Here is a 72,089-nt window from a genome sequence, read left to right on the forward strand (position 1 = left end):
TTTTTTTTTATGGCAATTAGAAGACCTAAAAATTTGTTATTATTATATTATAAATGCATTTTAAGAATTAAGAAACAAAAAAAGTTTGAAAATAAAGTTGGGTGTTGAAAAAAAAACACCCAAAAGATAATAATAATAATAATAATAATAATAATAATAATAATAATAATAATAATAATAATAATAATAATAAATGTATGAAGGGTGCATTGACTTTGCCAGAAATGCCTTTAACCCATTATAATTTATTAGATAGATTTTGAAATTATCTGCATTAAATAATATGGTAGTATAAAATTCAAGATATTAATATGGTGAAAATAAAAATTTTATAATAATAGTGCAATAAACTATAAAATATATTTTAAAAATTATTATTTTTTTAATTTTATAAATAATATTTTTTCACAACATTAATCTGCTTATGCAACCTCATTATGCAAGTTAATATTATTTTAAATTATGAAAAAAATAATTGACTTTGAACAAATTTAATTCAGTGAGTTAACCTGTATTTATTATTAATTTATTTTAATTTTTAAACATCTTCACCATTTAAAACTTATTATTATATTTTTTTATGGGTAAACTCTAATTTAGTCTATGAGTTTTGATAAAATCCATAACTTAGTCCTTGTATTTTCAAAACTAAGCAATTTAGTTCCTGAGATTTGACAAAACCTATAACTTAGTCCATACCATTAGAATTTGGTTAAGTTACTGTTAACTCTAGCAAAAATGACTAAAATGCCCTTGTCTTTATTTTTAATCTAAAAACAATTTAGTCTTTAAAGTTTTATTTCTTAATAATTTAGTCCTTGATATTTTGTTTCATTAACAATTTAGTCATTGCATTTTTGAAATTGAGTCTATTAAATTAAAAAATTTTAAATTTAAATTAATAAAATATGGATTAACTACTTTAAGGTCCTTGAAAATTTTTGTTAATTACAAAATACCCATATATGTTACAAATTGATCTTTAAATACTATAACTATTTATAAATAAGCCTTATGTCATTATTATTTTAATAATATATAAATAATTATATGTGTGTGTGTATATCAATTTATGATATTTTCATATATTATATTATATTGTTATATATAAAAAAAGTATGAATATGGATGCAAATCATTATTAAAATAAAACTTCAAGAGCTAAATTATTTTCATACTAAAAATAGAGTTAAAAGTATTTTGGTATTTTTGCTAAATTCAACGGAAAATTAATTGTAATTCTAACTATAGGGATTAAATTGTAGGTTTATTAAAATGTCAAAGACTAAATTACATAATTTAAAAACTACTAGGACTAATTTATAGGTTAACTAAATTTTAGGGACTAAATTGCCAATAAAATAAAATTTTAGTGACTAAATTGTTTTCATAATGAAATAGAGTTAAGGGCATTTTGGTCTTTATCCTAAAATCAACGATAATTAACTAAATTTCTAACAGCAGGGATTAAGTTACAAGTTTTACCAAATTTTGGGGACTAAATTGCTTGGCATTGAAAATAAAGGAATTAAGTTGTAGGTTTTGTCAAATTTCAGAAGCTGAATTATAGTTTACTCTTTTTTAAAGTTACATTTATGTTTCAATTCGGTTAATATTAAATGTTAATAAAACAATACAAAAATGATAAAAAAGTAATAGTAATTCTTAAATTAATAAATATTTTACTTATATAATTAATTAAAACAAATTAAAATTAATATTTTGATTTAAATAATTAAATATAATATTTAAAATCCTATAATAATATTGTATCATATATAAAATTTAATAGAAAATTATAAATAAAAAATTAAGGGTAAATAATACTTTATTTTGAGATTTGAGAAAACCTGTAATTTAGTTCATATATTTTCAAAACAAATCAAATTAGTTCCTAAAGTTTTGCAAAACTTACAATTTAGTCATTCTGTTTAATATTTCATCCAATTTGCTATTAATTATAGCAAAAATAACTAAAATACCTTTAACTCTATATGTTTTCTAACTTAAACAATTTAGTCCTTGAGGTTTTGTATTATAACCAAAATAGTCTAAATCAAGAGACTATTTTATTCATAAAATTTAAATTAAAGGATTATAATACAAAACCTTAGGGACTTAATCATTTTAGTTAGAAAATATAGATTAAAGAGTTTTGGTCATTTTTACTATAATTAATAGTCAATTAGATAGAAAATTACACAGAGAGACTAAATTGTAGGTTTTGCTAAATTTTAGGGACAAAAATGTTTAGCTTTAAAAATACGAGAACTAAGTTATAGATTTTGCAAAATTTCAAAGACTTTTACTCAAAAATTAATTTACAAGTCTATATAACAAGTACAATAATATGTGATGCACGTTAAAGACAAAACTGGCGAAACTAATAATAATAAAAGGAGCATAACATTGATTTTCCTAATTAACATCTCTTAATCGAGGCCCATGATAGTTTCCCTTGCAATTCAGCAAATTTAAACCTACAATCAAATAAAATAAAATAAAAGAAAAGAAAAGTTAAACCTACAACACAAATAATAAACAATAAATTAAGTGTCAACTGAGCAATAAGAGTGACTAAAGGAAAAAGAAATCTATTAAAAAATAAATACAATAAAATTTTTAACCGAAACATAATTTTAATTTTTCATGTAAAAAGCAATTTCTCAAAAGAAAATTGAAAAAAAAAAAGAATTAATAATTCAACATGCGAGTAATGTGTACACACAATCATTTTTTTAATTGAATAACCATAAAGAAAAACAATTATTGTGTATTTTACTGACTCAATTTTTCTATTTTTATCTCTTGTCAAATTTTGCTATGAAATCTCAATAACCAAACATACGATGTAATGACATGTAACCAGGGGAAAGAATTATAAAGAATATAATTACCTATATTTGTCAACAACGGTAAATAAATGCAAATATCTACAAATTAAAATGTATAAAGAATGATGAATTCATACTTTAGCTACTTTTGAAAAAACAAGAAAGAAAAAGGCCATTTAAAAGTACCTCTGCAATAGTTATTCCTGGGAGACCCAAATCCTCAAAAGGATTATCGCACGACATTAATTCCCTTACATCTTCATCCTCATAATATATTAGACGAAGTCCACAATTCTTCACCTCTAACTGGTCAGAAAAAAATGACGCCTTAAGTTGATTACATCCTTCCAACTGATCTAGACAAGTTATGGAGCTAGAAGGCACAAAGCTAAACCAAAGTTGATCAGAAGTGATGCATAAATCTTGAGCGATTTCCATCGTAAAGCGACCTAGAAACAAACTTTGTTCCGACGGCAAATTGTATGCATGCAAGTCACACACAACAGTCCAAGTATCCACTGAAGGAGGCTGATCATGATGGAATCTAAAAACTCCAGATAAACAGAATCCTCCCCTTCCGTAATTCAACCAATAAGGAGGTAGCTGCACTTCTAATGAAGACCCCGAGCCTTGATTGTTGAACCACACAGGAACTTCACTTGAGGCTAAACACAATGATATAAGGGTGCTTGAACTAAAGAGTCCCTGAGCCAAAATTATTACTTAACAATTAACAAGTGTAGCTTTGCAGCAATATTCTAAGGGAAAATAAAACTTTTTTGGTGGATGCATGTGTAATTGGATAGTTATTTAGTAGTTGAGTTGGTCATGGAATGCACAAATTCTAAAGTTCTTTGGCAAGAAGTCAGAATGCACATAATGAAATTTGCTATAGGCCACAAAGATAACATTAAAAAGGAATAAATAAATGATACAATATCATATGACACCAAAATATATAATATCTTAAGAAAAAAAGTAAGTATATATATATATATACACACTGAAAAATGTGACTTTTTTTTTTGAAAAATCTAGGGCCCCCCAAGATGTGTGTGTGTGAGAGAGAGAGAGAGAGAGAATGAGAGACTGACCAGAGAGAGAGAGTTATGCACCAATAAGAAATGCAGGTAACTCGTTAGCCTTGCAAGTGGCCTAAGATTTTGGCCTTGAATCTCAATCAACCTTACCCATTTTATAAGAGTGCACGATGAAGTTCTTGAAGTGTTTGCTTCAAATGGATTTGGAATACTTTCCTGTGTAGTTAGACATTCCGCACTAAGTTGTAAAATGGTTGATGAAAGATCACGCAAGGACTGAAGCTTCTTGCAATCAACGAAGTGAAGGTTTTCAAGTTTAAAATTTCTACTTATACTCGTAGTTAGTGAAGTTTCCAAGCAAGAGCAACCCACCATACTAAGATGCTTGAGACCCGAAGAAAGATTATTTGGAAATGATCGAATCCACTTACAATTGCTGAAACTAAGAGCTAAGAGTTTGGAGAGTTGACTAATGCTTTCAGGCATGCTTACAAAATCATTTCCGCTTAGATCTAGATATTCTAATAATGGGAAACAACTTAGATCATAAAGAATCGTTGCATCGGTAAGACCGCAATGACTTAGATTAAGTCTCCTAAGAATGCAAAAACCTCTTAAAGAAGGCAACTCAAAGGACATGGCAGGTGTAGGTTTCTTAGGCATTGGCCACCATGGGCAAAGACAATCCCATGGCTGAGCTAATGGCAATGATGTTGAACCGATTCCTGCTATTTCAAACACATCCAAAGATGTCATATCCCCTATATTATCTGGCAATTCTTCAAGATTCGAGCAGCCAGTCAATCTAAAAACTTTAAGAGACTTCAAATTACACAGGCTACTTGGAAGAGCTGTAAGGCTTTTGCAATTCTTCATGTTCAGTAAAACAAGCCTTTCTAGAAGTCAAATAGAATGGTGTACTTCAAGTAATCCTGTACAACATTCAAGAATCAACTCTTCAAGGTATGGGATCTCTCTAAAGTCGGGTGTCTTGATTAATGTTTTGGAGTAACTAAGATCAATTATCTTCAACAACTTTAAAGGCTGTAAAAGATATAGAAAGGAAATCAGAAAGAAAACGTAAAACCAGAGTAATAAACAGATATAAGGAGTTAATTATACATACTCTTACTCCCTTCCATAATTGTTCAATTCTGCTATAAGACAAATGGAGCTCAGCAAGTTGATCTGGTTGAAAAGTTTGTGGCAAAGATTTGAAAGGATACCCACTCCATTCCAAGTACCTTAATTCATTGGAAAGATATTCAATGTCTTTGGAGAGGTTTAAATTGAAAAGTATGAGCAATCTGAGAGCTTTCATCTTCAAGAAGGCTTTAGAACTCATGTATCTTTCTCCTTGATCAAACATATAATCCAGGACTACACCTTCAATTAGATTTGTTCCCTAAAAAATCAAAGGCAACAATTAGTGGTGAAAATAACTGAAAGACTTATAAAATTTATAATGGCAGTTTATCAAACCAAATATAATAATCAAATATAATTCTTAATATTGAGTAATACTAACCGTATCATTCATAAAGATGTGACAGACATCCTTATAAAGCAATAGTCTACTACGTCGTCCAGGCTCTTCTCGACATTCTCGATGAACAATTTCTTGACCCATTTCTTCAAGCAAATCATGCATCCACACACAGTTGTCTGAAATAGTTATGAGAGATTTATCGATAAGCTCCCTTATACCAATATCGGGGTATAATCCACTACTTTCCAGTACTTTCATCAAATAACGTTTCATTTTTCCTTTGAAAAAGCATGCGATGTCAAGAAATATTTTTTTTTTGTATTTCCTCCAATCCATCAAAACTTATTTCAAGCTTACTTAGAATTTTTTCATTGGGAATTTCTTTCAACTTCTTCAATGCACTGCTCCATTCTTTCACAGATCTAGCATACAAGGAGGAACCCAAAACATTAAGCGCTAATGGGAGGCCACCTGCATAGTTTACAGCTTTGTTGGATAGCTCCATGTAATCTTGTGGTGGACAATCTTTCTTGAAGGCTTTCAAGCAAAAGAGTTGAAGGGCTTCATGATGATTTAACTCTTCAACCCTATATATTTGATCTACTTCATGTTGGATCAACAAATGTTCATCCCTTGTCGTTATTATGATTCTACTTCCAACTCCAAACCAGTTTTCATCTTTTCTCACAACTAATAATTCTAATTGCTCCAACTCATCAACATCATCAAGAATGACCAAAACCTTCTTCCGAGATAGCCTATTTTTTATGTGATAAACTCCATTGTACACATCGTACACATCTATGTCTCTTTCCATCAATGTTGCACATAAAAGTCGCCTTTGTAAAGTGATCAAACCATATTTTCTTGAAGTTTCTCTAACATCCGCAAGAAAAGCACTACCCTCAAATTGGCATTGCATTTCCTTGAAGATGACACTAGCAATAGTTGTTTTTCCAATGCCACCCATCCCACAAATACCTACCGTTTTGACATTATTTAGCTCCTTTATATTGATACACAATCTCATTTTCTCAAATTGTGAATCCATTCCAACAAAATCCTTGGCTATGCTATGACTAAATCTTCCCAATTTGTTGGTTATGCTATGATTAAATCTTCCCAATTTGTTAAGTACATCTATAGTGATATCCTGAATAAACTCTGACTCCTCCCTACAATGTAAGAATTTCCTATTACATCTATAGTGATATCCTGAATAAACTCTGACTCCTCCCTACAATGTAAGAATTTCCTATTATCATATATAACACAATATTTTAATCGTAGAAATGACATTAAAAATATCAAGTATTCAATTTTGTTCATATCGCACACGAAAATTCTATAATATGCAAAGGGTATATTATAGAGAGAGAAATAATAAATTCCTACGCAAATTGAGATGTCAATAATAGGAAACATATAATAAGCATTTCATTGTGCTCATATTCAATAATAGGAAACATAGTCTTTCCAAAACATTTTAAGTTTCTAGTCATGAGTTCTTCCAGTGGCACTTTTTCCGCAAAAGATATTAAGGCTTTTTAGAGACATTTTATAAAATGTTCCTAAACACAAAATAATTAGAGATAATTTTAGACGAAACTAATTAAAGTTTTGAGAAACACAATAAAATTGTCACTTAATAATACTTTCATCTCAAAATATTTGGTAGGAGAAGGAAAAGGAAGTGAGAAATTCTCTCCATTTTAAGGGATGATTTTAACAAAACGTTCAAAAAAATTATCATTTACAGACTTTTTTTTTCTATGCAGCTAATTGTTTTATCTCTAATATCTAATTTTTTTAGCGTAATTTATTTTATAAAATTAATAATCTTTTATAAATTAATATTAATATAAAAATATTAAATTAAATATTAATATATTAAATTAATATTACCTTAATAAATATATTCTTTTATAAATTAATTTTAGTATATTTGCTTATATATTAGAAATATATCATTTTAATATTTAATTAACTTGTCTAATTTACTCTTAAATTTCAATTAATATTATTTAATTTTTAGTGGACAATAAAAAAAATATCGATAATAAATTTATACTTTTCATAATAATAGTTTAGAGCTATCTTTTAGAGAAACAACTATTACTATTGCGTTTGCAACGTCAAAAAAATAAAATATGAACATTTTATATTTTTTGCTGAGGGTTGCTATGTGTCACTAGTCAATGAATGCCACATGTACTGAATTACATCGATTTGAAAAAAAAAAAAAATTGATTAAAGGGTGAACTAGACTTTCCATAGACTCATTCAATGACTTTCCATAGACTTTCCATAGACTTTACTTCAAATTAAATTTTTTCAAAACAATAATGAAAGACAAATTCAATTCAAATTATAGATTTAAAATCTAATATTATGAAATATATATATATATATTTAAAATCAAATTATAATATATTTCAAAATATTAAATTTTATAAAATTATAAATAATTTAACTAAAATATGTTAAGTTTATCTCTTAATAATAATAATAATTATTATTATTATTAAATGATGATCATAATCGTCCATATATAGTATACTTTCAATATATAGCTTACACTATGACCCTGTGTTTATGAATCATTTTTTTCCAATAAGAACATCTGATGCCTTCACATTCATCTGATATCAAAAGTAAAGCCCTTTTTGGCTGCTGCTACCTTAACCTTAGCAACTGTTATCTCTATAGCATAATCTCAAAATTTTAATTTAATATTACATATTTTTATTCCAATAATATATATATATATATATATAGTTTAAGTGAGGAGAAGCTCTCAGTTGAGATTCGGACATACTACTAATTTAATTTTATTAAAAGATTATAGTACAGATTATAAATCATCCACCCAAAACAATTTATCTATAAAACTTCAAAAAGTCACCTCTAGGTGGGAAACAATTCTTTTTATTATCCAAACAAGACATTTTCAAATTTATAAATTTCAAATTCTAAATTTTAGATCCAATATCTAAAATCTAAAATTTAAATCTAAATCCATGAATCCAAACACAAGCTAATTTCTTTTGCCACCTTTTTTTCAAAAATGATAAAGTTTGATATGAAATTTGACAATGACTTGGAGTTTGAATTGCATATCGAAAGAAAGAGTGAGTAGAAAAAAACTCAGATAGGTATGGTCTGAACACTTGACAAAAGTGAAAATTGGATCAATACTGTGTATAGGAAAAATGCTAAGTACGTGAAGACTGGTTCAAGACTAAGTACAGGGAAAATGCTAAGTGAAAATTGGATCAAGACTACAAAATTCTGAGAAAGTGAAAAATGAAGTTCAAATTGACTGGAATCCGAATGGTCCTAACTGAAACTCACTCGATTTGCCATCTCTACCCTTGCAAATGAAATTTTAATCTTTAAAAGTGAATCCTTAAAAATAATATAAAATAATTTTTTCCACCCTTGTTTGAAAAATGATAAATTTTGATTTGAAATCTAATAGTGGCTCTAAATTTGAATTGCATATCAAAAGAAAAAACGAGTAGAAAAAACCCATCAGGTATTGACAAATGTGAATATTGGACAATGTTATTTGTATTTTACAATAATGATTTTTTTTTTTTTTTTAAGTTTAGGCATGGTTTCTCATTTGATTTGGAACTCTAGGAATCGTGTCAAGCGTCAACTCCTATCAGTTAAAGTATTTTTATTTTTTATTTTTATTTTTATTTTTTTAAATTTGATTCTTCTATAAAAGTTGTCCTCATAAGAGAAAATTATCTATTTATGTCAATATTTCACATTTAAATATATAATTGTCATTAAAACTTCTTGTAAGCTACAGTCAACAATTATAACTCAAAAAGTCTTTTAGTCCTCTCTTATATTTACCTTTTTTTTTTTTTTTGTCCATATTAAAAAAAAAAAAAACTGATGAAGATACAAGACTTAGTTTGGTAAAGTTATATAGATAATTGGTGATGGCAATTGGTTAGACTTCTGTGGATTTTTTTTTTCTTACCAAAATCTAATAGGTCATATTTAATAACATAATCCAATTTAAAATGAATTTAAATTTAACAACTATTATATATAACGTGTTTGGACTGAGTTTTAATTTTACATGTTAGATATTTATTATCTGTATTTGTTTATATAAATATTTATTTAAATATAAAATATATATTTTTATAATATTATTTATAAATTTTATATATTTTATTTTAAATAAAATAGAATTTAAATATTTTATAAAATTATTACCTTTTTAAAATATCAATTATTAATAAAAAATAATTTTTATATAAAGTTTGAATATTTTTTAAATAATAATTAGGTTTGAGACAGATTCAGATAATTAATAATAAATTTTAATTGCGTTTAAGACGAGTTAGAGTTTTAAAAAAGTTAATCAGGTTCAGATAATTTTCGTGAGTAACTTAATTTACCATCTTTAGGAGAAAGTCTCGTTTTTTAAATTTTTTTCAATAAATTATCATTCTTTTTATTTTATATACAACTAACAAATTACAATTCCAAGATCCCTCAAATACATAAAATATTGTTAAATTTAATTATTAATTTTTTATTTATTTTCATTGAAATTTAAATTAAAGAACTTATAATATTAAAATAATAATTTTAATACCATTGATTACATTTTAAAATTTTTAATTGCATTGATAACGCAAATTTATGTAAAGATTCATCCCCTATTTGCATTCATTTTACATTCCTGCTCTAAGAGTCTAACAAGAAACCAATAAATTAGAGTATAAGTTGTTTTGTAAAACTCAACAAGGAATTAAGAAATTAGAGAATGAGTGTTTTTTAAGCTTCCAAGAATGAACTAAAAAATTAGAAGGGATTGTATGTTCTTTTGTAAGAAACCAAGAAAGAATCAAGAAATTAGAGAGGAATATAGGTCCTTTTGTAAGACTCTACAAAGGAAACCAAAAATTAGAGCAGAAATGTAAGTCTTTTTGTAAGACTAGAATATAGGTTCTTTTATAAAACTTTAAGAAGAAATAAAAAAAAATCATATTTACTTTCATGTAAAATATATTATTTATTTATAATCTATTTTTTATAATTTATTTTTTTTAAAAAAAATATATATATATATTTTAATTTTTATATACAACTAACAAATTACAATTCCAAGCTCCCTCAAATACATAAAATATTGTTAATTAAAGAGTTAATTTATACTAGTAATTTTATAATTATGTTAACATGTTTTTGTTTATCCTATTATTCTTCCCTCTTTCCTACACTTATATAATTAAAATAAATTTTATTTTTTATATTATAAGTTTGTAAATATTTAGAACAATTAATAAAATAAATTAGTAAAAGTCATATTTAGTGTTTAAGGTTTTTATTAATTTTATTATAATAAATTAAATAATTTTTTTAATGAATTAATAGGGTTAAGATTATAGAATTATTATATTAAAAATTATAATAAGATTTTTGTATAAGTAGAATTATTATTACATTAATATTAAAATTTTAATTTATACTTAAAATTAAAATTATTTATAAATTTAATAATAAATATATTTTACTAAAAATTATTAGTAACAAATTAATATGATATTGTCATTGTTAAAATTACAAAGCAAAGTAAATTATGTTGCTAAAAATTACGAACCACGATATAATATGAATTGGTAATAATTTATAAATATAGTGATCGCACTGAAAGAGAAAGGGTAGAAAATGGTGGGTTCATTGTAGTTTCTCTAATTGCCGACAGTGATCGCACTGAAACTTCCTACAATATACAAAATCTGGTAGGTGGTTTGATTCAGATCAACTATAAATAGTTCCCAGGTTTAGCATTCTTCCATCTTTCACTGCAATTCCTCTATTTTCTTTTCTACCAAACAAAACCGTGCTTGTCAAATATGGCTTCTACTTCATCTTTAGCCTTCTCCTGTAAAACTACCTATGATGTTTTCCTTAGCTTTAGGGGAATTGAAACTCGTCACAATTTTACTAGTCACCTTTATGCTGCCCTTTGCCGGAAAAATATTACAACATTCATAGACGATATCCTTGAGAGAGGAGAAGGGATCTCGCCAGCGCTCATGAAAGCGATTGAAGAATCCAAGATTTCTGTAGTAATTTTCTCAGAAAATTATGCATCCTCTCGATGGTGCCTAGATGAACTAGTGAAGATAATTGACTGCGAGAAAAAATTAGGGCGAAAGGTTTTACCCATTTTCTACCGTGTAAATCCTTCCGATGTTAGAAAACAGACTGGGAAATTTGGAGAAGCATTTGGGAAAGTCAAAGAAAATTCAAATCACAGCTTAGACGTTGTGGAGAAGTGGAGCACAGCTTTGACGAAAGCAGGCAATCTATCTGGATGGGTTTTCAGCGACTCCAGGTAATTGTTTTCAGTATTGGACTTAACTGGCTGGCTGTCTGGCTGCTTGAACTGTTTAAATTGGGAACTAGACAGGGCAACTGGTTTGGTCTAATTCAATTTATTTATTTTAATTATCAATAGAAAAATAAAAATTTTCAAAATTTAAATTATTTTTAACCAGTTTTTTTTTTAATTAATCTAATTGCTTAAATCTTTCAAATCGGCGAAATGGTTAATAGATCGATTCAATTGTCAATCTGATTTTAAAAACATTGCAACATGTAATTCTTCATAACCAGTATGACTTTGATTAATTATTTGCAACACATCTCATTTCTACAAAAATTTTGAAGGGTGTAATAGTAATTTTACAAAAAAAAATAATTGTTGCCCATTAAATTTTGATGAGCACTGGACTCCTTACAATTTTAAAATTTTTTAGAAGTGTAGTAATTTTAAAATTTTAGTATTTTTTTACTATTATTTACCAAATTTTGATGGAGCAATGGATCAATATTTAAAAATTTTTAGTAATTTATTAGTAATTTAAAAAAAAAACTCTAAATCCTTTGTTTTTTTATTAAAAGAATGATTTCAACAATGAAACATAAATATTTTTACTAAAAAAATCTTCAAATATCATTATCTTTTGATATATTCTTCTTCATTAATTATATTTTACCATTTTACTTTTTTAATAAATCTATAAATACTGACTTTTATGTTTTGAAATTTAAATTATTAGACAATATTATTAGATCTTTTTATTATCTTTTTTATCGATTTGAATAACTTTAGTAACTTTTTATTCATAATTCATTATTATTATTAGAATCTTTCATTACTAAAATTTCAGCGTACCCATAAAATAAATTAGATAATTTTTTTTTAAATTTTAAGCCATTTTAATTTCAAAATTTTATAATATTAAACATATATTATATTTTTAAATTAATAACAATTTCAATTAATTTTTAACAAATCAATTTAATCTAAACAAATTTTATTATCAACTTTTATTTATTTTATTTATATTATTTTTATAAATTATATATTTTAATTGGACACTTCATTTAATAAAAAAAATTGAACCCTCCTATTTTGAATTCCTACCCTCGACACCGGCAACGATTAGGTTATCGAGAAAATCATCCTATTCAAACCTAATTAATATTTTTAAAACTCAAATCCATTCTAAACTTGATTAAAATTTATTATCGATTGTTCAAATTTATCATAAACTCGATTATTATTATTCGAAAAATACTAGCACTTATTTAATTTTATATATTTTAAATAATAAGTTGCATAAAAATTTATTTTTATTAATAAATTATATTTTAAAAATTTAATAATTTTATAAAATATTTAAATTCTATTTTATTGAAAATAAAAATATAAAATCAATCTCTACTTTTTTAAGGTTTAATTTCGTTTCTACCGTCTAAATTAATCATTAACTTTTTGTAATTATATCCCCTAGTGAGAACTTAATTAACAAATGAAGGACTCCACAACTGCATACTTAATGGTGATAGAACAATATATGGTGCATAATTAATTAACTATAGATTATAGTCACTTGAGTTTAAGATCTTATAATTAAAATCTCAAATTATAGAGGACTCTACAAGTGCCACAAAAGATAAACAATGGAGACATCAGGTTTATGAACCCACCTTCTCTTTCTAGTATCCAGTTAAATTATTTCTATTTTTTGATTTTATACTACAAAACCCACCTTTTCTATCTTGTATCCAGTTAAATTATCTCTATTTTTAATTTTATACTGCAAAAGTTGTCCCCATGAGAGAAAATTTAAATATTTCTTAATTAATGAGGCGATTGGTTCTTTCGCGTAAGCCCCTCTGATGTTGATGGGATTCCAACTGTTTTTAGCTCTGCACCTGTATAATATAAAAACTAATTATGGAACCTTTAAACTTTCCAGCCAAGATCTTAAAATGCCAAAATGATAATAAAAAACTTCACTCAATTTCTGGAAAGGACTTGATAATTAAAACCTTAATTTCTGGGAAGGATTTGATAATAAAAACCTTACTTTAAAAATATTTGTTAATACATTTATTTCCTCTACTTTTGTATTTGTATGAAATGATACATGACCTGTAGTTTTAATCTATACTCATGCATATATTAAAATTATATATCAAGTTGTTAAAATTGGATATGTTCTTTCTCTATTCTTTTATTTATTATCATGGACTTGTTACATTGTCTGTTCATCTTATTGTTTTAGGCCTGAATCCCAACTATGTGAAGAAGTCGCTGATCACATTCTGGAGAAATTGTATCCCATCTCGTTTACTGCTTCTACTGGCTTAGTTGGGATTGATTCACATGTTGATAAAATTATGTCATTGTTATGTATTGAGCCAACAAACATTCGGGTAATAGGAATTTGGGGAATGGGTGGTATTGGAAAGACCACCATAGCTGAAATTCTATTTAGTCGAATATGCAATCAATTTGATTGCTTTTGCTTTCTTCCCAATGTTAGGGAAAAATCAGAAAAATATGGGCTAGTTGATTTAAGAAAAAGCTTTTTTTCCGAACTCTTGGGGATTGAAATTAGAAATCTAGATATGCTCAGTGTGGTACCCACTGTCATTAAGGATTCACTTAATAGGAAGAAAGTTCTTGCTGTTCTTGATGATGTTAATGATCCAGAGCAACTAGAAGCTTTAGCTATAAATGATGATGATTGTTTTGGGCTGGGAAGTAGAATCATTTTAATAAGCAGAGACAAGCATGTCCTTAGCAGTGCTAAAAAGATAAATGAGGTTAAGGTATATGAGGTTAAGGGATTGGATTGTAGCGATGCTCTTCAGCTGTTAAGTATGAAAGCCTTCAAACAAAACCATCCTCCGGTGGAATATAGAGAGTTGTCCAAAAGGGTAGAAACTTATTGTAAAGGTGTTCCACTAGCTCTCAAGGTTTTGGGTTCCTATTTGTGCGGAAGGACTTCTAAAGAATGGGAAAGTGCATTGAATAAACTGAAGGTATCTCCTGACTACAACATTCTGAAAGTCTTAAAAGTAAGTTATAATGCTTTAGATCGAATGGAAAAAAGCATATTTCTAGATATTGCATGTTTCTTCAAAGGATATGACAAAAGCTGGGTAGAAGATATATTAGATGATTGGGTGATAATTCGTCTAATGGATAAGTGTCTCATAACTATCGTGGATGACAAGTTAGAGATGCACGATTTGATAGTGGAAATGGGTCAAGATATTGCTCGGCGGAAGGGTAACCGATTATGGATTTCTACAGATATCTGTCAAATGTTGGCCACAAATGATAATAAGGTAAGTAAGAGAATTAATTCTATAAAAACTTTATAATATCATTTATTAGATTTTTCTTATCTAAATCTGATTTACTATGAATTTAAGATACTAGATATATGATGGGATTCACTTATTAAATACATGGATCCCACGTGTTTGTATCTTCAATTCATAATAGATTAGGTCTAGATAAGAATTTCTCTCGTTTAAAGGAAAAATTACTGAGTCTTGATGTATAAAATTCCTATGCCTTTGAATTGTTAATTGTTAGGCAAAGAAAGTAGTTGAAGGCCTATTTTTGGACATCTCTACAATTGGAAGGGTATATTTGAATCCTGCCGTGTTCTCAAGAATGCACAACTTGAGATTGCTCAAATTTTACGGGAGTTCCTGGTTAAAGAAGGAAGGTACTGGCTCCATATTTGAATCTAGCGGATCAGATTGTCTAAAAAGTCTTCCTAACAAGTTGAGATTACTTCATTGGGAAGAATACCCTTTCAAGTCTTTGCCATTAAATTTTTCCATGGAAAACCTTGTCCGCCTCATCATGCCATGTAGCGAAGTTGAAGAGCTCTGGAATGGATCTACGGTAAGCTTTACATATATATCTGTCGTTGTTTTCATTTTTTTCCCTTTATAATTTCATCAATTAAAAATTTTATTGCTAAGCCCCTAGATTTAAAAAAAAAAAAAAAAAAAACAATTTTAGAGTTCAACAATCTAAAAATTTTAAGATATTTTAAGTAATTTTTTTCTTATCATTTTGTAAATAACTTACTGAATTTATTGAATAGAAAATCTTAGGGTTAACTGTATTATAGTCATAATTGTATATTATTGAGTAAAATTTTTGTTAACAAATCCTACATACTCATACCATATGTGGTTAATATAATTTCTTTTTTTTTTTTCCTTTAGTAAAGAGCTGATCATATCATATGATTTAGAAGGGCTAATGATTTAATTTAATTATTAGAAAGTTTCTCTACTACAATTCTAATATAATCCAAAACTTAGTATGTATAAGAATGTCCACGGTGTTGGATTTAGGCTTTAAAGGAAAAATATATTTATATAAAATAATTAATTTAATTGAAAAATATAAACGAACATATTTATCTTTGCACATAATAATAATAATAATAATAATAATAATAATAATAATTATTATTATTATTATTATTATTATTATTTAAAAAAAAATTAGATCTAACTGAACTTTTAAATATAACACTTTTTTTTTATTTAAAAAAAATTCATTTACAAATATGAAAATGTTTTCTAACATTAAATTAATGTATTGTTGCCACCTATATAGTCTAAAAAAATATAAAAAAAAATAAATAATTTCATTACATTTTTGTAAATTGATTATTTATTTCTTATAATTAATGTAAATATTTGTAGCTAAAAAAATATATCAGTTAAAATATAATTATGCTTTTTATTTACTTAATTAAAATTTCAATTTTAACTAAAGATAAATTTTACTTCGAAAGTGCATATTAAAATTATGAAAAATATGAAAAATGGATAGGAAAAAATGATATAATATTTTTATGTTATTATGAATGATAAAAAAAATTATGAAAATTATGAGCTGCCCCTCCTTACATGCCACTGACTGTCTATATATGGGCTTTCTGACAATTTATAGTTAAAAATTATTTCGTGTATTTGTGTTATGCAGTGTTTGCCAAACTTAAAATCTCTTGATCTTAATTGCTCAGAGAATCTGAAAATAGTCCCTGATTTTTCTATGATGACAAGCCTGGAAGTGATAAATTTTGATGGTTGTGAGAGTTTGATTGAGATTCCATCATCCATTCAGTGCCTGGAAAGACTCCGTTTTCTTGATATAGGTCAGTGCAAAAAGTTGATAAGTCTTCCACAAATGCCGAGAGGCATAAAATATTTATATCTCAATTATTCTGGAGTGGAAGAGTGGTCTCCGTCATCTATCCAATTTCTTGACAATCTTCGGTTCTTAAATATTTCCCATTGCGAAAACCTTAGAAGTCTTCCAAGAATTATATATTGCAATACTTTAACACTTGATATTAGTTTCTGCCCAAATCTCATCATGGCTCCGCAGATTATGGAAATGCTCAACGGTCTCCCAAATAGCACTTGCGAATGGAAAGGCTCTGAGATTCTGAGTCTCCGTGGCTGTTCAAATCTTGAGAAATTGCCTCCCTTATTTGGTTTACTCTCTTTACGATATCTATATCTAGATGGCACTGCACTTGTAGAAATTCCCCCTGACATTGTTTCTTTGTCATCATTAGAAGTACTGTCTCTAAGTGATACTCCAATGGAAGAATTGCCGTCATCAATTGGTTGTCTCTCTTCACTTGTTAGTTTGTATTTGAAGAGATGTAAAAACCTTAAGAGTCTCCCAAACAGCATTTCTGAATTGAAATGTCTTGGGACTCTACATCTCAGTGGCTGTTCAAATCTAGAGAAATTGCCTCCTTTATATGGTTTATGCTCCTTAAACGGGATATATCTAGATGGCACTGCACTTGTAGAAATTCCCCCTGACATTGTTTCTTTGTCATCATTAAAAGTACTGTCTCTAAGTGATGCTCCAATGGAAGAATTGCCGTCATCAATTGGTTGTCTCTCTTCACTTGGTCGTTTGAATTTGCAGAGATGTAAAAAGCTTAAGAGTCTCCCAAACAGCATTTGTGAATTGAAATGTCTTAAGACTCTACATCTCAGGGGCTGTTCAAATCTAGAGAAATTGCCTCCTTTATATGGTTTATGCTCTTTACGAGATCTATATCTAGATGGCACTGCACTCGTAAAAATTCCCCTTGACATTTTCTCTTTATCATCATTGGGAGTATTGTTTCTAAATGATACTCCAATAGAAGAATTGCCGTCATCAATTGGTTATGAATTGAATTTTTGTAATTGCGTAAATTTGGACCAAAATGCACGTGGCACCATTATGGCAGATGCTGTCCAGAGAATTAAAGAATTAGCCATTGCTAGAAGTTATCCTTGTTTTTTGGTTGGTTTACCCGGAAGCAAAATGCCTGAGTGGTTGAGCTGTGAAGGCCCAGGATATTTAATAGAAACTTCATTCCCTCCTGGTTGCTTCAATAATATGTTCCTGGGTTTTGTTTTTTGTGCTATTCTAGAATTCAAGGCTCCTGTTATGTATCCTCTACACTTAACATGTCAAAGCAGGTTCAAAAACAATAATGGCTACATAGGCGCCAGATTTACAAGTGAATATTTCTATTTGGAAAATACCATAGAATCAGATCATGTGATCTTTTGGTACAATGGCAATGACATTTACTTTTTAGATTGGCTCAAACAAAATTGTGACATGGAGAACGAGGCATCATTCTACCTCGAGCCTGAGCCTGAGAATGTGTATATGAAACAGGGGAAAGTGAAAAGGTTTGGGTTTCACTTGTTATATGACAAAGTTGAGCTAAACAAATGCAATCCTTGCATATGCAGAGAAGCCAATTTTCTGGAGCAATTAGAAGAAACAGCAAATGCCAACAATAAGAGAAGCAGGGAAGACTTCTACTCCAGTAATATCAATGGCAACCAAGAGGTGGAAACACACCCTAAAAGATTGAGGCCAAACTTCTTTATGGAAGATTACTTTTCAAATGCTCAGGATAGGATTAACTACGATGCTACTATGGTTCCTTCAAGTTCTTCATGTGAATTTGCTCCCAAATTCTACAAATTTCTTTGAAATTCGTCCCTACTAATTGTGGATAACTTGGGTTTGCGGCTCTCTTTCCCTGTAAGTCATCTCTATTTTTGTATTTTTACATTCTTCTGATATTATGACATGACAATGTTTTGGCCTTCATTCTAATCTAATTAAAATGCTATTAATGATGATTTGAAATTTGAATGAGATTATTTGATTTAAATAAAAAAATTAAACCAAATTGATTTTATTTTATTTATTCAGTTTAATTATTTTTTTTTTCAGTTTTAATTAAAATTTAAAAAAATTTTCGGTATTATGATTTAGATCGGTTATTAAATTAAAAAACTGACGGCAGACACTTCTCCATCTCCGCATACATTTCTAATTCGCATTCTATTTCTTCTTCTTTTGCCCCTATCACCATCAGCAAGCTGCGTTGACATCTTCCAAATCTGGTCATCAACTTTCTGATCTGTCGGATCTCATTTGTTTTGGGCATCAACTTTCTGATCTGGCGAGTCTTACGAGCCCATCTCTCGCGACTTCAGTGGCGTCTTCCAGACTAACTCTACGCCAACCCCGGCCTTCTCCATCTCGCCTGTACGTTTCTAGAGTCGTTTCCGATGCCAACCCTTCTCTATCTCTTGTGATTTTGTTATTTTTGGATGATATTGGTAATTTATTTTGATCTGTAGTGTTGGATTTTCTTTGAAATCTAAAGATTTATATTTGATTTGTTTCGATTCTTGTGATCTGTAATATTGGATTTTATTTTTCCTTTTCATTTTTCCTTTCTCAAGAACTGCTTCTCTTATACAACATTTTTTTGACTCTCAGCTTCCATTTCTCTTCTTCACTCAACGATTCAGAAGCCCTATGGTTTTAGTAGCCTCCAATTTCTCCCTCTCTTGCACAAACTTAATTAGCGACTATAAGTCTTCCATTTCAGGTGAGTTGCTTTTATGATCTAATGCTGAATATTCTATTTCTTATTTGTAAAATTTGCTTCTCAAAAGAAGTTTGAATCGCTAGTTGCAGAAACTTAGGCATTTGAATCTTGCTTCTATTATTTAAAATCTGCATAATATGTTATGCTGAACATTTGCTATGTTGTATATGATTGAACCCATATGTCAACGTTAACTTCTTCTGTTGGTGCTCCTCTCCTTCTTGTTTGACCTTTCTTTTTTTTTTTTGGTTCCTTCACCTCTTTGAGAGAAAATTACATGATCTCTTTCCAGGCAATTTGTCTACAATTATAAATTTTTTAAAATTTGTAGCTGGTACCAATAACACCTCAATTATTGTCCAAATGTCCATAGTCATAAAATTACGCATTTGGAAGAAAGGAGTTTTATACGTATTGTTGATTCCTTGACTCTGTTCATCCTTGCTCTTCCTATGCGTATGTAGTATTTAAATTTGTGTACGTGCCTGTGCTATGATGTTTCTTTCTATGTTTGTCCATGTTATTGTTTATCATGTAGATCTCTTCTTACCATTAGAGAATGTTTAGTGTATGTTTATTATGCTTCACCCTCTTCTGTGGAAAGTTTTTGGTGGCTGAAAATGAAGAGGAAAAATAAACTCACAAACCCATTTTGATACTTGTTAAGGTTGTTACCTCCTCTAGTAAGTTTCAACACAGTGCTTCGTGATTTTTCTCTTTGTGGTTATGCTAGTTGAGTTCAGAGGACCATGAAAATTTTCTAGCATTCTTTCTGAGATTAAGTTGGTAAGTGGGGAAAGAATGAATTGTAAAGTAGAAGCAGCTCCTGGGCATGTGTCACTTTAGAATTGTAAAGTAGAAGCAGCTCCTGGGCATGTGTCACTTTAGAAACAAAAATCTAGTCCTTTGCTTTGTACGCTAGTTAAAGAAAAACAAGTAAAAATCTTGGTTTTGTATTTGATGATTTTTTTTTCTTTGATGAAGATTCCAATCCTTTTGCTAGCTATTAAATTATAAACCTTCCTTTAGGCAGCCGTTAAATGATTTTATGTATCTCTTTCTTTCATCAAAACCAACTTTGAAGGGAGTGTGCCTTCTTTTAAGATCTTTGCTTTATTTAGGTAAGGATCCACAAAAAAAGAAAGAAAAAAAAAATTCATATTGCATTTTCTTTTTACTTCCATTTGATTTTTATTGAACTCTTTGAGGACCAATCTCTTATTACTATATTTTAGTGCTCTTGGCCAAATCCATTTGAATCATACCCTCTAGCCATGATTTTTTATTTGATGCATTAATTCAGTGGGATTATGAATTACTCTGTTTATAAAGCTAAAATCATCAACTTCTTAATTAGTAAACCAATTTATTTGATTGCTAAATTTGTGTTCTATTTGTCCTAATTGTGAAGTGATTTATTCCAGAATTTGTTGAATAATTGACATGTGGGATGGAGAAAACTGGTTTTAACACATGGATGGATGACAAATTTTAATAAATGATTCAATCGTTTAATTCCCGCTGTCAGTTGCAAAACCATGCAATCATTTGCCAAATCTCAGGTTCTGCTTTTTCTGATCACTAATGCTCACCATCATTGTTGTCCCTTTTTTCCCTATGCTGCCCATCAGCGGTGTTGTTTGTTTGTTTGTTTGTTTGTTCTTTCCTTTTGGCTTGATTGAGGTCCTTAAAACAATTTCAGTATCACTGCTCCTTATAGTCCTAAAAATAATTTATAGACATTAAAACTTATTGACAAATAATCTTCACATGGATATGGATGGTATGGAGTTCATGGAATGGTATAGGAGAATAAAGAATTTTTTTTAAATGGATTTGGATGGTATGGAGTTCATGACAAACAATGTCCAGATTAATTCAATTATATTATTGTTTATGATAAATAATTTTTTTTCCTAATCATCCCATAATACTAGTGTACCTTAATTAAGATATTTTTAGTCTGAGAATTCCGATCATCCATATGCAGTATCATATTTAACAAGAAAAAAAAGATATTTTAATGAATATAGAGACAATTATTCCATTTCAAATCCAATTTAGCTCTAAAAAGAAATTTAATTAAGATGTATAAATTGTTAAATTTTGGGGGAAAGCACAATATAGTAACCTGTTTTTCATGCTTTTTCAATTCAAGGATTGAAGAAAATTTCATGACAAATCGATTATTGAACTATCGCGTCGTTAACAAATCGAGGGAAAAGGGCTAACGCCATTAAGTGCACTTATGGGTATGGATACAATTGTTTGAATGAATTTTGAACAAAAATTATTATGAAATATTAATTTGCATATTCATATCTGGAGATTTATGTATTTATAGGAGCTTTGGTATCTAGTGTATCCCACACACCTGTAACTAAATTAGTTTCTTCACCTCTTAGCAAAGTGACATAAAGAAATAATTTCACCTTTAATAAAATTTTGATCTTCTAATTTATTGACATCATTAGCATCTGTAATTTATGAAAATGCTCTGCATTTATGATAAACAGTAGCTTCCACCATTCTAAAATCCTTTTATTCACATTCATATTCAATTTCTTGCATGGATCATGAAATATGTGTATGTATATTCAACTTTTTTAAGCTAAAGTTTCATCTCTAACATGATTTTCTTTCTTGATGGAGTGTACTTAGTTTATGTTTTCAGAAGAAGAATTGTACTGCTGATTCTTTAGCACATTGAAACTTGTGGCATTGAAATTAAGGCTCTTATGTGAAATTGCATTCTGCAGCTCATTGTGTTCAATTCTGGCCTGATCCTCCAAATGAGATATTGAGTTTCCTCACGGCAGATGCAGTGGTAGTGACTCTATGTTAACTCAGGTTTCGAGCCTGTTCGTTTGTCTATAATTGAGTTTCCTCACAGAAGATGCACTCTAATTTGGTCTCTTTGGAAAAACAGGAACGAAGCGCTTTGGAATTCTAATCAGATTACAAGCACTGCTTCCTCCTTCCTTCATCAGTGATTAGCTGCCCAAGTTAGTGACCATCCATCCTATTTTGACTACTCTTCGACAGTTTCTGTGGCTGATTTGTTGAAATGGCACAAGCCTGCTTCGGGATTCTTGAAATGCAATACAGATGCTTCCTCCCGTCTGCATCATAACAAAATTGAGCAGGTTGGGTTCTTTGTGATTGGAGAGGACAGCTGATTAAGGCTTGCTAAATTGAGCTTCTTGGTCCACCTGATCCGAAAATCGCTGAAGCTCTCTCTCCAAGAAGTTCTTAGCTTGATTGATGAAAGGGGCATGCATATCACCTAATTTATTAACTTATTCAACCTTGATTGAATGCTGATGTTGTTCCTTATCCTGCACTTATGGATGCCCAGTGCAAGAATTGTTAAGTGAAATCTGCTGTGACTTTATTTGATGAGATAACTAAGTAGGGAATCAAGCCTAATGTTGTCACTTATAAGGCAACTCAAGAAAATTACAGTGGCAAGCAGGAAATTTTGTCCATCTTCCATACTTGCAGTTGGGTAAAATGCAGCAATTGTTGTCGTTTTCTATAATAAGATTACTGCCATGTTGTGAATGTTTAAAAATGAGAACATGCAATATTTACACTGTAATTTTGGTGCATTTGCATCTAAGGAAAATTACAGGAAAAGTACTCCTGTAATTTTAATATTATTTTAAGTTCAGAATTAGCAGGGTTAATACTGGTGTATTGTTTTTCGCTCATGAGAGAAGTGTTGCTTTACTTTTTGTTTTTAGTTTCATTATTGTTCCTTAATGATGATGTGGCTCGTGGTCAATGCTTAATCAAGAAATATAAACAGTCAATGCATAGTGAATAATGGTGAATGGAAGGTCACTGTTCATGTTTCTAAGATTTGATGACCCTCTTGTGGCGTTTCCTTTACTCTCTGTTCGCTCATACCTGGACCGTAAGCCATCAGCATCAGAAACAAATCAAGCAGTTTACTATACTCGTATTTCTTGTCAAAAATGACTAGCAGAATTGCAAATACCCTTTTAAGGGATCTCTGGTAAAGTTTCTTGTAGCACGTATTTATGGGCAAAAGCAGGTCAAGAATTGAGATTATCAGATTTTTGAAGTGCTAATGTATTTCTTGCCTGTCACCTTGCTGCCCGCTTTGTATCATGTAGCTTGTTTTAGATACTTCAGAGATATTTAACGTCGAATATGGATATGTTTTGATTTGTGTCTCTCTTGATGCAGTCTCTGGATCTCTCTTATTTTGATTATATTGTCACTGATTGTAAATTTTCTTCTTAATTAATTCTGCTCTGTTTCTCTTACTTGTAAATCAGTGAACACTGTTGTCCATTACTTAACATAAATAATTTAGTATTTAGTTTAATCTCCAGAAATGAGGTCTTGTCACTCACGATTTCTTACGAAGATTTATCTTAATGCAATTTCCTTTTGTTTAATATATATATATATATATATATATATATATATATATATATATATATATATATACCTTTTCTCGTTGGTATTTAAAAGAAGGTAGGAAAAAAAATCTGAAGAAGGTACAAATAAGATAAGGAATGAAACATCAAGAGATAATCAATAACACTGACACTAGAAAGGTCTACAGAATTTATAAACCTATGCTCTGATAACAATAAATATCACACTTGCGTTCCACTCTATAGAGGTAAAAGTGATAAGGAAAAACTGACAAAGTTTCTCCTAAAATATATCTAATTGGACATATGATGCTGAAAACCTGAAAGAATATGTAAATATATACATATATACATAAAGTGGCTCCATGCCAAATAGATATATCTTCATAGACACATGATTTTTTTTTCCCTCTGTGGGAACCAAAAAAATATACAAATACAGACTTTAGGTGGGTAGCAGCCTAAACACATAGATAATATATACAGCAATCCAAAATGATCAAAAGTTACAAAAAGAATACGTTGGCCCGACCTCCACTAGACTCTGCAGCTGGTGAAGTGGAAGAAAGGACAATGCTAACAAATGAGGACTACTGATAGAAGGATCACTAAAAAAATCTGAAATATCAAAATATAAGATGTAAGTATAATTACTCAATGAGCGGATAAATAAATAAGAAAGGGGGAATAAACAAGGTTTTGATACTTAATAGTATCAGATGCTATACTAACATATATTAGCTGAATAAATATCATTTGTTATAATTCACATAATTGAGATAAAATAAAATTTCATGCTGTAAAAAAAATATTGTAGAAATAACTTTGCTAATGATCATAAAATCAGTAATATTCTCATATGCTCACAATATATTTCCTATAGAAAATGCTTGCATTTCAGGTGCATATAATAAACTCCAGCAATCTGAGAGTAATGCTGGCATCCTGGGCTCTATAATGACACTACTAATAGCCCAAGAGCAATAAATATGCTGGTCATACATATGTGCATAACTACCCCCAAAAGGCAACCACCTGATATATGCCCCAAAGGCTATGTATATATCAAGCGCTGTCCTAAAGACAATATAAATATAAGCTGAGCTAAAATTATATCACCTATCATCAAGGTGTTATCTATTCGGTGTATATATTGAGTGTATTCAGTCATTTACTCAGCTGTGCTTCTAAATCTCATTTCATTTAATAAAAAAACACATAATTACCATCATTCATTCCCATTTTTGCATAAAGAAAAAATAACATAGATAAATATATATTGAATAAAAATTATCAGTGTTAAATACTTATCCACTCACCTGTACTAAAAACTAATGAAGCCTAGACCGCTGGAGCACCCCTAGTATCTATAACAGGAGCTGGGTCATCTCCTAAAAGTGTAGGGAAAAGTAATACATTAAGAAAAGGAATTTTAAATCCTGAAGATGAAAGATGTGAGGGTGAAATGCATGATTTGTTTATCTAAAATTCAAAAAAAAATTCGGTGGCATTTTCGGTATAAATTGGATGTCTTCTAAAATTCCAAGAACTCAACCAATTCTTCACAAGCCACAACACATTCAACAATAATTTAAAATCCCCCTCCAAGCCCTATATAATACATCCATAATTAATTCCACCCTTTTCTCTCTTAATTTTTTTTTTCTATCCCCCCATAATAATATTTTTCTCCTTCTTAACGCTTCATACTAAATTTTCTTCCAACAATAACTTTAGAATTCTTGCTCACATAAATATAATCAATATTCATTCATAACTCCAAAATCAACAAATTCTATATTCTAATTTCTTCAATCTCAACCAAATATTTAGGACTTAAAGAACCTAAACTTAATTCTCATAATTGAAAACTAATTCTTGATATTCACCTCTTAAAAATACCTAATATATATGTATATATATTATAGCTTTGAATTTCCTTGAAATTAATCCATAGAAACCCTTACTTCAATATCAATTTTACCACAAATCTTTACCCTAAACTTGCCTCCCTCAATTTCTTTTTCCATAGAAATCACAATTAAATAATAAAGGAAGTTAACTTAAGCTTAATATTTCACAAGAAAAAGAAGAAGAACTTACCTATTAAAACTTAAGTTGTGCTATTGTGGGAAGAAATGAGTTTTAGCTAAGGTTTTTATGGATTTATGGGTGTAATTGAGTGATTTGGATGTAAAAGAAAGGATAAGGAAGAAGTTTGGGTTGAAGATGGAGGCATCAAAGTGAAATTTGGCTATGGAGTGTGTGAATTTCTCCTCCCTGCTCTACTACCCGATTTTTTTTTTTTTTTTTTTTTTACACATATATATATAAATACAAATTCTAGAGTTATATTTTTATGGGCCCTCTAATTTGGTTTCATGCGTTGGGCTACTTGGCTGGGCCTTACAATTCCCTCCTCCTAAAAAAAATTTCTTCCTCTAAATTTACATACCTAACAGTGCAAACAAGTGTAGGTACTGAGCTCGCATATCCTCTTCTCTTTTCCAAATAGCTTCTTTCTTTGAATGATTGCTCCAATGAATTTTAACAAAAGGAATTGCTTTGTTCCTCAAGACTTTCTCTTCTCTATCAATGACCTCCACTGGTTCTTCCTCATATGTTAGATCTTCTCTCAACTCGATTGGTTGCTTCTGGAGAATATGAGAAGGGTCACTTTTGTATCTTCTTAACATGGATACTTGAAAGACATCATGGATTTGTGATAACTCTGGAGGTATTGCTAAGTGATAAGCAACTGGTATGATCCTCTCTATAATCTCATAAGAACCTATAAACTGAGGACTTAACTTTCCACACTTACCAAAGCGTACAATTCCCTTCCAAGGAGAAATCTTTAAGAATACCTTATCACCAACATTGTACTCAATATCTCTTCTTTTCAAATCTGCATAACTCTTTTGCCTATCTTGTGCTGCTTTTAACCTACTCTTTATCATTCGGATTTTATCCATAGTTTGCTATACCATTTCTGGATCCTCTAGTTTTCTTTCCATTTCTTTAGTCCAACGCACTGGGGTTCCACGTCTCCTTCTATATAATGCCTCATAAGGAGCCATTCCAAGATTAGCATGATAATCAAGTTATTTTAAGCAAACTCTATCAAAGATACATACTTCTCCCAACTTCCTTTAAACTCTATTACACATGCCCTAAGCATGTCTTCTAGAGTCTGAATAGTTCGTTCAGATTAACCGTCTGTTTGTGGATGGAAGGAAGTACTAAACTTCATTTTAGTTCCTAAAGCATTCTACAAACTAGGCCAAAATCGAGATGTAAACCTTGGATCTTTAACTGAAACAATAGAAACTGGAGCACCATGGAGTTTCACAATTTCATTGACATAAATCTCTGCTAAATTATCTAAAGAATAATCCACCCTTACAGGCAAAAAGTGTGTTGATTTCATTAATCTATCAATTATTACCCAAACGTGGAGTACAAGGTAATCTAGAAACAAAATCCATAGTAATATGCTCCCACTTCCATTCTAGAATAGGAAGTGGCCGCAACTTCCCCGCTGGATACTGATGCTCTGCCTTAACTTGTTAGCATACCAAGCACCTTGAAACAATTTCTGCTATTTCCCTTTTCATACCTGGCCACCAATAATTTTCTCTAAGATCCTGATACATCTTAGTGCTACTCGAACGCATAGAATAGGCAGAATAGTGAGCCTCTTCCATTATCTCTCTTTTTAGGTTTTCCACACTAGGTACACATAACCTGCCATCAAACATTAAAGTCCCATCTTCACTAAGTGAAAAATCTAAACGAGTGTCATTTCTCACCTCATTGATGATCTTATTTAATTGCTCATTTCGACTTTGAGTTTCTCTAACCCTTTCCACCAATACTGGTCTAACTTTTAGAGTTGCTAATAATGTCCTTGAATTATCCGTTGCTAACTTTTCTCTTAGAGATCAAAAATCTAATAATAATGGAAGTCTAACAGTTTTAACATATGCTAAATTACCGAGGGACTTTTGATTAAGGGCATCAGCTACCACATTAGCCTTGTCTGGATGATATTTAATGGTGCAATCATAGTCCTTAAGTAATTCAATCCATCTTCTTTGCCTCAAATTCAATTCTTTTTGTGTGAGGAGATATTTTAAGCTCTTATTATTTGTATAAATCTAACAAGTCTCACCATAAAGGTAATGCCTCCATGTGTTTAAAGCAAAAACCACTGTAGCTAAGTTTAGGTCATGAGTAGGATAATTTAATTCATGTGGTCTAAGTTGCCTAGAAGTATAAGCTATTATCTTCCCATGTTGCATCAGAACACAACCTAACCCTCATAGAAGCATCACTATACACAATAAATTCGCCTACTCCCGAAGGTAGAGTAAGAACTGGAGCTGAAGTTAAACATGCCTTAAGCTTCTCAAAACTCTCTTGGCATTCTTTTGTCCATCAAACTTTGCATTCTTTCTAAGCAATTTTGTCAATGGTGCTGCAATGATGGAGAAATCTTGGACAAAACGCCTGTAGTACCTTGCTAATCCCAAGAAACTCCTAACCTCTGTAGCATTAGTCGGAGGATCCCATTTGACTACTGCTTCAATATTCTTAGGATCAACAAATACTCCCTCTGCTGAAATAACATGTCCTAAGAAGATGACTCTATCAAGCCATAACTCACATTTACTCAACTTGGCATACAATTGCTTGCTTCTTAAAGTTTGTTATACAATCTTCAAATGCTCCTTATGTTCTTCCTTACTACGAGAATACACCAGAATATTATTGATAAATATAATAACAAAGTTGTCCAAATAGGTTTGAACACCCTATTCATGAGGTCCATAAAAGCAGCTGGTGCATTGGTTAACCTGAAAGGCATAACAAGAAACTCATAATGCCCATAACGAGTTTTGAAAGCTGTCTTTGGTACACTAAACTCCTTGATCTTCAATTGATGATACCCAGACCGCAAATCAATCTTGGAAAACACCTTAGCACCTTAGAGTTGATCGAAGAGATCATCAATGCGGAGCAAAGGATACTTATTCTGCACTGTGACTTGATTTAACTACCTATAATCGATACATAACCTTAGAGTGCCATCCTTTTTCTTCACAAATAAAATAAGAGCTCCCTAAGGTGATACACTAGGCCTTATAAAGCCCTTATCAACCAATTCTTGTAATTGTACTTTTAACTTTCTCAATTCTGCTGGAGTCATTCTATATGATGCCATTAAGATAGGGGCTGTACTAGGATTAAAATCAAAGAAGAACTCATCTACCTATCAAGAGGTAATCCCTGAAGTTCATCAAGAAAAACATCAGGAAACTCACACACAATTGGAATGTCCTCTAACTTAGGCACTTTTAGGCTGGTATCAACCACATAAGCTAGGTATGCTTGACAACCCTTCCTAAGCATCTTCCTGGCAGTCATAGCAGAAATCACAGAGGAAGGAAAAGAACACCTTGCTCCATAAAAGATAAACTTGGGCCCCCTATGGCAATCAAACATCACTGTCTTCTCAAAACAATCTACTGCGGTATGGTGACAGGATAACCAATCCATGCCTAGCATAACATCAATATCCTGAAGATGTAAAGGAATCAAGTCTGCTAGTAACTCATGATCACCCAATTTAACAACACAATCCTTGTACACATGCTCACATATAATAGAATTCCCAACTGGTGTACCCATAAATAATCCACAATCTAGAGGTTTCAATTTTCTATCATCATGCATAGAAAATGATTGAGACACAAAGGAATGAGTGGACCCAGGGTCTATAAGAATGCGTGCATCCCTACCAAATATGGTCAAAATACTCATCACAACTTCTAGAGATGTTGTTGCCTCCTACTGTGTCATAGCAAAGACTCTGGCTTGAGTGCGAGGCCTACCAAGTTGTGCTGTGGGTTTAGACTGAGCTGATGAAGTTGCCCCTGTAGTCTTACTTTCACTAGGTCTTGTTTTTGTTGTAGGTTTACGCCATGCTAGTGCTGGACCAATCTGTGGATTCTAAGGTGTCATCGATCCATAACCAAAGCCACTATCTTTAGTCACAAGTAAAGGGCAATCCCTCTTAAAGTGTCCTAGAGCACCACACTTAAAGCAACCTCGATCAAACCTTCTACACTCCCCATCATGGTACTTACCATAGGTGGCACACTGAGGAAAAGTTCTCTTTTTTCTGTTCAAACCCAAAATTTTCTTCTTGTCCCTGTCTTTGTCTCTATGCCCCAAAGGAACTACCCACTGACTGTGCCACTGAACCTTGACTAGCTTGAAATCGAGAAGGCTGCTGTTCTATACTTATATAAGAACCCTGGCCACTACCACCATAATCAGTTCTAGACTAAGATGAACTACCCCCTCTTTTAGCTGGTCTCTCCCTGAACCCTTGTGAAGAACTCTGCCCATGCTTCCTACTCATTTTCTGCTCATATTCTTTCTCTTCTTGTCTCACTTTTTCAACGTTCAAAGCTACTTCCACTAATTAATGAAAATTACTACATTTGAACCAAGTCATGGAAGACCTAATGCCAACATGTAAACCTTGCCTGAACCTATCACATTTAGCTTCTTCAGAAGGCAAGATGTCTAAAACAAAACCATAAAGATCCTCAAACTGATCAACATACTCCCTTACTGAGAGACTACTCTTAAATAACCTGAAGAAGGCATCTTGCTTTCCTTTTCTATAACTTTTTATCAGATACTCTTGGCGAAACTCGATCATAAATTTGTCCAAAGTCCAATCAGATCTAATTTTGTGATGTATACCATCAAACCAACTATCTGCCTTACCTCAGAATAACCCATGTACATTATCCATCCTATCTCAGATTTGCCAATTTCACCAAATCAAATACTTTTATAACTCTTTTCAACCATTTATCTGCAACGTCAGCATTAAAAGAACCCTCAAAGTCATAAGCCCCCAAACGTCTAGCATGATCCACTACCTCCCATGGATCTTTCAACTTAGCTATGACAGCTGCTGTAACTACTGATAAACCCATTTTATATAGATATTTTAGGGTAGTTTTGCATCCATTTTGCCATTTTAGTTTAGTAATTTTATGCTTTTAATGCTTATTTTAGTTAATTTGTTAATTTTAGTTTCATTATATTTGATTTTTAGAATTTTAATGTTTTTGATAGGTTTTAATAAGGTTTAAAGGCAAAAAGGTCCATATAGAAGAAATTCAAAGTGATTTGGAAGCTTAAAGTAGTGTGAAAAATGAAGATAATTCGCTTAAAGGAGAAGACCAGCCGAGACTTTCAAGGGCCTCAACATGCCCCGTGTTGAGGGTCATGTGAAGATAAGAGTTAGCCAGTAAGAATCCACATGAGGTATGTAAATTCACACTGGGTCATGTAAACAGAGATTTCGGAACAAAACACGTTGAAAGTTTCATGGACTTTAACATGCCTCGTGTGGCAGGTCGTGTAAACAGAGATTTTGGAGCAAAACACGTCGAAAGTTTCAGGGACTCCCTCATGCCCCGTGTAGCTGGTCGTGCAGAATCTAAAGGCTCCTCCTCTGAATCAACATAAGCCATGCTGAAAATAACTTGAATCAATATGAGGCATGTGGGATGGCACTGGCAGATTTGCTGACATGGAAAAATTTTCTCTTTTTACACCTTTTGTCTTTATCCCTTTAGAGACTATTTTTAGGGCAAACCTTGAGGGGATATATAAGCATCATATTCGCATTTTTACTATAAGGAGAAAGAGAGAGAAAAATCAAAAGAGAAAGGAAAGAGGGAACCACGCCATTTTTGGAGGAAGAACACCTGCAGAGTGACGTTTTCTAGCTTCCATTTTCAGAGATTTGGATTTTCTTCTTCTGGGTTCTTTTATTTTTAGTTTTATTTTCATGTTTTCTTGCTCTATTTCATATTTTCTACTTGTAAATACAAGCATGAGTGAGTAGATACTTAAGATTTCAGAGTTGGGTATAATAATTTAAGTTTTATTTGTGGATTTAGACTGCTTTTAATCAGATTTTAGTATATATAAGCTTTGATTCTTATCTTGTGTGCTTATTTACATACCCATTCTTGGTACCCTTTGAGTTTTGTTCTTAATCTTAGATTGAAGGACCGAGAGGTGAAAATCTATGATAGATAATCAAGATAATGAACTTAATCACCTAGTGTTAGAAATAAACTAGTGGGTTAAGAGGAATTTCAAGTTGATTAAAATGCTTAAAGGGTTTTGGGTAATTAAACATCGCATGAGAATGGGGTTTAGTTTCCTTTAAAACACTCTTTAGTTTGCTTGAAAGAGAAATTAAAGGAAATCAGAATCAACTTCCTTCAAACTTGTATTTCCCTTAATCTTGCCTTTGCCTATCCAAATCCCAATGAAATTTACTTCATGAACCTCAACTCTGGAATCAATTTTTACCATTAATTAATTAAATCTTTTGTCACTTGCTAAAATTTTTGTAAATTAGTACAGTGCTTAGAATTTTAATTGCTTAATTCATTATAATTTTCTTATTTTTCTAATTTAATTTGCTGCATCTCTTACTCTATTTTCGGCACAAATTATTGATAGCCCAAATAATCGTGACTTTTATAGTTTAGTTCTCAAACAACAAATCTCTGTGGGACGATATATTTTCTTTTACTACTTGAACAACCCATATACTTGTGGAGTACACAATCAAGTTTTTGACGCTGTTGCCGGGGATTTGTTTTGTTTGATATTAGACGATTGATTGTTTGGTTAATTTGGGCATTTTATTTTTTATTTTAATTTCTTTTCTTTATCATTTTACTTTGAGATATTCTTATTTTGGTTTTTTAGGTATATATCTTTTATATGAGAAGAACAAAAAGTGCAAAAATTGATTTAATTTTTGATCCTGAGATTGAAAAGACAGCTAAAGCTTTAAGAGCAGAGTCTAAAAGAAGAAAAGCTGAACTCAGAATTCAAAGACAGCAAAAGCAACATCAAGAGCAACATCAAGAGCAACAAGTGATAGAAGCTATGGCAATTAAGGATCATGCTTTTCCTAGTTTTGGAGATTTTAGATCGAGTATTACAAGGCCTAGAGTGGAAGTAAACAACTTTGAGTTGAAGCCCTCACTTTGTCAAATGGTTCAATAATCATAGTTTGGGGGAGGTCCTACTGAGAGTCCACATGTGCACCTTGCACATTTTCTTGAGATTAGTGACATGCTGAATATAAATGGAGTGTCAGATGATGCCATCCGGCTGAGATTATTTCCTTTTTCTTTGAAGGATCGTGTTAGGGAGTGGTTGAATTCATTACCTCGGGGTTCAATAACTACTTGGGATGAGTTGTCACAAGCTTTCTTGGCTCAATACTTTCCTCCTAGCAAGACTGCAAAATTAAGAAATGAATTAACTTCTTTCAGACCAAGGGATGATGAGAGTCTTTATGAAGCTTGGAAGAGATGTAAGGATCTTCAAAGGAGATGTCCACATCATGGAATCCCTAAATGGATGCTAGTTCAACATTTCTACAATGGTGTTTCTCCAGCAATTAGAAGTATAATTGATGCATCTTCAGAAGGTGATCTTATGGAGAAGTCAAAAGATGAAGCTTATTCAACATTGGATAAAATTGCTTACAACAATTATCAATGGAGCTGTGAAAGAAATGAAATGAAGAAGCCACCAGCTGGTGTATATGAATTAGATGCCATGAGTATGATGCTTTGATGAGAAAAATGGATAAGTTAAGCATGAAGGTTGACTCATCAATTGGACGATCTAGTCATACAGAAGATGTTGGTGTAGGAAATATACATTGTATCAATGATTTTCCTTCCTATAGGCAAGAGTTTGGAAATGAGCAAGTTGATTTTGTTGGAAATTACAATAAGAAACCAGTTGGTAATCCTTTTTCTGCTACATATAATCCAGCATGGAGGAACCACCCTTACTTTTCTTGGGGAGGTCGACAAGGGCAGCAATAGAATTATCAACAACCTCCTAATTTTCAGCAACAACAGTAGAATTTTTAGCAAAACAGAGTACCACCTGGATTTCCACCACAAAGGAATCAAAATGCACCTATTCCACAACCACCAGTTCAGTCTTCAGATTAAGATTGAATTTTTAAGTCTATGATGGCGAATTTCTTAACTGCTCAACAAAAATAAGGAGAAATGATTCAACAATTAACTTCAAGGATAGACCAGCTTGCCACTCATAATAGGATGTTGAAAAACCAAATAGCTCAATAAGCAAGTTCTTCTAGCAAAGCACAAGGGAAACTTCCAAGTCAACCAGAGAATCCTAGAGAACATTGCAACGCAGTGATCCTAAGGAGTGGGAAAATTGTGGGAGAAGAAGAGAAAGATGAGATAGAAGAGGAAAAGAAGAAAGAAGATAAAGACAAGAATGAATTCACTTCGAATCATGATGAAGTTAATGAGGAAGCAAACAAGAAGAAGGAAGTTGAAAAAGAAGAAGAGGAAAAGTATGTGCCTCCACCACCATACAAGCCACCATTGCCATATCCTCAGAGGTTTTAGAAAGCAAGGCTAGATAAGTAGTTTGGGAAATTTTTGGAAGTTTTGAAGAAATTATACATCAACATTCCATTTACAGATGTAATTTCTCAAATGCCCTCATATGCTAAGTTCCTAAAAGAAATTTTGTTAAATAAGAGGAGATTAGACGATTATGAAACTGTGGCATTAACAGAGGAGTGTAGTTCTCTTTTACAAAATAAACTTCCACCAAAATTGAAGGATCCAGGAAGTTTTTCTATTCCATGTCACATTGGAGAGACAAGTATTGAAAAGGCATTGTGTGATCTTGGAGCTAGTGTAAGTTTGATGCCACTCTCCATTTGTGAAAAGTTGAAGGTAGGAGATTTGAAACCCACCACCATTTCTTTGCAACTAGTTGATAGATCTATCAAATATCCAGTGGGAATTTTTGAGAATGTGCCATTGAAGGTTGGAAAATTTTTTATTCCTATGGATTTTGTGGTTCTAGAGATGGAGGAGGATGTAAGAACACCCATCATACTTGGAAGACCATTTTTTGCTACTACAGGAGCTAACATAGATGTAAAGAATGGGAAATTAAATTTGAAAGTGGGAGAAGAGGAAATAGAATTCAATTTATTCCAAGATTCCAAGGAATCGGCTGTGGTAAATTCTTGCTATGGGGTGGATGTTATAGAAAATGATACTAGAATGTAAGATATTAAATTGGAGGGAAGTCAAATTACTCTTCATTCTCAGTGTAATCAGCACAGAGTGCGAAAGAAAAAGTCTCCTTTGGCACTTCCTTTTGATAAGAATGAAACTCAAAGAGTAAAACTAAAGGCTCCATCTAAACAACTCAAAGTAAAAGGTTCATATCAAGTTTGTAAGAGTAATTTGCAAGGTATGGTTGGGATTCTAAACAAAGCAACAGGTGTTTTCATACTCAATGGGAAAAAGTTGAAGTACAAATTTATTGCATCACCTGTTGAGAAGGGAGGCAACACTTTCCAATTCCAACCACCATGAACTAAAAAGGGGTCAAGCTAATGACCTTAAATTAGCACTTCTTAGGAGGCAACCAAGTTTATTTTTAGTAGTTTGTTAATTTTCTTTTTCTTATTTCATCCCTTATAACTCAAATTTTGATATTTGTCTAATTTTTGGTTTGTAGGCAAAATGCAAAGATTAGATGTTTTGGAAATTATTGCAAAGAAAACTATATTGTTGATTTAGGGGAAGTTTTCTTTGTTTCTTTTAATTTGTTGATAAACAGTAAATTTTTTGCCATGATGATGTGTTGCTTGAGCTATAATGAAATCAGAAAATTTAGTTGAGAGAAATTGATGATAAGGATTAAATTTTGCTCTAGGATTGTGCAATGATGCTTAACATGTTTATATTTAATTTTGGCTTATTTCAGTATTTTAGCTATGTTTATATGTGTTAGTTTGGCCAATTCAGCTTATTTTAAATTTGTTAATCTTGAAGGGATGATTGCTATAATTTGGAGTTAGTACTATGCTACAAGAAGGAAGGGTAACTGCTGTTTGGGGAAGTATTCTGCACTTTTATCTCATTGTGAATAGTATTTTTTTTTAATGCCAAATTGCTATTAGGTTGAATATACTTTGATGAAATGAGGAAGTTTAGTTGATATATGTGTTTTGAAGTGTTAATTTGGTGGAAATTTAATATAAAGTGTCAAGGTATTGATTTTTGTTATTTTGAGTGTCAAGCATGCATTAAAGATTGAGTTTGCTGCATATTTTTTTCATGTGAACAGTACTTTCTTGACTTTTATTGAATGTATTGAATATGCTTTGATGGTATGAGCATATGGGTTGACAATACATGATATTGAGTTAAACTTTTGTGTTTTGAGGTGTGAATTATGATTGAGATATATTTTGAAGTGTTTTGGAAAATAATTCATACTAATTTGGTTGCTCTTTTGTAACACCCTCCCGGTAGCAACTCCGTACATTCTACTGTTCCGGTGACCGGTGTCGGTCCGGACAACTAGAACGTCCGGAAAAATATTTAAACTAAAGTCAGGAACCACAATTAACTCAAATATTAATAAGAAAAATTTAGTAAAAATTTTAGAAATAAAATACAACCAAGTCAAATGAGCCGGTGCCCAAGCGATGGGTAACCAGAGGGAAGTTGCGGTTCTCGCAACGAGGAGCCCTAGACCTGGGGAAAAATTCATAAAATAATTTTTGGGACTCCAGAGAAGGGTTATTGAGGTTCCCATGGCATTAGAATGCCAAGAAAATACCTAGAAAAATTTTTCAATCGGTACAGACAATTTTGACCCGTTAAGCCAAATGGAGGGCATTTTGGTCATTTCGCCTTCAGAGGTGATTTTTGGCCGACTTGTCCAGTTAAGTAAATAATTAATATGACATAAAATATGAAGAAACATTACTAAAAATTAAATTGAAATTGAGTAGTGATGAAAAGAAAAGAAAAATCCATAAAAATGCCAAATATGACATCATTATGATGTCATTTGAAAGTCTCCACCAATTATAATTAAACAACCATATTATTAACTAATAAAAGAGACTAAATGAAGACCAAATTAACCAAAAATACAGCAGCCACCTCCTTCCCCAAAACCAGCCAAAACGTAGAGAGAGAGAAGATAGGGTTTCCACCATAGCCATTCTTTGCAAGCTTTCATTCTCATGCTTCCTCACCATATTTCCTCAAGACTCCAACACTAAAATGAATCCTTGGACCTAGAGGAAGTGTTTGGCAGCCAAGAGAGTACAAGAAAAGTGAAGATTAAACTTGGGAAAAAAGTGCCACTTAAAGGTTAGTGCATTAGATACCTAAAACTCTTTATTTTCATGATTAGTAACTTGAATTGAGTAAGAATTTGTAACTAAAATGAACAATAATTATGTGTATACATACCATAAATTTCGGCTGCCCTATTGAAGGAACAATAATGGAGTGTTTTGATGGACTTAGAGTGGATTAGAAATGATGTTTAAGGTACATATACACAAGTATAATGAATTGGTATGCTAACTAAGGTAATTGGTGTAACCCTTGAATTTGAGCTAGGGTTTTAAGAGTGAAAATTTGACTTGGCTTAGGAAATTGTTAGAGAACATTTTAATGGTCAATTAGTGACCATTTTAGGTAAGTTGACCACAATTTGGACTGAAATAATGCATGGCAAAGTGAATGTGTAGGCTGCCTAAAGACAGCAGCAAGGTGACTGAAATTTCAGTCCACTTGCACAGCCATATCTTTGGCTATGTTGGTCCAATTGGTGTTTGGCCAATTGGAAATGAAACTAGGCTTATAATGGCACATTTTTGCTGAAGAAACCATGCCCAAAAGACCAAAGCAAGAGGACCAAAACTTGGCCCCAATCCGGATACCCTGCAACAGCACCTGCAGAAATGACCAAATGAACAGTAACTGTTCATTTGGCCATAACTCACTGTAGATATGGTCAATTGACCTGAAATTTTTATAGCAACAAGTTAAGACATAGAAAAACAACTTTCATGAAGGAACCTACCCCAAATTATGGCCAGAACCCATCCAACCAAGTGATTCTAGTTACTGTTCATGTTACTGTAGATATGGTCAATTCTGCAGATTGGCAATCTGGCCAGCTGTGGTTTTTGGACCATATCTGGAGTTACAAAACTCCAAATGGAGTGATTCAAAAAAGGAAATTCAACTAGACAAAATAAGGAACAACTTTCATGTTTACCATTTCTTCAAATTCCCACTGTAACAGTGTCCAATGGAACAGTAAAATTGAGTTACAAAAACTGAAAATTCTGCTTCCCTTGGTTTAAACTTTGAAATGGTATAAATGCTTAATGCCAACAAGTTTTGAATGCCAAATGTGGTATATTGGGAGTGCCAAAGTCAATGTACATATTTTCTATCCAAAAGTCAACATTTTTGTTGACCAATGAGGTGAATAGTGACACCAAAAACTTGAAATTCACAAATTAAAGAATTTAAAAGTTTCAAATGCCCTAGTATACCTAACAAGATTGGTTTGGATAGTTTGGCATGCCAATAGGGTTCAGTTAGCAGTACTGCACATGGCAATATGCCATTCTGTGATTTTATGGCTTTTAGCCATTCTGACCTTGCATTGTGATTTGGCCTTGTGCCTGATATTATTTACAGCTTGTTAGCTGTTCTGTTGCACACCGGGAGATGCATATGTGACCGATGGTGTGACGGCCCGAGGTACTTGATACCCAGTGCCAGTTTACCCGTTTATCCAGTCCAGTCGTCTAGTGTAGGTTACTTGGGCAACCAAATGAATAAAAGTGGACAAAGTTAATGATATACAAATTCAAAACAAATGAAACATATACATTCACTATATATCTATTTTCTTGCTATTTCTTTTATTTTATTATTGCACCACTAAGCATTATTGCTTAGCGCGTTGCTTTTGCCACGCGTAGGTTCTGCAGATACAGATCGTGAGCCCAGTAGACCGCAGACTGGGTGAGTTCATCCTGCAGTTCTGCACAGTGTCCGTGTCACCTCAACTTCTGCAGTGCATTAGTAGGACACTAGGTGTCATTTTGGCATTCTGTAATAAATTTTGATTTCCTCATATGTAATTAAACTTGTGTAATGTATTTTGAGGTTCATGTAAATAATGAAGATTTATGGTTATGTATGGAAGTAATTTGAGTATTTATTTGTTGTTTATACATATGAGTACCCTGAGAAATGATGATTGAGAACTAAAATTGAAATGTTGTTGAGATCTTGATATTGAGACTTTGTTGATGAATTGAAGTTGGGATTGTTTGGAAAATTATTTGGAAGTGTTTTTAACAGGTTCCGAAGAACTGTTTTCTCCATTTTTAGCCGGTACTCCGCCGGATTTTCTTTAAAATTTTCAGAACCTCAAATAAATAATATTTTTGATAAATGGCTTAAATAAAGTATGTTTCATAAATTATATTCAAAGCATGATATAAATTAATTAAGGTATATTAGAGTGTGCCGGTACACCGTGTGGCATTACTTACTCGGGTATACTTTACACGGGTAAGGGGTGTCACATTTAGTGGTATCAGAGCACGGTTTAGGCATTTTTGGGCCTAGATTGAGTCCATACCATGCATTGCATTTGTAAGAGTCGAGGTGACACTAACGCAGATCTGTTTGTCTTTGTTAAATAGGATATGGACCCTTCATCTCAGAGGGCAGTCGAAGAGGAAGTGGAGAGTCATGCTCCACCTGCAGCAGCTGAGACTGGGGGCATGAGAGAATCTGCTCCGCCAGCTCAAGCAGAGCTCTCGCCACCTCTCCAGCCATGTTTCAAAGAAATGGCTGATTTCTTTAGACAAATGGCCGGGGTAATGCCAGCACCACCACCACCACCAGCTCCACAGCAGAAATCACACCTGGAAAGGCTAAGAAAGTTTGGAGCAGTGGATTTCTATGGCAAGAGAGAAGATAATTCTGTTGCAGCCGAGAATTGGTTGAACAGAACAGGCAGAGTTCTAAAACAACTCCACTGCACTCCAGAGCAAAACCTGGAAGCTGCCATATCTTTGTTGCAAGACGATGCATATGAGTGGTGGGACACGGTGTCCAGTGAAGTGCAGCCAGAAGCTGTAACTTGGGACTTCTTTCTCTCCGAATTCAAGAAGAAATATGTGGGTACTGTATACCTGGAAGAGAGAAGAAGAGAGTTTATTAACCTGAGACAGAGACAGCTGTCAGTGGCTGAGTATGAGAAGGAATTCGTCCGATTAAGCCGCTATGGAAGGGAGATAGTCCCTAATGAAGCTGAAAGATGTAAGAGATTTGAAGAGGGACTAAATGACAACATCAAGATCCAGCTCACTGCCCTGGGAATCACAGAATTTACCAAGTTAGTGGAAGCTGCAATAAAGGTTGAAAAAGTAAGAATCAGTGAGCAAACCAGAAGAGAGAGACAGCAGAAGAGGGGCCCAGGTCAGTCTAGTTCAGCTCCTGCATTTGGGAAGAAGTTCAAGGGTCCTCCTGCACAGAGTTCAGGGCAACCACAAGGTCAGGGTCAGTCTCAGGGGCCCAGGCCACAGTATACCCCTAGGAGAGGACAGTCCACACCATCAGTGGGCAGCTCTCCAGGGATGGGGTTCAGGGGACCAGCCCCAGCAACTTCTGCATGTCCACACTGTCAGAAATGGCATAAGGGGGAGTGTTGGAGAGTGACTGGTGCCTGCTTAAGGTGTGGGTCAACAGAGCATCAGCTGAGGAACTGTCCACGCAGAACTACTACAGCTGCTCCAACACAAGCGACGCACACGCTCTGCACCACCAAGGGGTAGAAGGTCCGTAAATCCAAAGTGTGGGACCATCTCGAGGCACATCTGAACCAGAGAGAGGCGGATAACGGACCACGCGAGAAATTATGCCTTGAGAGCTCGGGAGGAGCAAGATGCCCTGGGCGTCATCGAGTGCGTTCTCCTCTACAATACACCTATGCATGCATTGGTGGATCCAGATCCACTCATTCATATATCTGCATCAACCTACCCGTAGAAAGGGATATTAGTAGGGAGAGTGACCAAGACATTTTGGTCACTAATCCACCGAGCCACGCATGTGGTAGTGAACAAAGTATATAAGGGTTGCCGTTAAGGATTCGGGTATGAATTCTTGGCGGACTGATTGAGTTGCCTTTCCATGAGTTTGACGTGATTTTGGGAATGGGTGGTTGTCACGTCATCGGGCAATAGTTGGTTGCAAATTGAAGAGAATTTCTTTGAAAACCCACGAGGGTAATGAGATCACATTGTGGGTGAAAGGATGATTTCTGTCAATGTCATCTCGACCACGATTGCAAGAAGAATTATGAGAAAAGGCTGTGAAGCCTACCTAGCACATGTGGTGGATACTAGGCAGGCTAAGCCAAACCTGAGTAATATACCCACAGTAAGAGACTTCCAAGAGGTATTTCATGAAGAGTTGCCTGGTTTGCCACCAGAAAGGGAAGTTGAATTTGCTATTGAGACACTGCCGGGTACAACACCCATTTCCATTGCTCCTTATAGGATGGCACCCACTGAATTGAGGGAGTTGAAAACTCAGTTGCAAGAGTTGCTTGATAAGGGGTTCATACGCCCCAGTGTGTCACCATGGGGAGCTCCAGTGCTGTTTGTGAAAAAGAAGGATGGGACTTTGAGGCTATGCATTGATTACCGGCAGTTGAATAAAGTGACAGTGAAGAACAAATATCCGTTGCCTAGAATTGATGATCTGTTTGATCAGTTGAAGGGAGCAGGAGTATTTTCTAAGATTGATCTCGTCGAGGTATCATCAGTTGAGGGTGAAGGATGCAGATGTGCCAAAGACTGCATTCAGGACCCGATATGGGCATTATGAGTTCCTAGTGATGCCCTTTGGCCTAACAAATGCACCAGTAGCATTCATGGACCTTATGAACCGTATCTTCCATCCACACTTAGATCGGTTCGTAGTGGTCTTTATTGATGATATTTTGGTGTATTCCAAGACCAGGGAAGAACATGATGAACATTTGAGGATTGTTCTGCAAACCCTGAGAGAAAAGAAGTTGTATGCTAAGTTGTCCAAGTGTGACTTCTGGTTGGATGAGATTGCATTCCTTGGACACATAGTGTCAGCTGATGGGATTAGGATGGATCCTAAAAAGATAGAAGCAGTGATGGAATGGAAGCCTCCCAGGAATACAACTGAGGTCAGAAGCTTCTTGGGGCTAGTGGGTATTCTGAGAAGATTTGTGAAGGATTTTCCTTAATAGCTGCTCCAATGACCAAGTTGTTACACAAGAATGTCGATTTGGTGGAATGACAAGTGTCGCACCGGTTTGAGAAGTTGAAGGCTATGTTGACAGAGGCATCAGTGTTAACACAGCCTATGTAAGGGAAGGACTTTGTTGTCTACAGTGATGCCTCACATAATGGGTTAGGGTGTGTATTGATGCAAGAGGGGAAGGTGGTCGCTTATGCTTCCGCATGACTAAGGCCACATGAACAGAACTACCCTACCCATGATCTAGAGCTTGCAGCAATTATCTTCGCACTGAAGATATGGAGGCATTACTTGTATGGGGAAAAGTGTTACATTTACACGGACCACAAAAGCACAAATACTTGCCAACCTGAAGGAGCTCAACCTTGAAGCGAGGCGATGGATTGAGTTCCTGAAGGACTACGATTGTGTAATTGACTACCATCCTGGGAAGGCAAATGTAGTTGCTGATGCTTTGAGCAGAAAATCCATGACAGCCTTGAGATCATTGAATGCCCGTCTAACTTTGATTCGAGATGGAGCTATTTTGGCTGAGTTGCAAGTGAGGCCAAACCTGCTACAACAGATTTTAGATGGGCAAAAAGTAGATGAAAAGTTAATGGCTATTATGAGCAAGATCTCAGAGGGAAAAGCAACTGATTATGTGGTGAAAGCAGATGGGTGCCTGTACTACAAAGGAAGACTGTGTGTACCAGATGATGGGGAATTGAAGACCAGTATTCTAAAAGAGGCACACACCAGTGTATATGCTATGCACCCAGGAAGTACAAAGATGTATCATGATCCAAGCTTGATATTGGTGGCACAGTATGAAGAAGGACATAGTGACTATGTGACTAAATGCTTGACATGTCAGCAAGTCAAGGCAGAACATCAAGTTCCATCGGGTTTGCTACAGCCTATACGCATACCTGAATGGAAATGGGATCGGGTCACCATGGATTTTATAAGTGGTCTACCTCTCACCCAGAAGAAACATGATGCAGCATGGGTAATAGTGGATAGATTGACAAAGACAGCACACTTTCTGCCAGTTAGGACTGACTACTCACTGGAGAAGTTAGCAGAATTGTACATCAGTGAGATAGTTAGACTGCATGGAATTCCACTTTCCATCATATCTGATCGAGACCCAAGGTTTACATCGAGATTTTGGAAGAAGTTGCATGAGTCCTTGGGTACACAACTCCATTTCAAAGCCTGACTTTCCATCCTCGGATGGATGGGCAATCGTAAAGAGTAATCCGTGTCCCCGAGGATATCTTTGAGGAGTTGTGTCATTGAGTTTGAGGGAAGTTGGGATAGATACCTCCCACTGGCAGAATTTGCATACAACAATAGCTACCAAGCTAGCATCCAAATGGCCCCATATGAAGCACTGTATGGGAGAAAATGTAGAACTCCAGTGTGCTGGACTGAATTGGGCGAAGACAAACTGGTAGGGCCAAACCTGGTGAAATAGACTGAGGAGAAAGTGAAACTAATCAAAGCCAATCTGAAAGTTGCCTCAGACAGACAGAAATCTTATGCCGACCTGAAGAGAAAAGAAATAGAATATGTGGTTGGCGACAAATTGTTCCTCAAAGTGTCACCATGGAAGAAGGTATTGAGGTTTGGAAGAAAAGGTAAGTTAAGCCCTAGGTTTATTGGCCCATATGAAGTCATTGAACGTGTGGGACCAGTAGCCTACAGGCTAGCTTTACCACCAGAGCTGGACAAGATCCACAATGTGTTCCACGTGTCCATGCTTAGAAGATACCGCTCAGACCCTTCACATGTCATCTCCAGAGAAGAAATTGAAATACAACCGGATTTGGCATATGAAGAAGAACCTTTACGGATCCTGGCTCGGGAAGTAAAAGAATTGAGGAACAAGCAGATTCCATTGGTGAAAGTGCTTTGGAGGCACCACAACACCGAGGAGGCGACTTGGGAAAGTGAAGAGACGATGAAGCAACAGTTCCCTCAACTGTTTGCATCAGGTAAATTTTGAGGACGAAATTTAAATTAGAGGGGAAGAGTTGTAACACCCTCCCGGTAGCAACTCCGTACATTCTCTTATTCGGTGGACGGTGTCGGTCCGGACAGCTAGAACGTCCGGAAAAATATTTAAACTAAAGTCAGGAACCACAATTAACTCAAATATTAATAAGAAAAATTTAGTAAAAATTTTAGAAATAAAATACAACCAAGTCAAATGAGCCGATGCCCAAGCGATGGGTAACCAGAGGGAAGTTGCGGTTCTCGCAACGAGGAGCCCTAGACCCGGGGAAAAATTCATAAAATAATTTTTGGGACTCCAGAGAAGGGTTATTGAGGTTCCCATGGCATTAGAATGCCAAGAAAATACCTAGAAAAATTTTTCAATCGGTACAGACAATTTTGACCCGTTAAGCCAAACGGAGGGCATTTTGGTCATTTCGCCTTCAGAGGTGATTTTTGGCCGACTTGTCCAGTTAAGTAAATAATTAATATGACATAAAATATGAAGAAACATTACTAAAAATTAAATTGAAATTGAGTAGTGATGAAAAGAAAAGAAAAATCCATAAAAATGCCAAATATGACATCATTATGATGTCATTTGAAAGTCTCCACCAATTATAATTAAACAACCATATTATTAACTAATAAAAGAGACTAAATGAAGACTAAATTAACCAAAAATACAGCAGCCACCTCCTTCCTCAAAACCAGCCAAAACGTAGAGAGAGAGAAGATAGGGTTTCCACCATAGCCATTCTTTGCAAGCTTTCATTCTCATGCTTCCTCACCATATTTCCTCAAGACTCCAACACTAAAATGAATCCTTGGACCTAGAGGAAGTGTTTGGCAGCCAAGAGAGTACAAGAAAAGTGAAGATTAAACTTGGGAAAAAAGTGCCACTTAAAGGTTAGTGCATTAGATACCTAAAACTCTTTATTTTCATGATTAGCTATTGAAGGAACAATAATGGAGTGTTTTGATGGACTTAGAGTGGATTAGAAATGATGTTTAAGGTACATATACACAAGTATAATGAATTGGTATGCTAACTAAGGTAATTGGTGTAACCCTTGAATTTGAGCTAGGGTTTTAAGAGTGAAAATTTGACTTGGCTTAGGAAATTGTTAGAGAACATTTTAATGGTCAATTAGTGACCATTTTAGGTAAGTTGACCACAATTTGGACTGAAATAATGCATGGCAAAGTGAATATGTAGGCTGCCTAAAGACAGCAGCAAGGTGACTGAAATTTCAGTCCACTTGCACAGCCATATCTTTGGCTATGTTGGTCCAATTGGTGTTTGGCCAATTGGACATGAAACTAGGCTTATAATGGCACATTTTTGCTGAAGAAACCATGCCCAAAAGACCAAAGCAAGAGGACCAAAACTTGGCCCCAATCCGGATACCCTGCAACAGCACCTGCAGAAATGACCAAATGAATAGTAACTGTTCATTTGGCCATAACTCACTGTAAATATGGTCAATTGACCTGAAATTTTTACAGCAACAAGTTAAGACATAGACAAACAACTTTCATGAAGGAACCTACCCCAAATTATGGCCAGAACCCATCCAACCAAGTGATTCCAGTTACTGTTCATGTTACTATAGATATGGTCAATTCTGCAGATTGGCAATCCGGCCAGCTGTGGTTTTTGGACCATATCTGGAGTTACAAAACTCCAAATGGAGTGATTCAAAAAAGGAAATTCAACTAGACAAAATAAGGAACAACTTTCATGTTTACCATTTCTTCAAATTCCCACTGTAACAGTGTCCAATGGAACAGTAAAGTTGAGTTACAAAAACTGAAAATTCTGCTTCCCTTGGTTTAAACTTTGAAATGGTATAAATGCTTAATGCCAACAAGTTTTGAATGCCAAATGTGGTATATTGGGAGTGCCAAAGTCAATATACATATTTTCTATCCAAAAGTCAACATTTTTGTTGACCAATGAGGTGAATAGTGACACCAAAAACTTGAAATTCACAAATTGAAGAATTTAAAAGTTTCAAATGCCCTAGTATACCTAACAAGATTGGTTTGGATAGTTTGGCATGCTAATAGGGTTCAGTTAGCAGTACTACACATGGCAATATGCCATTCTGTGATTTTATGGCTTTTAGCCATTCTGACCTTGCATTTTGATTTGGCCTTGTGCCTGATATTATTCTGACTTGTTAGTCATTACTGCACACCGGGAGATGCATATGTGACCGATGGTGTGACGGCCCGAGGTACTTGATACCCAGTGCCAGTTTACCCGTTTATCCAGTCCAGTCGTCTAGTGTAGGTTACTTGGGCAACCAAATGAATAAAAGTGGACAAAGTTAATGATATACAAATTCAAAACAAATGAAACATATACATTCACTATATATCTATTTTCTTGCTATTTCTTTTATTTTATTATTGCACCACTAAGCATTATTGCTTAGCGCGTTGCTTTTGCCACGCGTAGGTTCTGCAGATACAGATCGTGAGCCCAGTAGACCGCAGACTGGGTGAGTTCATCCTGCAGTTCTGCACAGTGTCCGTGTCACCTCAACATCTGCAGTGCATTGGTAGGACACTAGGTGTCATTTTGGCATTCTGTAATAAATTTTGATTTCCTCATATGTAATTAAACTTGTGTAATGTATTTTGAGGTTCATGTAAATAATGAAGATTTATGGTTATGTATGGAAGTAATTTGAGTATTTATTTGTTGTTTATACATATGAGTACCCTGAGAAATGATGATTGAGAACTAAAATTGAAATGTTGTTGAGATCTTGATATTGAGACTTTGTTGATGAATTGAAGTTGGGATTGTTTGGAAAATTATTTGGAAGTGTTTTTAACAGGTTCCGAAGAACTGTTTTCTCCATTTTTAGCCGGTACTCCGCCGGATTTTCTTTAAAATTTTCAGAACCTCAAATAAATAATATTTTTGATAAATGGCTTAAATAAAGTATGTTTCATAAATTATATTCAAAGCATGATATAAATTAATTAAGGTATATTAGAGTGTGCCGGTACACCGTGTAGCATTACTTACTCGGGTATACTGTACACGGGTAAGGGGTGTCACATCTTTAATAGAGTATTTTTAGAATTTTGGGTTTTTAGAATGAAATCTTGAGTTTTATATCAGGTCTGATAGCATTGAGTATGACATGCCTCGTATTAAGGGTTATGCTATCATGTGAGCTATTTGAATTGCTTAAAATTGCAAAATTTTTGAAACCCACCGAAATTTTCAAGAGGCATGACATGCCCCATGTTAGTACCCAGTGTCAGTTGATCAGCATTCAGCATAAGACATGCCAATTTACCTTTACTTCAACATGCCTCATGTTACTTAATCAGCACACATGTTCACCTAAAAACCAAAAAAAAATCTAAAATTTTCCAATTCACTTTTCCCTTTTTCACCTCACTCACTTCCATTTAATTTGATATAATTGGGATTTTTTTGCACATATTTTCTTCGAGCTACATTGTTCATATTATTTTGAGCTTAATTTTGAATTAATTGTTCTTATTTAGCTTTAATTTCCAATTGTACATATTGTATGAGCTGATTAGTTTATTTACTTTTTGTCCATCTTTGCATTCATTTAAGCTAATGAGGACATTGTCTCATTTGAGTTTGGGGGAGGGCAAAATTTTTGCAAAATTTTTAATCTTTTTTATTTACATTACTTAAATTGCATTTCATTTATACTTAGTTACTTAGTTCACATACACCATACACCTACACCATGTAAATATATACACTTGCATATAGATATCATATAGATTATGTATAGTTTTCATTTCATTTTTTTTTATTTAATTTTTGCATTCATTTTAGGAATCATGCATACATAAAAAAAATATAAATAAATAAATTTTTACCTAATTCTTAGAAGATTGAGAATCATTTTGGAAAGCAATTGAGCTTACCTCTAGATGGATTTGATGGATTGAAAGTTCTAGATTGGTATGAGGTTATGAGATTCTTATCTAGGTTTATATCTTCTTAGCCAAGGGCCACCCAATTAATTACATTGAGTTTTGAGTGCTTAAAGAAAACTCTAGAGTAAGAAATAACTAATTGTGTCTCACCAATCCTAGAACAAGCCTTCTAGACATTTCGAGGTGAAATTTTAGCATTCACTTGAAAAGAGAAATGATTAAGACATTCTTCGAATTTTAAACCCACATTTTTAACCTTAACCAACCTCACTTTAAATTTTCCCTTTGAAACCAATTTGAGCCTTTATTTATACCCCTTATTTCCTTGGCACCCATAATTTACCTAGCCATAAACCTAAACACTTACCTACCCTTCATGAGAATAATTTGTTTAAGTGATAGATACGTTTAAAAAAAAAAGAATGGTATATAACAATCAAGTGGGAGAAGTATTAATGTAAAATTGGCTAGCAATCATATCATGTTCCGAAAAAAATTATTTACTACCCAAGTATATAAAGAAATGAGTTTGGGAGTGGATTAAAAAGTGATAATTGCAATGCAAAATTCAATGTTATTTATGTAGTCCCTAAAAGAGTTACAAAAATTGTGTGCTAGCATCGGTGATTTATTGTAAAGTTCTTTCTCTCATTTCATTCTTAATAAAAAAAATAAAAAAATAAAAATAAAAAAATTAATAATAAAAGAAAAACGTATCTTGATCTTTTTAACAATTTAATTATTCTCATATTTTGCTTCCCTTTTACCTTTTTTGTTAGCCACATTATTACTCCTTAGCCCCATTACATCCATTAAAAGTCCTTTTGATCTCTTGATTGTGTTTTGCTACATTAGAGGAGATTGGATTAGTTGGTTTGCCTATGAGATTGGCACATTATTCATCCATTTAAACTATTTCCATCATCATTTGAGACGCTTTAGTTTATGGATTGTTTTAGAGCCTATTTTAGCATGATTTCTCTATGTAATTAATTGGACTGGGTTTGATGCAATGAATAATTGACCAAAGGCTAAGCAGTGATAACTTTAGTGAGAATTGAATTCCTTATATCTTGAAGGTGGGTATATGGTTTGTTGGTGGCTAGAGGTAAGTTTGAAAGCTTGAATGAGTGATTTTCATGAATCTAAGAAAAATGTACCCCAATTGCATATAATTGTTTTTAATTTGCTTGAGGACAAGCAAAGATTTGAGTTTGGGGGAATTTGATAAACCCATTTTATATAGATATTTTAGGGTAGTTTTGCATCCATTTTGCCTTTTTAGTTTAGTAATTTTATGCTTTTAATGCTTATTTTAGTAATTTGTTAATTTTAGTTTCATTATATTTGATTTTTGGAATTTTAATGTTTTTGATAGGTTTTAATAAGGTTTAAAGGCAAAAAGGTCCATATAAAAGAAATTCAAAGTGATTTGGAAGCTTAAAGTAGCGTGAAAAATGAAGATAATTCACTTAAAGGAGAAGACCAGTCGAGACTTTGAAGGGCCTCAACATGCCCCGTGTTGAGAATCATGTGAAGATAAGAGTTAGCCAGTAGGAATCCACATGAGGCATGTAAATTCACACTGGGTCGTGTAAACAGAGATTTCGGAACAAAACACGCCGAAAGTTTCATGGACTTTAACATGCCCTGTGTGACGGGTCGTGTAAACAGAGATTTTGGAGCAAAACAAGCTGAAAGTTTCAGGGACTCCCACATGCCCCGTGTAGCAGGTCGTGCAGATTCTAAAGGCTCCTCCATTGAATCAACATGAGGCATATTGAAAATAACTTGAATCAACATGAGACATGTGGGATGGCGCTGGCAGATTTGCTGACATGGAAAAATTTTCTCTTTTCACACCTTTTGTTTTTATCCCTTTAGAGACTATTTTTAGGGCAAACCTTGAGGGGATATATAAGCATCATAAGTTCATTTTTACCATAAGGAGAAAGAGAGAGAAAAATCAAAAGAGAAAGGAAAGAGGGAACCACGCCATTTTTGGAGGAAGAACACCTGCAGAGTGACGTTTTCCAGCTTCCATTTTTAGAGATTTGGATTTTCTTCTTCTGGGTTCTGTTATTTTTAGTTTTATTTTCATGTTTTCTTGCTCTATTTCATATTTTCTACTTGTAAATACAAGCATGAGTGAGTAGATACTTAAGATTTCAGAGTTGGGTGTAATGATTTAAGTTTTATTTGTGGATTTGGACTGGTTTTAACCAGATTTTAGTATATGTAAGCTTTGATTCTTATCTTGTGTGCTTATTTACATATCCATTGTTGGTACTCTTTGGGTTTTATTCTTAATCTTAGATTAAAAGACCGAGAGGTGCAAATCTATGATAGATAATCAAGATAATGAACTTAATCACCTAGTGTTAGAAATAAACTAGTGGGTTAAGAGGAATTTCATGTTTATTAAAATGCTTAAAGGGTTTTGGGTAATTAAACATCGCATGAGAATGGGGTTTAGTTTCCTTTAAAACACTCTTTAGTTTGCTTGAAAGAGAAATTAAAGGAAATTAGAATTAACTTCCTTCAAACTTGTATTTCCCTTAATCTTGGCTTTGCCTAGCCAAATCCCAATGAAATTTACTTCATGAACCTCAACTCTGGAATCAAATTTTACCATTAATTAATTAAATCTTTTGTCACTTGCTGAAATTTTAGTAAATTAGTATAGTGCTTAGAATTTTAATTGCTTAATTCATTATAATTTCCTTATTTTTCTAATTTAATTTGTTGCATCTCTTACTCTATTTTTGGCACAAATTATCGATAGCCCAAATAATCGTGACTTTTATAGTTTGGTACTCGAACAACAAATCTCTATGGGATGATATCTTTTCTTTACTACTTGAATGACTCGTATACTTGCAGAGTACGCAATCAACTACCTATGCCACAAATGCACCAAGATCTATATTCAACTGAAAAGGAATAGCTGGTGCTTCAGGTGAGATAAGAGGTGCATCTGTAGGTGCAATAGGTGGTGCACCTACAAGTGGAACAGGTGGTGACACTATAGTTACAGATGGAACAGGCGATGGTGGTGCAGCTAGATATGCCCCTGATACTACATCGTGAGAAACAGTAACATCATGTTCATCTCTACCCTCAGGTAGCTCTTGGTCTGCCATGTAACATCCTCACTTTAGCTAGTCTGTACAGTCTACTGTTCCGGTAACCAATGTCAGTCTGAGCATCTAGAATATTTGAAATTATAATTAGACTAGAGTGAGGAGTTATAAATAAACCAAATATTGATCAGAAAAATTAAGGAAAATTTTTAGGAATGAAATGCACTAAGGTTAAATGAGCCGTAACCCCAGTGATGAGTAACTCGAAGGGGAAGTGACGGTGAAGGTCGTTAGCAACTCTAGACCCGAGGAAAACTTCATGAAATAATTTTTGGGACCTCAGGAAAGGATTATTGGGGTTTCAATGACAATAAAATGTTAAGAAAATATACGAAAAATTTAATCAATTGGTACACACAATTTTAGCTCATTAAGCCAAACGGAGGGCATTTTGGTCATTTCGTCTTCAGAGATGATTTTTGAACAACTTGTCCATTTAAGTAAGTGAATTATATAACATAAAATATGAACAAATAGTGATGAAAAATTCAGATTAATCAATTTTGAAAATAAATGATATAATTGGTAAATTTTGCACTTGGTGAATAGTAAATAAATAAATTATGGAGGGTAAATTGTTATGAAATAAGTTATGGTGCTCTGCACACCGTGTGACATATCTTACTCGGTTACACTATAGATGGGTAAGGAGTGTCACATTTAGTGGTATCAGAGCATCGGTTTAAGCGTTTCTGGGCCTAGATAGAGTGCATACCATTGCATTGCATTTGTGAGTGTTGAGGTGACACTGATGCAGATCTATTTGTTTTCTTATTTTGATTAGGATATGGATCCTGCTTCTCAAAGAGCAGTTGATGAAGAGGTGGAGAGTCATGCTCCACTAAGGGCTGAATCTAGAGGCAGGGGAGAATCTGCTCCACCAGCAGCTGAGGCACCTGCCCAACCTCAGTTTGCATTATTCTAACAAATGACCGAATTTTATCGGTAAATGATGGGGGCAATTCCACCACCACAACCATAGCCACAACCTCCACCAGCACCACAGAAGTCCCATTTGGAGAAATTACGAAAACATGGGGTTGTGGATTCTTTGGGAAGAAGGAGGATGACCCCATGACAGTGGAAAACTGGTTGGATAGAACTGTAAGAGTGTTGAAATAGCTTCATTGCACCCCCGAGCAGAACCTGGAGGGTGTTGTGTCCCTACTTCAAGATGATGCATACCAGTGGTGGGACACAGTATCCAGTGAGGTGTAACCAGATCAGATCACCTGGGATTTCTTCCTCACAGAGTTTAGAAAGAAGTATGTCAGTAAAGTGTATTTAGAAGAGAGAAGAAGAGAATTTATCAGTCTGAGACAGAGGCAATTATCAGTGGTAGAGTATGAGCGAGAATTCGTCAGACTGAGCTGGTATGGGAGGGAGATAGTCCTTGTAGAGGCAGAGAGGTGCAGAAGGTTCGAAGAAGGGCTAAATGATAATATCAAAGTCATGATAATAGCATTGGAGATTACAGATTTTGCTAAATTAGTAGATGCTACATCGAAAGTGGAAAGAGTCCGAATAAATGAGCAAAATAGAAGGGAAAGACAGCAGAAGAATGGTCCAGGTCAGTCCAGTTCATTCTCTACTCCCAGTAAGAAGTCTAAGGGTCCTCCTGCTCAGAGTTCAGGACTACCACAAGGTCAGGGTCAGTCCCAGGGGCCCAGACCATAGTTCACACCTAGGAAAGGCCAGTCCACACCATCAATGGGCAGCTCTCCAGGGACGGTGTTCAGGGGACCAGCCCCAGCATCTTCTGCTTGTCCATACTACCAGAAGTGGCATAAGGGGTACTGTTGGCGAGTGACTGGTGCATGCTTATGGTGTGGATCTACAGAACATCAGATCAAAAATTGTCCGAAGAGGACTACTACAGTTGCCCCAACACAAGCAGATAGGACTGCCCCTGTACCTCAAAGGGGTAGGATATCCGGTAAATCTGAAGCAGCTGGTCCATCACTAAGGCTTGCATCTGAGTCAGCCGAGAGGCCAGAGCACCTGCCAGAGCCTATGTCATAAGAGCTCAGGAGGAGCAAGATGCCCCAGATGTCATCAGGGGTATGTTCTCCCTCTACAACACATCTGTGCATGTATTGGTGGATCCAGGATCCACTCATTCATACATCTGCATCAAACTACCCGTAGAGATGGGAGTTTCAGTAGAGGAGAGTGATCAAGATATTCTGGTCACAAATCTACTAGGCCACAGTGTGATAGTGAATAAGGTGTATAAAGGTTGCCCGTTGAGGATTCAAGGGTATGAATTCTCGGCAGACCTAATTGAATTACCCTTCCACGAAATTGACGTGATTTTGGGAATGGACTGGTTATCACGTCATCAGGCAATAGTTGATTGCAAATTGAAGAGGATTTCTCTGAAAACTCCTGAGGGTAATGAGATTTCAGTTGTGGGTGAAAGGACAGATTTCCTGTCCAATGTTATCTTAGCCACAATTGCAAGAAGATTGATGAGAAAAGGCTATGAAGCTTACCTAGCACATATAGTTGATACTAGGCAGGCTAAGCCAAACCTGTGGGATATACCCACAGTAAGCGACTTCCCAGATGTGTTTCCTGAAAAATTGCCTGTTTTACCACCAGAAAGGGAAGTCGAATTTGCTATTGAAGTAATGCCGGGTATAGCACTAATTTCTATTGCTCCTTATAGGATAGCACCCACTAAATTGAAGGAGTTGAAAATTCAGTTGCAAGAGTTACTGGATAAGGGGTTCATACGCCCCAATGTGTCACCATGGGGAGCTCCGGTGCTGTTTGTGAAGAAAAAGGATGGAACCTTAAGATTATGCATTGATTACCGGCAGTTGAACAAAGTAACTGTGAAGAATAAATATCCATTACCCAGAATTGACGATCTATTTGATCAGTTGAAGGGAGCTGGTGTATTTTTAAAAATTAATCTCTGATCAGGGTATCATCAGTTAAGGGTAAAGGATGCAGATGTGTCAAAAATTGCATTGAGAACCTGGTATGGACATTATGAATTCCTAGTGATGCCATTTGGGTTAACAAATGCACCAGCAGCATTTATGGACCTTATGAACCATATCTTCCATCTATATTTAGATCGGTTTATAGTGGTCTTTATTGATGATATTTTGGTGTATTCCAAGACCAGGGTAGAACATGATGAACATTTGAGGATTGTTATGCAAACCCTGCGAGAAAAGAAGCTGTATGCTAAGCTGTCCAAGTGTGACTTTTGGATGAGTGAAATCTCCTTCCTTGAACACATAGTATCAGCTGAGGGGATTAGAGTGGATCCCAAAAAGATAGAAGCAATGATGGAATGGAAGCCTCCCAGAAATACAACTGAGGTCAGAAGTTTCTTGGGGCTAGCTGGATATTACAGAAGATTTATGAAGGGGTTCTCTCTCATTGCTGCTCCAATGACTAAGTTGTTACACAAAAATATGAAATTTGGCTGGAACAACAAGTGCTAAGCCAGTTTTGAGAGGCTGAAGGCTATGTTGACAAAAGCACCAGTGTTAACACAGCCAGTGTCGGGAAAGGACTTTGTGGTCTACAGTGATGCCTCGCATAATGGGTTAGGGTGTGTATTGATGCAAGAGGGGAAAGTGGTCGCCTATGCTTCCAGGCAGTTAAGGCCACATGAACAGAACTACCCTACTCATGACCTGGAGTTAGCAGCAATTATCTTTGCACTGAAGATATGGAGGCATTATTTGTATGGTGAAAAATGTTATATCTGTACAGACCATAAAAGTCTAAAATATTTGCCAACCTAGAAGGAGCTCAATCTTAAATAGAGGCGATGGATTGAGTTCCTAAAGGACTATGATTGTGTGATAGATTACCATCCTGGGAAGGCAAATGTAGTTGCTGATGCCTTGAGTAGAAAGTCCATCACAACTTTAAGATCACTAAATGCTCGTCCGTCCTTAGCTCAAGATGGAGCTATTTTAGCTGAGTTACAAGTGAGGCCAAACCTGCTACAACAGATACAAGATGGGCAGAAGGCAAATGAAAAATTAATGGCTATTGTGGGTAAAATTCCAAAGGAGAAGGAAATTGATTATGAGGTGAAAGTAGATGGATGTCTGTACTACAAAGGAAGAGTGTGTGTACCAGATGATGGGGAATTGAAGACTAATATTCTAAAGGAAGCACACACCAGTGTTTATGCTATGCACCCAGGAAGCACAAAAATGTCTAATGATCTGAAGCCTCATTATTGGTGGCCTGGTATGAAGAAGGATATAGCTGACTATATTACTAAGTGCTTGACATGTCAGCAAGTTAAAGCAGAACATCAAGTTCCATCAGGATTGCTACAGCTTATAAGCATACCTGAGTGGAAATGGGACCGGGTCACTATGGATTTATCAGTGGTCTACCTCTCACCCAAAAGAAACATGATGCAGTGTGGGTGATAGTGGATAGATTGACGAAGTCAGCATATTTTTTGCCAGTTAGGACTGACTACTCACTGAAGAAGCTAGCAGAATTGTATATCAGTGAGATAGTTAGACTGCATGGAATCCCACTTTCCATCATATCTGATCGAGACTCAAGGTTTACATCAAGATTTTGGAAAAAGTTGCAAGAAGCCTTGGGCACACAACTCCACTTTAGCACGGCTTTTCATCCTCAGACGGATGGACAGTCGGAACTAGTAATCCAGATCCTGGAGAATATGCTGAGGAGTTGTGTTATTGAGTTTGAGGGGAGTTGGGATAGATATCTCCCACTGGCAGAATTCGCATATAACAATAGCTATCAAGCTAGCATGCAAATGGCCCCGTATGAAGCACTGTATGGGAGGAAGTGTAGAACCCCAGTATGTTGGACTGAATTGGGTGAAGATAAACTGGTAGGACCAGACCTGGTGAAACAGACTGAGGAGAAAGTAAAAATAATCAAAGCTAATTTGAAGGTTGCCTCAGATAGACAGAAATCTTATGCCGACTTGAAAAGTAAAGAGATAGAGTATGCAATAGGCAACAAAGTGTTTCTCAAAGTCTCACCGTGGAAGAAAGTACTGAGGTTTGGAAGGAAGGGCAAGTTAAGCCCTAGGTTCATTAGCCCATATGAAGTCATTGAACGTGTGAGACCAGTGGCCTATTAGCTAGCTTTACCACCTATAATGGCCCGGCCCACTAGTGATATTGTCCGCTTTGGGCCGAAGCCCTCACGGTTTTAAAACGCGTCACTATGGGTTACGAACCACCAACTTATAAACCCAGCATCTCTCCCGTGTTTTGCCGATGTGGGATTTGCCTAGGGTGTTACAATCCACCCCCCTTATGGGACTCAGCGTCCTCGCTGAGGTTTGCCCCACCATCGTTCAAGGTTGCACGCAGAGCAGCTCTGATACCACAAATGTAATGGCCCGGCTCACTAATGATATTGTCCGCTTTGGGCCGAAGCCCTCACGGTTTTAAAACGCGTCACTGGGGGTTACAAACCACCAACTTATAAACCCAGCATCTCTCCCGTGTTTTGCCGATGTGGGATTTGCCTAGGGTGTTACAATCCACCCCGCTTATGGGACTCAGCGTCCTCGCTGAGGTTTGCCCCACCATCGTTCAAGGTTGCACGCGGAGCAGCTCTGATACCACAAATGTAATGGCCCGGCCCACTAGTGATATTGTCCGCTTTGGGCCGAAGCCCTCACGGTTTTAAAATGCGTCACTATGGGTTACGAACCACCAACTTATAAACCCAGCATCTCTCCCATGTTTTGCCGATGTGGGATTTGCCTAGGGTGTTACACCACCAGAGCTGGATAAGATTCACAATGTGTTTCATGTGTCTATGCTAAGAAGATACCGCTCAGACCCTTCACATGCCATCTCCATGGAAGAGATTGAAATCCAATCGAATTTGACATATGGATCCTGGCTCGGGAATTGAAGGAACTGAGAAATAAAAAAATTCCACCGATGAAAGTACTTTAGAGGCACCATAATACCGAGGAAGCAATTTGGAAAAGTGAAGAGACGATGAGGCAACAGTTCCCTCAACTGTTTGCATCAGGTAAATTTCGAGGACGAAATTTTTATTAGAGGGGAAGAGCTGTAACATCCTCACTTTAGCTAGTCCGTACAGTCTACTGTTCCGGTGATTAATGTCGGTCCGGGCAGCTAGAATATTTGAAATTATAATTAGACTAGAGTGAGGAGTTATAAATAAACCAAATAATGATCAGAAAAATCAAGGAAAATTTTTAAGAATGAAATGCACTAAGGTTAAATGAGCCATAACCCCTGTGATGAGTAACCCGAAGGGGAAGTGACGGTGAAGGCCGTTAGCAACCCTAGACCTGGGGAAAACTTCATAAAATAATTTTTGGGACCTCAGGGAATGATTATTGGGGTTCCAATGACAATAAAATGTTAAGAAAATACACGAAAAATTTAATCAATTGGTAACACACAATTTTAGCTCGTTAAGCCAAACGGAGGACATTTTGGTCATTTCGTCTTCATAGATGATTTTTTACCAACTTGTCCATTTAATTAAGTGAATTATATGACATAAAATATGAATAAATAGTGATGAAAAATTTATTAAAAATGAATAGAAAGGGAAAGAAAAGAAAATAAAGGTAAATTAGATTTATTACATAATGCTTATGCAAGCATGAGGTAATTAAATCCTTTGGCCAATCAAAATAAAGAAACACAATTAAAATACATTAAAAATAAAGAAAAGAAGTCAGAAATCTAGAAAAAAACTAGCAGCCCTCATTCACCTCTCCAAGCCGCACCACTTCATCTTCCCTCTCCTCCATTGCCAAGCTTACCAAAGTTTGAGTTCCTTAGTTTTTCACCAACTAAAGCTTAAGTTTCCAACACAAAACCTTACTCTTTCATCTTGGTGAAGCTTTTGGGAGCAAAAAAAAAGTAAAAAGGAAGAGTTCTTACAAGTTTGGAAGTGACTCCATTAGAGGTTAGTGACCAAACTTACTCTTTCTCTTTTGATTCATGTTAAAGGAGTGGAATGGAATGCAAATTTACAAGAAAATTGAAAAAATATCATGTGTATGCCTTTCTTAAAATTTTGGCATCTTTGGGATAGGTAGGGTTTTTAAGATTTCTTGGAATGAAAGTGGTACTCTAGCTGCCCTTAACACTAATGTATTGATTAGGATAGTGAAATGCAAGTGAATGCAAAATCTGAAATGGTAGAGCTAGGGTTTGGACCTAAACTTGAGACTTTGTTCATGTATTTAGTGAAAGAAAGTTTTAATGGTCAATTACTGACCATTTGGCTGTGTGTGATTAAGAAATGAAGTGATTTGTTCCATGGGAATTGAAGTTAGGAATGCTACCCTTGGTGACCTGCAAGACTGGGTGTGAGTCCAGCAGGTTTGGGCAGCTATACCTGGAGTTGTGTAAGTTCAATTGGTACAAGGCCAATTGGACATGAAACTAGACACATAATGGCACAACTTTGGTGAAGAAATCCTGCCTAGAAAACCAAACCAAGTTGACCTAAAAATTGCCCTAATCCAGGTGACTTGCATTCTGCCTGGGCAAAATAACCAAATAAACAGTATTTATTCATTTGGTCATAACTCAATGTAGAAAGGTCAAATTGACCTAAAATTTTACCAACAGAAAGCTGAGACATAGACCTACAACCTTCATGAAGAAACCAAACCCAAATTTTGATCATAACATGTCCAAAAATTGACCTGCAGTCAGTGTACAAAATACTGTAGATTTGGTCCTGTCCATAAAATCCGGAAAATTTGTAATCTGGCCAGTTATGGTGTTTAGGCTATAACTTGAGCTACAAAACTCCAAATGAAGTGATTCAAAAAAAGAAATGTAACTAGAAACAATAAAAAACAACTTTCATGAAGACAAATTTGTCAAATTCCTACTATACAAATGACTAATAGAACAGTAAACTTAGTGCTTGAAATCTGAAAATTGTGAATAATTAACACTAAGCTTTAAAATGGTATTGGCAACCAATACCAATAATTTTAGAATGCAAAATGTGGTATGTTGGGAATATTAGAACCAATGTACCTATTGTCTATGCAAAAGTCAACATTTTAGTTGACCAATGAAATGAATAGTAACACTTAAACTTCAATTTCAAGAATTGTAAAATTTAGAAGTGTAACATGTCCTAGTACACCTAGTAAGATTGGTTTGGATAGGTTGGCATGCCAATAGGGTTCTGTTAGCAGTACTGCATATGACTTCATGCCATTCAGTGTTTTATGGCCTCCCGTGCCATTCTGTGATATAATAGCTTTTGGCTATTTTGATTGAGTTTGTTATACTTGGGTTTTATCCCTAATAATTATTACAGCTTATTAGCTGTTCTGTTGCACAGCAGGAGACACAATATGACCGATGGTGTGATGGTCCGAGGTACTTGGTACCCAGTGCCAGTTTACCCGTTTATCCAGTCCAGTCGACTAGTATAGGTTACTCGGGCAATTAAAATAAATCTTACCAAATTTTAATCAAATAATACTACAATAAATGCCAGAAATTAAGTCTACATAAGATGTAAACATACGTTCTGCATATTTATTTTATTTTAGTTATTTTATTTTTATTGGCACCACTAAGCAGAATTGCTTAGCGCGTCGCTTTTGCCACGCACAGGTACTAGAGACATAGCTGGGGAGTCCAGCAGACCTCAGACCGGGTGATTTGTCAGATTTGCACAGAGTCTAGAGTCACCTCATATCTGCAATGCACTTGGCAGGACATTAGGACTTTGGGTTGTATTTTGTATTTTGCATTTTATATTAATTTTGATTGTAATTACAAACTCTTGAAATTATGTGATAATGTAAATATATGAAATTTCATGTTATTGAAAATTTCTCTATATTATGTTGAAAAATGAAATGTTGGGAAATATTCATGAATGTGATTCGAATTGTGATGTAACATCCTCACTTTAGCTAGTTCGTACAGTCTACTGTTCCAGTGACCAATGTCGGTCTGGGCAGCTAGAATGTTTGAAATTATAAAAAGACTAGAGTGAGAAGTTATAAATAAACCAAATAATGCTCATAAAAATCAAGAAAAATTTTTAAAAATGTAATGCACTAAGGTTAAATGAGCCGTAACCCCAGTGATGAGTAACCCGAAGGGGAAGTGACGGTGAAGGCCGTTAACAACCCTAAACCCGAGGAAAAATTTATAAAATAATTTTTAGGACTCCAAAGAAGGGTCATTGAGGTTTCTAAGGCATTAGAATACTAAGAAAATGCTTAGAAAAATTTTTCAATCGATACAGACAATTTTAGCTCGTTAAGCCAAACGGAGGGCATTTTGGTCATTTCGTATTCAGAGATGATTTTTGACCAACTTGTCCATTTATGTAAGTGAATTATATGACATAAAATATGAACAAATATTAATGAAAAATTTATTAAAAATGAATAGAAAGAAGAACAAAAAAAAAAGAAAGAAATGGATTTATTGCATAAGAATGATGTCATTAAAAGGGCTCCACCAATCAAATTATAACAAGCATTATGAAATCAATTTAAAAAGAGTTAAATGGGGTAAAAATCAAAAGAAACATCTACCATCTTCTCTCTTCCTTCTTCAGCCGAATTCCTCTCTCTCTCTCTCTTATCTCCATTGATGACTTTCCTTCTTTCTAAATTTTCTTTATAAACACCCCCCTAAAATCACTTGCTCCTTTCACTAAAACTCCTCCTTCCAACTAGAGCAAGCTTGAGGCAGCAAAAAGGAAGAAAAATCAAGAAGTTTTGTAAGCTAGGGAAACTCTCCAATAAAGGTTAGTGTCAATTAATCCTTTAAACTTGTATATGCATCATTGGGAGTATGAATTGATCCATTGATTGTATGTGTTTGAAAAATTGAAATGGTAGAGCTAGGGTTTGGACCCAAAATTGAGATGTTGATCATGTAATGGTGAAAGTAAGTTTTAATGGTCAATTAGTGAACATGTGGTTATGTGTGAACGAGAAATGAAGTGGTTTGTGTAGTGGGAATTGAAGTTAGTGTTGCTGTCCTTGGTGACCTGCAGGACTGGGCATGAGTCCAGCAGGTTTGGGCAATAATAACTGGAGTTGTAGAGGTTCAATTGGTATAAGGCTAATTGGACATGAAACTAGACACATAATGGCACAACTTTGGTGAAGAAATCATGCCCAGAAAACCAAACCAAGTTGACCTAAAGATTGCCCTAATCTGGGTGACCTGCATTCTGCCTGGGCAAAATGACCAAATAAATAGTGTTTATTCATTTGGTAATAACTCAGTGTAGAAAAGTCTAATTGAGCTGAAATTTTACCAGAATATAGGTGAGACATATACCTACAACTTTCATGAAGAAACCTAACTCAAATTTTGACCATAACATGTTCAAAAGGTGACCTGCAGTCACTACATAAAACACTATAGATTTGGTTAGTCCAGAAAATCTGGGAAGTTGGCAATCCGGCCAGTCATGGTATTTAGGCCATAACTTGAGCTACAAAACTCCAAATGGAGTGATTCAAAAAAAGAAATGTAACTAGACACAATAAGGAACAACTTTCATGTTGACAACTTTACCAAATTTCCACTGCAAAAATGACTAATGGAACAGTAAATACAAGGCTTGAAATCTGAAAATTTTGAACAACTAACATTAAGCTTAGAAATGGTATTGGCAACCAATACCAACAATTTTAGAATGCAAAATGTGGTATGTTGGGAATATTAAAACCAATGTACCTATTGTCCATGCAAAAGTCAACATTTTTGTTGACTAATGAAATGAATAGTAACACCTAAACTTGAATTTCAAGAATTGTATAATTTAAGAGTGTAACATGCCCTAGTACACCTAGCAAGATTGGTTTGGATAGGTTGGCATGCCAATAGGGTTCTGTTAGCAGTATTGCATATGGCTTCATGCCATTCTGTGTTTTATGGCCTCATGTGCCATTCTGTGATAAAATAGCCTTTGGCTATGTTAATTGAGTTATTATACTTGAGTTTTATCCTTGATAATTATTACAGCTTATTAGTTGTTCTGTTGCATACCGGGAGACACAATGTGACCGATGGTGTGATGGTCTGAGGTACTTAGTACCCAGTGTCAGTTTACCCATTTATCCAGTCTAGTAGACTAGTATGGATTACTCGGGCAATGATAATGAATCTTACAAAATTTTAATCAAATTATACTGCAATAAATGCTAGAAATTAAGTCTACCTAAAATGTAAACATACATTCTGCATATTTATGTTATTTTAGTTATTTTATTTTATATTGTCACCACTAAGCAGAATTGCTTAGCGCGTCGCTTTTGCCACGCGCAGGTACTGGAGACATAGCTGGGGAGTCCAGCAAACCTCATACTGGGTGAGCTTTCAGATCTGCACATAGAGTCCAGAGTCACCTCACATTTGTAGTGCATTTGGTAGGATATTAGGCCACTTTTGGTATTTCGGTATTTTGTATTTTGTAAACTTGTGTAATTTATATTATAAACTCATGTAATTATGTTTTTGATGTAATTATTTATGAACCATGTTCAGTAATAATTTGAGTTTTTCTTATGGAGTTGAGTATGAAATGAATGAATTGAATTTTTGAAATATTGATGTCATTTGAGAAATTGTGGAAAGATGTTAGTGGTTGACTGAGATTGAAATTATGATTATATTGGAAGTGTTTTTAACAGATTCAGAAGAACTGTTTTTCCAATTTACAGCCGGCACTCTGCTGAATTTTCTATAAAATTTACGAAAAATTCAGATTAATCAAAATTATAAATAAATGAATTAAAAAGGGTAAATTGTAATGAAAATATGATTTGGTGCTCCGGCACACTGTGTGGCATATCTTGCTTGGCTACACTGTAAACGGGTAAGGGGTGTCACATGTGAGGTGAACAAAAATTTTGGGAATGGTGTTGAGAGGTGATTGAGTGGATATGTGTGTATATTGGAGTTTTAGACTTGAAAACTATATTGGAAGTGTCTTTTAAACAGATTCAGAAGAACTGTTTTCCAATTTACAGCCGGCACTCTGCTGAATTTTCTATAAAAAAAATTCATAAAAAATTCAGATTAATCAATTTTGAAAATAAATGATATAATTGGTAAATTTTGCACTTGGTGAATAGTAAATAAATAAATTATGGAGGGTAAATTGTTATGGAATAAGTTATGGTGCTTCGCACACCGTGTGGAATATCTTACTCGGCTACACTGTAGATGGGTAAGAGGTGTCACAGGCCACTTCTTCTTAAGGTGGACGTGCTGCTATAGGATCCCTTTGAGGTCGACCAACATCAGCTAATTAAACTCTACGAACACTATGGCCACGGTTGGCACCACAGCCTCTACCACCTACTACTCTGGGTAGCATTGTTCTACAAATAAGATAAGGAATGGAACATCAAGAGATAATCAACAACATTGACACTAGAAAGGTCTACAGAATCTATAAACCTATGCTCTGATGCCAATAAATGTCACACCTGCCTTCCATCCTATAGAGGCAAATGTGATAAGGAAAAATTGATGGAGTTTTCTCTAAAATATATCTAATTAGACATATAAAACTTGCTGAAAACCTAGAAGAATATGTAAATATATACATATACACATAAAGTGGCTCCATGTCAAATAGATATATCATATTCATAGACACGTAATTTTTTTCCCTACGTGGGAACCAAAAAAATATACAAAAACAGACTTTAGGTGGGTAGCAGCCTAAACACATAGATAATATATACAACAATCCAAAATGATCAAAAGTTACAAAAGGAATGTGTTGGCCCGACCTCCACTAGACTTTGTAGCTAGTGAAGTGGAAGAAAGGACAATGCTAACAAATGATCACTGCTTATAGAAGGATCACCAAAAAGAATATGAAATATTAAAATAGAAGAGGTGAGTACAACTACTCAATGAGTGGATAAATAAATAACAAAGGGAGAACAAACAAGGTTTCAGTACTTAATAGTACCAGGTGCTATACTAACATATGTCAATTGAATAAATATCATTTGCTGTAATACACATAACTGAGATAAAATAAAATTTCATGCTGTAAAAGGAAATATTGCAGAAATAAGTTTGCTAATAATCATAAAATCAGTAATATTCTCATGCACTCACAATATGCTTCCTATAGATAATGCTGGCATATCAGGTGTATATAACAAACTCTGGCAACCTGAGAGCAATGCTGGCATCCTGAGCTTTATGATGACACTACTAATGGCCCAAGAGCAATAAATGTACTGGTCATACACATGTGTAGAGCTACCCTAAAAGGGCGACCACCTAATAGACGCCCCAAAGGCTATTATATCAAGCGCTATCCCAAAGACGATATAAATATAAACTGAGCTGAAATTATATCACCCGTCATTGATGTGCTATCTATTTGGTGCATATATTGAGTGTATTCGGTCGTTTATTCAATTGTGCTTCTAAATCTCATTTCATTTAATAAAAAAATACATAATTATCATTATCCACTCCCATTTTTGCATAAAGGAAAAAAAAAACATACATAAATATACATTGAATAAAAATTATCAGTATTAAATATTTATCCATTCACCTGTACTAAAGACTAATAAAGCCTAAACTGCTGGAGCACCCTTAATATCTACAACAGGAGTTGGATCATCTCCTAAAAATGTAAGGAAAAGTAATACATTAAGAAAAGGAATTTAAAATCCTGAAGATGAAAAAGGTGAGAGTGAAATGCATGCTTTATTTATCTAAAATTCAAAAAAAATTTCGGAGGCATTTTAGTATAAATCGGATGTCTTCCAAAATTCCAAGAACTCAACCAATTCTTCACAAGCCACAAGACATTCACCAATAATTTAAAATGCCCCTCCAAAGCCTATATAATACATCCATAATTAATTCCACCCTTTTCTCTCTTAATTTTTTTAACCCTTCCATAATAATATTTTTCTCCTTCTTAACACTTCATACTAAATTTTCTTCCAACAATAACTTTAGAATTCTTGCTCACGTAAATATAATCAATATTCATTAATAACTCCAAAATCAACAAATTCTATATTCTATTTTCTTCACTCTCGACCAAATACTTAGCACTTAAAAAACCTAAATTTAATTCTCATAATTGAAAACTAATTCTTGATATTCACCTCTTAAAAATACCTAATATATATGTATATATATTAGAGCTATAAATTTCCTTCAAATTAATCCATAGAAACCCTTATTTCAACATCATCTTTACCACAAATCTTTATCCTAAACTTGCCTCCCTCAATTTCTTTTTCTATAGAAATCACAATTAAATAATAAAGGAAGTTAATTTAAGCTTAATATTTCACAAGAAAAAGAGGAAGAAGAACTTACCTATTAAAACTTAATTTGTGCTATTGTGGAAAGAAATGAGTTTTAGCTAATATTTTTATTGATTTATGGGTGTAATTGAGTGATTTGGATGTAAAAGAAAGGACGAGGAAGAAGTTTGAGTTAAAGATGGAGGGATCAAAGTGAAATTTAGCTATGGAGTGTGTGAATTTCTCCTCTCCTGTTCAACTACCCTATTGCCCTATTTTGTTCTCTTTTTTTTTTTTTTTTTTACACACAATCACACACACACACATATATATACACAAATTCTAGAGTTACGTTTTTATGGGTCCTCTAATTTGGTTTCATGGGTTGAGCTACTTGGTCCAGCCTTACAAAAAGATAATAAAATGGAAAAATAATTAATAATTATCAATTATTTTATGTTAATATAATATAGTTTAAGCTAACACAAGAAATAATCGTATATAGTAGTCTAGTTGATTTAATATATATATATATATATATATATATATATATATATATATATATATATATATATATATATATATATATATATTCACGTGCATTGCATGTTTTGTATTAATTATTTAATTTTTTTTATATAAAATTTTGGAAAAAATTTATATATTAATTAATTAATAAATCTTAAAAGTAATAGAAATTTTTCTCCAGAGAAAATATAATAATACAACATGATTAAGAAAAATAAAGTAAAAATCTAAATTAAAAAAATTATATAAAAAAAATTCATTATATTCTAGTAATATACATTTAAGTAACAATATGTATTATTATTTATTAATAATATCTTTTATTTTTTTATTCAAAATATCCATCTTATTAGTACAATGCTGTTTCTCTCCATTTTTCTATTATTCGTTTTTTTTATTATTTCATAAATTCTCATATTCATACTTTTATATTATGTCACGACTCAATTTATGAGTCAGATCGGCACTAGGACCTGGGCCAGCCTAAAGCCCCCGAGGCCCATAGTAAGCCTAACTATTCTTCAACCCAACTTTAAGGCCCATTTGGGCCCAATTTCAAGAGTTCAACAAAACAGAGTCCGGCCATAAAATGAACCATTTAACGGGGAGTTTTTGACTTGCCCGACCTGTAAACACAACATATAATAAATTTGAGAGCTCAGCTCACCCTCCACATAATCAAAATGTCATAACTCAAATGGGAGCTCAGCTCCCTCATTCAATCCCATCATGCATACAGTTAATAATTTCACAGGTCCAACATAACTTTTATAATACATGCCCAAAATAAAAATAAGTGCTTCAAACACATGCGAAGTCTAAAATTTAACTCAATTGTACAAAATACATTAAATACTATCAATGGACCTACAAAGAAGAAGAGCAGGTTAGCCACAACAAATAATCCTCATGTAGCCTGAAAAAATAGATGAACATGAGTGAGCGTTCAACTGAAAGAGTAAAATATCAATTTTAACCATAATCTCTATAGTTATCTAAAGCTAATGCACCTTGTGGCGTGAAATGCAACATCGTCATAATTTTCATATCATAACAACAAAAAGACAATTTGGAGCACTTACACACCCAACACTGTCAAACAATACATATATGGGAGCTGATCCCCTATACATCCCTCTTAATCCAACCTCTGCCAGCGAGTGTCTCTCAAGCCGGACTATCGCTTAATAAACCAAATGCGGGGTCTCAGCGAGTGTCTCTCAAGCCATGTCTACCCCGAAGGATCGGGTCCCAGCGAATGTCTCTCAAGCCGTGTCTACCCTTCCTATCCATATCCAATACCATACCACACGCACGCCACGCACAAACACTGCTCCAAATTACCACAAACAACATCCATGGGACTTCAACAATTATGAATGCAATATAAAATGTACCTAGTGTTTAACTACATAGATACATATTTATAAGTGATGCGTGGGCATGCTTGAACATATAATAATATCGAAATTATAATTAAAATTAATATTTTACTCACAGACTTAACCGAAGTCACTGTGGCGGCTGGGCGGAGGAGGAAGGCTGTCCCGGCTCACCTGACAATTTTATTACAATTATTTAATACATTTGACTCTATACAAACTAAGAAAAGACCAAAGATGTCCTAAGTCGTACCGAAAATTTGGCAAAGTCTCCCCTATACCTATGACCTACCCAACTTGTAAAATGGTTCAAATAACACTTTTAAACTTAACCCATATCTCATCATCATTATATGGCCCCTCTTGAGCCCTCCAAACCAAGCAATAATCACAATATCAGACAACTCAATTATAAGACTTCAAAACTAATATTTTTCAAAAACTATCCAAACTAACTTTAAAAATTCTTTAAACCTACCCCGTAGTCCTTAACAACATTATAAGGCTATTGCAATAGGAATCATAATTTTCTTATCATCCACGAATATTTTATAAATTTTATTCTAACCCAATACAAGACAAATATTGAGTAATGTAGAGTTCGAGTTTACCTATGTCAAATCTGACAACTGGAACGCGTCCAAAACGTCTGAAAACGGTGGGGTAGCCTATAATCTTGACCTGGTTCTGAAATGGTTCCAGCAGCTTATCTGCTCAGCCCGAAATTGCAGATCTGGACGACGATCGAATTTTCACGAAATGAAAGTACATTCGCGAAGTCCACAATACCAGTGTTAGAATAATATATATATATATATATATATATATATATAATAATTATTATTTGAAAATTAGGGATGTTACATTCTTTCCCCCTTATAGAAAATTCGTCCTCGAATTTTACACAAGGCAGAACAATGACGCATAGTTGCATATCAAACTTATGAGTACTTGCTGCGCATATCCCGCTCTAACTTCTAAGTGCATTCCTCCATAGATTAACTCCTCCACATGACTAACCATAGGGATTTGCCTTGACCAAAGTTGTCTCATCTGATAGCCTACTATGGCTACTAATTGCTCCTCAAAGATCAAATTCTCATTTAACTCTACTGTTTCTGGTCGTAGCACATGAGAAGGATCGGGAACATACTTTCTAAGCATGAAAATTTGAAATGCTGGGTGGACATGAGAAAGGTTTGGTGGCAACTCTAACTGATAGGTAACTGCTCCCACTCTGTCCATGATCTTAAAAGGTCCTATATAACGGAGTGCCAATTTGCCTTTTCTTTTCAAATCTCATAACCCTTTTCATAGGGGAAACCTTCAAGAACACGGTCACCCATTACAAATTTTACATCTTTCCGCCTTGGATCTGCATGGATGGTTAAAAATTTTTATGTCTATCTGCCCCTGTCGTAGTATGCCAGCTACCATCCTCCTTTTGAGTCTAAACCATCACATCTGACTACTCATTTACCCCTCTTTTTTTTTTCTTGTCATCTCTAGTACTCATTATAACTCCACTACTCTCGACTTGGTATCTGATAACTTTAATCAACTTTGGCACTTACCTCACTTTTATTACGCCCTAACGTGTCTCTCGGTGACTTCAGTCCTCATTCCTTTGTTTCAATAATCTCTGTTCCCCAAAAACATGAATTATGTTCCTTACCCTATAGTATCCTATGAAATGCTTTCCTGCAGCACCTATCATATACATCTCGTTCGAAACCTTTACTTGTCCTATGACCTCAATGGTCAATACCTATAAATCTTCTCACTCCCATGATACTTCAAATTTTCAATCTCTTTTGTGTCATTACTAAGGTCCTTAGACTAGCTCCTGTCCATCTTATGTAACTAGTTATGTAGAGCTCCATCCAAGTGTCAAGCGTAACCCACACCACTTATCAATATTGAAAAGTGAACTGGTTGTCTCTTCTCTTATAGGACAAATGTATTTGTATTCCCTAACAACCCAGTTAATGCAACTTTATCGTTTCCCACTCCTCTGGAATGGAAATATCTAGATTTCTTCCTAAAGCTTCTTAGTATGTGGCCTACTTCTGACACATTGGCACTTAGATCCAAGCTCTACTACTCCTTTAATCTATCATCTCATAATAACTTGTTTCAAACATCTCTTAGTGTGTTCCTAGCATACATATTCCTTCTTATCCTCATCATTATAACTAGCTCTACTGAGCTTTCTTTTTGTCCTTTGGATCTTATCCACTTTCTTTTCCTATTTCTGCTATCATTGATATCTTTCTAACATGCTGTACTTATTCCTTAATCTTAGTCCTATCTCACCCTTACACCTTTTCCTTCAAGGATATCCATCCCATCATCAACTTTAACTTTTCTTTTTTTTTTTTTATTTCTTAGTCTTATCTTGATTACTAGTTCCATTACTTCGAGAATTCTAACTTTACGATTGACTCTTACCAGCACATTCTTCACATTACGTAACACTTGTAATTAACCATAGAAAATTCTTTTTGTATCCCCTTTCCCAACTTACCTATCAGAACATTATCATTCCTTACCAGCCTTAGTAGGAAATTGCTCATCCTGGATGGACAGGAGCCCCAAAAATTATAAGTTCCATATGAACTAACACAGCCGTTGGAAATATGTGTCATGCCTTAATTCTGAACAAGATACTTCACGTGTTCATTCTCCTTATTATAATCACATATATTGCCCATAGCTTTCCAAACTTCAGCCTCAACTTTTCCCATTAGCAACAATTTCATTCATTGTAACTCATTAGCAAATAGCACTTCCTCTAGCTTATAGTTCAAAAGGGTTGTAAGCCCTAGTAACTAGCTTGATTTAACTCCTGTCACCTCTCTTATCATTCTTTCATACTTAATATTAGGTACACCATTATCGTCATTTTCGCCTCAAAAGATTGGATATGTACTAACGCCCATCAAATTTTCAATTAATTGGGTCACTTTGACACGACCTCTCTTCTTAACATAATCTCCTAGAATCGAAACACGAGCCAATTTCAAAAGAAGGAGAAATGTTCTCCCACCATTTATGGTATACCATTGTTTGATAAACAAGAGTTAGCTCATACCCCTTAGTCTCCCTTTTTAGTTTCATTATTTCTTTGTAATTATTGTACGTTATTACAAGATATCAGTTGTATCTACCATTTGTTATACTGTTGTCTTGCCTGACATATCATTTTAGAATTTACTATTTCCTTTTTACTCTCCATTTATCTTCCATACTTATAATAATTTGTCCAATGTTCCTTATACTTAGTTATTTTCTAGAAGATAAAAGCACTCACAGATTCTTTCAAATCTACTCCAATCTTACCAGCAATCACTCCTCTAATCCATGTACTTCTCAATATCTTATAATTATACCTATACCTATCTTGTCCTATTCTGACCGTTATTAGCGTTCTGCTACATATTATCATACTATTATTTATTTATTTATTATTACTCTTTTTTTTTTACATAATTATTCTATCGATCACACTGAAAATATATGTCTAACTCCAATTTTTGACTCTAGGTCTCACCACTCTAAATTTTAATATCAAGCCTCTGTGACATTATCCCTCATCTTGCATATTTATATCCCTTATGTTGACTTTTATCCCACTTACTCCTACTAATCTTGCTTCGTTATCTGACAATACAATTCAAGTTATCACAGCATGCTCAACAGTTACTACCTACTTTGGTCGCACACCTCACCTAATTTCCATTATACTGTCAACAACCAAAAGGGTTCTTATGTCATTGCCCCATTATCCTACCTTGGGGGTACAAAACATGTAACACCCTAGGCAAATCCCACATTGGCAAAACACGGGAGAGATGCTGGATTTATAAGTTGGCGGTTCATAACCCCTAATGACGCGTTTTAAAACCGTGAGGGCTTCGACCCAGAGCGGACAATATCACTAGTGGGCCGGGCCATTACATTTGTGGTATTAGAGCTGTTCCGCGTGCAACCTTGAGCGATGGTGGGGCAAACCTCAACGAGGACACTGAGTCCCATAAGAGGGGTGGATTGTAACACCCTAGGCAAATCCCACATCGACAAAACATGAGAGACATGCTGGGTTTATAAATTGGCAGTTCGTAACCCCTAGTGACGCGTTTTAAAACCGTGAGGGCTTCGGCCCAGAGCGGACAATATCACTAGTGGGCCGGGCCGTTACATTTGTGGTATCAGAGCCACTCCGCGTGCAACCTTGGGCGATGGTGGGGCAAACCTCAGCGAGGACGCTGAGTCCCATAAGGGGGGTGGATTGTAACACCCTAGGCAAATCCCACATCGGCAAAACACGGGAGAGATGCTGGATTTATAAGTTGGCGGTTCGTAACCCCTAATGACATGTTTTAAAATCATGAGGGCTTTGGCCCAAAGCGGACAATATCACTAGTGGGCTGGGCTCACTGTTTTAAAATGCGTCATTAGG

At 34.2% G+C, this 72,089-nt stretch overlaps 2 protein-coding genes and 1 non-coding gene across 3 annotated transcripts; 1 reads left to right on the forward strand and 2 right to left on the reverse strand.

Moving 5' to 3' along the window:
• Window positions 1-2,906: 2,906 nt before the first annotated feature.
• On the reverse strand, window positions 2,907-6,414 carry LOC131171201 (disease resistance protein RPV1-like). The gene is made up of 8 exons (XM_058130668.1): window positions 5,721-6,414; window positions 5,403-5,641; window positions 5,001-5,279; window positions 4,813-4,918; window positions 4,486-4,725; window positions 4,025-4,395; window positions 3,021-3,539; window positions 2,907-2,933 (listed from the first exon to the last, which is right to left on the reverse strand). The coding sequence occupies exons 1-8, from the start codon at window positions 6,412-6,414 to the stop codon at window positions 2,907-2,909; spliced, it is 2,475 nt and encodes an 824-aa protein (XP_057986651.1).
• A 4,638-nt stretch (window positions 6,415-11,052) lies between these two features.
• LOC110664439 (disease resistance protein RPV1-like) lies at window positions 11,053-23,364 on the forward strand. Its single transcript, XM_058130669.1, has 8 exons — window positions 11,053-11,739; window positions 13,982-15,053; window positions 15,307-15,624; window positions 16,726-18,813; window positions 19,154-19,326; window positions 19,564-19,675; window positions 22,435-22,525; window positions 22,605-23,364. Exons 1-4 carry the CDS (start codon window positions 11,255-11,257, stop codon window positions 18,760-18,762), a joined length of 3,912 nt encoding a protein of 1,303 aa, XP_057986652.1. The 5' UTR covers window positions 11,053-11,254; the 3' UTR covers window positions 18,763-18,813; window positions 19,154-19,326; window positions 19,564-19,675; window positions 22,435-22,525; window positions 22,605-23,364.
• A 10,089-nt stretch (window positions 23,365-33,453) lies between these two features.
• LOC131171473 (small nucleolar RNA R71) lies at window positions 33,454-33,560 on the reverse strand. The gene has a single exon (XR_009142133.1). It is a non-coding gene; the product is annotated as a small nucleolar RNA R71 (small nucleolar RNA).
• Window positions 33,561-72,089: the final 38,529 nt, after the last annotated feature.

Source organism: Hevea brasiliensis, chromosome 12 (genome assembly GCF_030052815.1).
Source record: "Hevea brasiliensis isolate MT/VB/25A 57/8 chromosome 12, ASM3005281v1, whole genome shotgun sequence".
NCBI lineage: Eukaryota > Viridiplantae > Streptophyta > Magnoliopsida > Malpighiales > Euphorbiaceae > Hevea > Hevea brasiliensis.

What these genes read in the sequence shown, in the direction of transcription:
- LOC131171201 (XM_058130668.1), bottom strand. Translation starts at nt 6,414, where the DNA reads ATGGATTCACAATTTGAGAAAATGAGATTGTGTATCAATATAAAGGAG. An exon ending in TCCCAATGAAAAAATTCTAA is followed by an intron (nt 5,642 to 5,720) that starts GTAAGCTTGAAA and finishes GCTTTTTCAAAG; the next exon opens with GAAAAATGAAACGTTATTTG. An exon ending in AATTATGGAAGGGAGTAAGA is followed by an intron (nt 4,919 to 5,000) that starts GTATGTATAATT and finishes TATCTTTTACAG; the next exon opens with CCTTTAAAGTTGTTGAAGAT.
- LOC110664439 (XM_058130669.1), top strand. Translation starts at nt 11,255, where the DNA reads ATGGCTTCTACTTCATCTTTAGCCTTCTCCTGTAAAACTACCTATGAT. An exon ending in TGGCCACAAATGATAATAAG is followed by an intron (nt 15,054 to 15,306) that starts GTAAGTAAGAGA and finishes GTTAATTGTTAG; the next exon opens with GCAAAGAAAGTAGTTGAAGG. An exon ending in AGCTCTGGAATGGATCTACG is followed by an intron (nt 15,625 to 16,725) that starts GTAAGCTTTACA and finishes TGTGTTATGCAG; the next exon opens with TGTTTGCCAAACTTAAAATC.